We start from the raw sequence: 72,089 nt of genomic DNA on the forward strand, positions 1-72,089 counted from the left end.
ACAGAATGAATAGTGTGTGGCACATAGGTTCCCCATTGCTATGCCCACGTGTGCAGCTTCAGATGGAGGTGGCACAGGATTGGATTTCTCATTGCTTCTGTACAGCATTGTGGGCTATCGCCCCGCCCCTTTTAAAGAGGGTCGCTGCCTAGCCGTGCCAACCCTCTGCAGTCTGTACCTGCGGTTCCTCCTCATGGCAGACGCACTTATAAATAGACATGAGGGTGGCGTGGCATGAGGGCAGCTGAAGGCTGGGCAGGGACAGTTTGGTGTGCGCTGTGGACACTGGGTCGTGGGGGGGTCGTTGGTCAGCATGTAACCCAGGAGAAGTGGCAGCGGAGTGTCATGCAGGCAGTGATTGTGCTTTGTTGGAGGTAGTGTGGTGCTTAGCTAAGGTATGCATTGCTAATGAGGGCTTTTCAGAAGTAAAAGTTGTTGGGGGGGGGCCCACTCTTGCCGCTATTGTGGCTTAATAGTGGGACCTGTGAACTTGAGATGCAGCCCAACATGTTGCCCCTCGCCTGCCCTATCCTTTGCTGTGTCGTTCCCATTACTTTCTTGAATTGCCCAGATTTTCACAAATGGAAACCTTAGCGAGCATCGGCGATATACAAAAATGCTCGGTCGCCCATTGACTTCAATGGGGTTCATTACTCGAAACGAACCCTCGAGCATCGCGAAAAGTTCGTCTCGAGTAACGAGCACCCGAGCATTTTGGTGCTCGCTCATCTCTAGTTTTAAGGGTTGGATACAAAAAGGGGGGGGGGGCAATAATTATAAGCATAGCAAGGGAGGATACAAAAGGACATAACATGGATTCACTATAAACACAAGAGAGTGAACAATGGGACAAAGTTTAATTCCGCTGTCATGATCCGGATGAGAGAAGTGGGGAATTGGCCGATTTTGACTATGTGTTTAGAAGGGAGAGAGGAAAAAAGAAAGACAAGATTTAATATGTATGAGCATGCAAGGATGTTTTAAGGATGTAAAAAGGTGGTTCAGTGGAGAGCTCAGGGGATAATGTTGAAATGTCTGGTTAATAACTAGAGATGAGCGAGCACCGAAATGCTCGGGTTCGCGTTATTCGAGTCGAGCTTTTCGGAAAATTCGAGAGCTCTACTCGAGTAATGAACCCCATTGACTACAATAGGAGACTCGAGCATTTTTGTATGTGGGACGTCGGGTGCCGAGCTTTTTTTTTTCTAGGTTCCTCTCTCTCTCTCTCTCTCTCCCAGCCAGCCCAAAAATTTGCCATTGACACGTGCTGCGGCGGGGAGGGGCCAAAACAGGCACGTCACAGCAGGGAGGAGCCAAAAACTGGGGCGGGGTCGAACACAGCGTGATGCTCGTTCGAGTAACGAGCACCATCGAGTACACTAATACTCGAACGAGCATCAAGCTCGGCAGAGTATGTTCGCTCAACTCTATTAATAATGTTGAAACAATGTGGTTGTTCTTAACATTAGTCGATGTAAAAAGCAATCAGTGATTGGTATTTAGTACGTCTGATTGGTAGAGAGAGATTGAGTCTTTAATGACGTAGAAGTCTTTGTTATTGAGATGGAGTTATCATAACTAGTTCTTAAGAGCCTGTTTGGGTAGAAATGAATTATTTTCATTCAGATCCAGGGAGAAGGTGGAGATAGATTAAGGGCTTTGTGAGAGGGTGCTTTTAAGAAGTCTAAATTTGTTGGGTATTAGGTTTAAAAAGGGCATTTATCCCCTGATTTGTAGTATAAGTCTCAATTTCTTATTGAATTTATGCCAGATTTTGAGAGAAAGAGATGTTAATGGGTTGTCAGTCTCTTTTAGATTTGGTTTATTACAGGGAGTTATCCAGAATAAATTCTGTAGATTGGCCTTTATGGACTGGAGTTCCTGATTGACCCAAAGTAGATCAATTATACGGTTGAGGTATATTGTGTTTTTGTTGGATTCAAAGTCTGGCAAATAGAGATAAGCGAGCGTACTCGTTAAGGCAAAATACTCGAGTGAGTATTGCCATTTTCGAGTACATCCCGCTCGTGAGAAAAGATTTGGGGGCCGGCGGGGGTGAGTTGTGGGAGTGAGCATGGGGGAGCAGGGGGGAGAGGAAGAGAGAGATCTCCCCCCCCCCCCCTGTTCCTCCCCGCTCCTTCTGCCGCCCCCCGCCCTCTGCCGGCCCCCAAATCTTTTGGTACGAGCGGACATGTACTCGAAAATGGCAATACTCACTCAAGTATGTTGCCTTAACGGGTACGTTCCCTCATCTCTCCTGGTAAACTGATACCTCCATGTCTCCTATGTTTGATTAGGGTTAAGTATTTGATTCTCGGGCCCTTGCTCTGCCAGATAAATTTGTCAATAATACATTTCAATTTAGTAAAAAAGTTTTGGGGATCTCACTGGGTAGTACTTGTAATAGGTAGGGCATTTTTGGCAGGATTATCATTTTTAGATTTTTTCTACTGAACCAAGAAATTTGCAAGGATTTCCACGAGATTAAATACTTTCGTATTTTCTCTAGTATGGAGTTGAAAAGTTGTTTGGGGTATTTTTGTCCTGAGATATGTAATGTGATTGCAGGTATTTTTAAAAGGGAATGTTTGGATTAATGTGGACCAGGTTCTCTTGTCTATGCTTATAGTGAGAAGTTCAGACTTGGAAAAATTAAGTTTAAAATTAGAGATTCGGCCGTTTATCGCACCAAGTGGAGGACGTTAGTGTGGAATCTGCTGGGTGGAAGCCAGGGGACAGCCGCCAGTGTAGGAAGAAGAAAGCAGGCCCCCATTACCAACCTCCCCTCCACACATAGCCATGTTGCGCCGCATGTAGCCCACGCGCCATGGTTTGGACACTGCTGGTTTAAAGGGAACCTGTCATCTCCCATGAGCACCATAAACTAAGTTAACGTGCTTTTACATGGGCTGGAAGTCTTTTAAACGACTGCACGAATGCTGACCTCACCGCTGAGGCCGTCAGTGCTTGTGCAGAGCATTCAAAAAGACAGACATGACACCCGCTCGCTGGTTTCTTGTCTGCTTTTTCCTCAACGCTTCATATCCATTGGGAAGCGCTGATATGGGAGCATTTACACGGAACGACAAGCCAGCGAGTCCTAATAAGTTTTTTTACGCTGACTAAAAAGTTAGCTTAAACAATTACAAACGACGAGTGAGCGATTTTTCCCATTCACACTGAATGATTATCACTGAGTGATAATCGCTACATGTAAATGGGCCCTCAGGGCATGCACAGAGGAGTCTGTGGCTGTGCATTACAGCTCCCTGTTTCTGTGCCATCACAAATAATAGTCTGAAAATTCGTGTAGACAAAACTTCTCAGCCATGATCTGATTATCATATGGCCTCTTTCACACAGGCGACATGGCATCGCGGCGAGAAAATCGCAGCGATATTTCACCGCTTCACCGTGCAATATTGCTGCGCCTTCTCGCGGGAGTACTGCGATTTTGTAGCCCTACAAAGTCTCATGGGGTGCTACAACGTCGAGCGACTTTGTAGCATCACATGCAAGGATTTTCGCAAAAGGGGGCTTGAAATATAAGCCCTACCCCGAAAATATACCCTAACTGCAGAAAAATTAAAAAGAAAAAGCATACATCACCTAGACGCGCTGTCTGGGGCTCCACTGTAGCTTCTCCCCAGTCTAGTTGTCTTCTTCATCTCTTCTGGCCAGGGATTGAAAATCCCAGCCTCTAGGAAGCACTAGCTGTGATTAGCTGATGCTTAGCCAATCAGACCCAGCACTCGATGTATGTGATTGGTTCATCAAACACTGGCTGTGATTGGCTAAGTGTCAGCCAATCAGAGCCAGCATTTCCAGGAGGCAGGGATTTTCAATCCCTGGCCAGAAGATGATGAAGGAGAATAGTGCCGGGACCCGGGAAGAAAATGCAGACGGGCTGACAGCGCTGGAAAGGTGATGTATGTGATGTATTTAGTTTTTTTTACCCTGCAGATAGGACTTAGATTAGGGCTTAGACAGTAGGATTTCCTACTGTCAAAGTTGCATCGCACGAAAATGGCATTTTCATGTGATTCGATGCAACAGAGAGGAAGACTCCAAAGGGAAACATGGGCTACGAAACCTCGAGTGTTACAGGCATATCACTGGACCTGTGAGGTTTATGCGTCGGGTTGTTGCATGCTACAAAACATTACATGTGTGAAGGAACCCATAGGAAAGCCTGGGCTTCTCATATATGCGATTTGTAGCATTGTAGCAACGTGACAAAATTGTGCGACTTTGTCGCCCGTCCGAAGGAGGCTTTACAGACAAACTGCGGGCCAGGCACAATCGCCGTAGACCCTAGTAGAATGCAGTGGGCCATACGATAATTTGGAGGAGCTACTTGTTCAATGCAGACTAATAATGCAACCGCTAATGATCCACTGCTTTGTCAGTAGGGATCGCACTCTTGTGTAGTGTGGCGCACCCATCGGTGGTTGGTGTCTTTGGTATCTGTTCACATGTGCAGGCTATGTTTGTTTGCAGTCACTCCTCCCCAATCTGGTCTGGGTTGAGTGAGTGGCTTGCATTATTAGTCTGCATTGAACAAGTGGATCCTCCAAATTATCGTATGGCGCACTGCATCCTACTAGGGTCTACGGCGATTGTGCCTGGCCTGCAGTCTATCAGGTGTTGCATTACTGGCTCCATTTTCAGTGAATAATGTCTCTATTTTTTCTCTCCCCTCTGTAATTTTAAGGCCTTACAGACAGGATTACACTGAGCCCTGACACCTATATATACATAACCATTCACTATAGGTGAGCATGCCCACAACAGTTTCCTAAAATTCTATAGGCCAAGATCACAACTCACCTCCTCCCCCTGCCTGCACAGGTCACAGAGAATGCCCACATCACTGTCCCTAGAAGTCTATAGCTTGTTTGGTATAGTAAATATTAAATCAGTTGGAGGACAATACAGAATAGTAATTGCTCGCACCTGGTGAGGTTGCGCAGAAATGTGCTACTCTTCTGATGCCAGTGATAGTAATGAGAGGAAGACCCCATTCCGGGGTTAAAATGCATAGTTTTATATTTTTATGCCTTTGTTTCAAGTAATTAAGAGACATTTTAATTTGAAACGGACTTAGCATTACTATAATTGGTGCCATAGAAGAACTGCCTTGATTGGTGGTTCTCACTGTGTCTCTATAAAAGTCTATAAGTGATGGTCACAGCTCACCTCCTCCACTTCCCTGCACAAGTCAAAGAACATGCCCTCAACACTCTCCCATCGAAGACAGTGAGTCCCTTCCTATCCATTGTGTCTATGGCCAATAAGGCTGCTGTAAAGCAAATCTATAAATGCTGTTAACTGCAGTTCAGGCAAAATAACCGCCCTCATAGTCATATACAGACAATAGAATAAAAGAAATATAAAATCATAAAATAAAAACAGATTAGAAAAAAAGTAAATGTTTCACTGTCTGGGTTTATTTGATAAAAACATGCGCATGATACATTCCTTTAAAAAAAATGAGAAAGTAGGTGACTTTTCAGTCCCTGAAAACTTTCTGCTAACTTTATTACAAACCTATTAAGCAATAATATTGCCTGGTATAAAGCAGCATGGAAAATGGGATGAAATTAAAGTTTAATTTCAAGCGGTTGATGTGAGCGCCCCCTCTTGGGAAATTACTGTAAAAGACACAAAGAAGGAATGTGTCAAGGTGAGACTGATAACCAGCATAAGCTTCTATGTACTGAAGGATTTCTTGGAGTTCTCCCCAGAATGGCTGCAGTTATATATATATGAGGGGCTGCTAAGTCTTTGGCTTTGTGTTCTTTTTTTCTTTCTATGGTAACGAATGTTACATCGCATGAAAGCCTTATGTGTCTAATATATGTTTTCAAAATTTTGTGTTTGTAGCTTATGGCAACAGTGATCTAGGCACACGGGAAAACAATGGTGGAGTCTAAGGCGATATTCACACCAAATGAGAGCAGGGAGTGATACAATTCTTGTTTCTGCAAGGAAAGTCCGCAAAGAATATTCATGGTGATATGTGGCAGACATTGGGGGATCAATGCCCTTCATATTCTACAGTTAAGGACTCATGTCCACGGGCTTAAAATCCGCAGCGTTTCTCCCGCACGTGGATCCGCGCCCCATAGGGATGCATTGGACACCTGCAGGTAGTTAAATACCTGCGGATGTCATTTTTCCCGTCAGGCGTGGATCCGCGTGCAGGAAAAAAAATGGACATGCTCCATTTTAGTGCAGGTCTCCCACGGGGAAGCCGTCCGGATCCGCGGGAGACGCATACCAGAATTAAACTCACCTGCTCCAGACGATGCGGTTCTTCCCTTCTTCGCGGCCGGATCTTCTTTCTTAGGCCCGGTGGATGTGCCCGACACATGCGCGCGGCCCGTCATCGGCGTGCCGAGCACATCCGCCGGGTCAAAGAAAAAAGATCCATCCGCGAAGGAAGGAAGATCCGCATCGTCCGGAGCAGGTGAGTTTATTCTGATTTTTAGGCCTCATGTCCGCGGGGCAGGAGGGATGCGCTACGGATTCTACATGAAGAATCCGCGGCGGGCCTGACTTTCCCCATGGACATGAGGCCTAAGAACTGGGTTGCCAAATTTTAAACGGGCCACTTCAGCACCAATGATGAGGAACGTCCTGGACGACCGAGAGAGGTTGTTGTTCCGGAGATCGTCGATGCTATGCACAACCTCACACTGGAGAATCGGCCAATGTCAGCTAAAGGAATAGCAGACATCATGGGGATTTTTAGTGAACGTGTTTGTGTCATTATCCATGAACACTTGAACATGAAGAAGCTATCTGCAAAGTGGGTCCCCAAATGTTTGACAACGGATCAGAAAAGCATTCGAGTGAAAACTTCCCAGTCCATTTGTCAGCATTTCGGGACAGATAAGAACTTTCTGAATTGACTGGTCACTATGGATGAGACCTGGATTTATCAGCCACTAAGGTGATGGTGTCTGTGTTTTGGGATAAGGAGGACCTGCTGCTAGTGTCCTACCTTCAAAATGGTTCACCATCGATGCAAGGTATTACATTGAACTTTTGGACAAATTGAAGGCAGCTCTGAAGGCCAAAAGGCAAGCTGTCCAAAGGAACCTTGGTCCTGCAAGACAACTCCTCCGCTCACACTGCACAAGCGACCATGGCAAAACTGGTGGAGCTAGGCTTCCAGCTGGTTGACCACCTACCTTATTCACCAGATCTAGCTCCTTCTGACTATCATCTGTTTCCAAACCTGAAGAAACACCTCAAGGATACCAAATTTCACACCATTTCTGATGCCATGGCTGCTACAGATGACTGGTTTGAGGCACAACCGAAATCCATCTTTTTGCAAGGCTTACAGAACTTGGAATACCGATGTAAGAAGTGTGTTGGCATCAGTGGAGAGTATAGGTGGCCACGGTTGACAGGCCCTCCTCCTTCCGCCAAGGTGCCTGGTCGGGAGGGGAGTGGGGAGAAACTGCCAATGGCGCTTGTCAGTTCAGCGGGGCTGGAGATAGGGGGTGGGAGCGGAACTGTTCTAACAACAGGGTTGGACATAGAAGTGTAATAGCTGCTTCAGCTCCCAATGATTTCAATTGGAGTGAAGCTAGTTAAGAAACTTCTGCTCCGTTCCCCTATGACGATTTCCAGCCCCACTGAACTGGCAGTAAGCCTACTGAGGAACCTGTGCGGCGGCTCCCCAGCAATTAACTACTGATGACCTATGCTGCAGATAGGTCATCATCAGTAGTATTTCCCTGGAAAACACCTTTAAATTAAGCCTAGAAAACCCCTTTAGTATGCACTTTACAAATGATATGATTTGGTACAGTACAAGATATAGCTTGTTCTGCATCTAAATTTGATTGGGTTAGAGGGTGGGAAGTGTTATATTACCTGGTGACAACTCCATGGGCGCTGTGCCTGTAATACCACACCAAGCCACTGCATAATGTACGGAGCTATCCACTCCTGCTTTATACAAGATGACTGCTAACCCAGCAGACACCCGATTGGCTGGTGAAGATCAGCTATCCCTTTTTAAGGCCTCGGTCAGACGGCCGGTTTTTGCCGCGATTTGCGGATCGCATGACGGATGCGCATCCGCAAATCGCGTGACCAGGGCCGACGATTCGCCGAAAGATCTGCAGCTAGCAGCGTTTTCGGAGAAACGTGACAGACACGAGGAATCGCAGATCGCGCCTATCTGCGATCTGCTATTCCATGTGTTCTATATATGCGCTCAATGGGGCCGGCGGCAGCAGCGCCGACCCCATTGAGAACATATACTGCAAAAATCATTCTCCTCTGCCACAGCTGTAACAGCTGTGGCAGAGAAGAACGATGTTCGCCCATTGAATTCAATAGAGCCGGCAATACAGCCGGCTCCATTGAAAGCAATGAGCAGCTCTCAGCTGTCATTCAATAGCTGAGAGCTGCCCCTGATTGGTCCTTGTGCTGAGCCAATCAGAAGCAGCACTCACTCACCCATTCATGAATTCATGAATGGGTGAGTGAGAGCTGCCTCTGATTGGTGAGGGCTGTGACCAATCAGAGGCAGCCCATTCAGCAGGCGGGGATTTTAAATCCCCGCCTGCTAAATACTACAGAGAGCAGTTCAGGAGAACTGCCAGCCGGCCGCGGCTGAACTCCGGCTGCAGTGACAAGGTGAGTATATATATATATATATATATATATATATATATATATATATTTTTTTTTTTTTTTTTTTTTACACATTTTAGGATGATTTTCAGGTAATGGCTTATATTTTTAAGCCCTTCCCGAGAATTCATCCCGGGCTCGCCGGCAGCCCATTGCTTTCAATGGAGCCGGCTGTATTGCCGGCTCCATTGAATTCAATGGGCGAACATCGTTCTTCTCTGCCACAGCTGTTACAGCTATGGCAGAGGAGAACGATCTTTGTAGTATATGTTCTCAATGGGGTCGGCGCTGCTGCTGCCGGCCCCATTGAGCGCATATATAGATTACAAGGAATCGCAGATCGCAGATAGTTGCGATCTGTGATTCCTCGTGTCCTATAATTTATAGGACATCCGCATAAAAAGCATCCATGTGACCGATCCCATTGCAAAGCAATGGTTCTATATATGTGCAAATCGCGCGAAAAAACGCCTGTCTGACCGAGGCCTTAGAGTTGCAAAATCCCTTTAATTGTTTTAATCTATTGTGGATTCACACTGAATCTGATCCACGGAAAACTTGTCCTGTGATTTTATGCTGCACGCCCTCACTATGTGTCTCCTGTCAATAGAATGCCTGGTGACTGCTGGCCGATAACAGAGAGAAGCAGCTTGCAGCTGCCGAACCTGCAGTTATGTGCCTGACACACAATTGGCTGCCTGCCTTCACAATGATTTGGGGACTGGTAACGGGGAGTTTGGTGATCACAGTGTGGACTGCGCACTTTTTGGAGAGTTTGAGTGTTGATATTGACTCCTGACTTTGCTCTTTTGCTGAGATGTTACCTGGAGATAATGGGTGTTGGTGAAGACATTGCTGTTCATCTCCTTGCCCATGTGTCCACCCACACTGTTTGTGGCGCCCGCCCATTGGCTGAATGAGCCGGTCCCCCCATGTAGGGGGAGTGATCCTGGGGCTATTTAAGGAGGGACAGCTCATTCACTCTGCGGCTCTCCTTCTGACCACAGCTCCCCATCAGAGCCGCTGGTTCCATCAGTTCACCATCAGGACTGATGTCTGTACCTTCTTTTCTGGCATTCATGGCCTAATAATTTTGGATGGTGCATCTCAGGTATATTCACCAGCCTCTAGCTGCCTTCTCCGGTATATACAGGGTGATTGTGCCTCAGGTGTATAATAGCAACTCCAGGGTGTCAATGGAGATGATTGGGCCTCAGCCCTGTGTCTTTTTAAAGATATGTTTAGAGGCCTCCGCTTTCCTTAGAAGTTACCCAATTGTGGGTTAACATGACTGAGGTTTGGCTCCACCTGAAACCGAATACTACAACATAAATCACAGAAAATGGCCGTTACTTACTGAGTGAGGAGTGCATATAGATGCATCCTCCTCTCACCATGCAGGTAGCTGACTACCAAATGGAGGAGCCAATAACACCTGTGCAGGCACCGATAAAACAACGACCATTTTCTGTGATTGTTTATAATTTGTTATTTCCCCTTCTGTGACGCATTTATATTAGTGTAGGGATCCACTACAACGCAAGGAATCGTGAAGTGGTTAGTGGGCTCATGTATCTTGGCCAACATCCAACCAATGCCTTGCATTTATTATCTATCATTCACATGCAGTGTGGCATTGAGATTCCAGGGGGAGCCCAGGGTGGCAGTACCAATGTGGTTCACTAATGGCAATGCAGGGCAACCCGCCGAATTATCATGGCGTCATTAATAGGTTGCTGGTCTGCATGGTGAACTACATATATCAGAATGGTCTGGCACCCTGTATCCACTATGTGTGGGAGTATATGCCAAGCATCCACCCCCCTCATTATCAGGAGGCAGTGTGAGTGGGTGTCTTATCGGTGCCCTCACAGGTGTTATTGGCTCCTCCATTTGGTAGTCAGCTACCTGCATGGTGAGAGGAGGATGCATCTATATGCACTCCTCAGTCAGTAAGTAACGGACATTTTTTGTGATTGTTTTTAATTTTGTATTTCCCCTTCTGTGATGCACGAATATTACATCATTAACTACCGGGAGCGGTTCCGTGAAATTTTCACCATATTAAGCTCCTGATGTTCTGTCCCTACGGCCAGAGAAGCGCGTCGAGATTCTAAATATCTGTGGATTTCAAAATTGGATTATAGAGAGCTCTGTCATTCTTACCAGAACATCCCAATATCATATTTTGGAGCATTAAAGGTCTTTTTGAGCATCAAATATATCTACATACTGTTAGAACATCAATCCAATAGTTCTGTAGTGTGCTGTTCAGTCTGTACCCCTCTGTGGGTCTGGTATACCCCTACTCTGTACCCCTTTGTGGGTCTGGTATACCTGTCCTCTGTGGGTCTGGTACACCTGTCCTCACTATCCCACTGAGGGCCTTTTGCTGGACACCGCTAAGGGCGCTATGTGGGTAAGAAACATATCGATAGTCTCTTTAGCATTTATCATCAAGTGGTTTCTACATCTTTGGCTTCTTGGTTGTGGATCTTTGGCCACTGTTCTCAACCTCTATTCTGAGGACTGGGGTCAGACACCACAACAAAGTACTACTGTGTTTCCCCGAAAGTAAGGTACTGTCTTATATTAATTTTTGCCCCAAAAGAGGTGCTAGGTCTTATTTTCAGGGGAGGTCCTTATAATACTCACATAACAGCTGGCGTTCGGGTTCCTCGCTCTGGTCTCCAGCGCTGTTCCTGAACACCAACAGAGGATTTCTTCCTGGTAGCGGGGCTTGAATACCCCACCTCCCACAAGCTAATGCTCTGATTGGTTAATCAAGTGCCATGTCAGCCAATCAGAGCCGGTGCTCGATTAACCAATCACAGTCATTGAAGGATGTCATTCAATGCATTCAGGAGAACACCATAGCCTGAAGCAGCGCCTCAGCCCAGCGTGAGGGACCCGAACACTTGCCACTAGGTGAGTATTGCTTTTTTTCATGTAGTGTAGCTAGTGCTTATTTTAGGGGGAGGGCTTATATTTCAAGTCCTCCCCCCCTCAAAAAATTGGGGAGGTCTTATTATAGGGGAAACACGGTAGTTAGCCTTGTGATATTTATGTGGGGGGGGGGGCCTACTTAGGTTATTCTTCTGTTTATCTGTGAATTATAGCATACGTAATGTGGAGTCACACTGAAACTGATTCACATTATTTTATGTTGTCCTCCGCAGTCATTGGTCTAATTTCTATACAGGGAATTTGGGAAGGGGTCGCTGTCTGCAATAAAGTGGCCAGTCAGGGTATACAAACACTGTATGTGCGGCGCTTTTCTTTAATAGTCTTTAACCTATTTTTGCAGATTCAGAAACACTCTGACACATTCTAATGCTGGAGGAAGTTCACAAAGGATTAACTCAAAAGTTTACATTAAAAAGGCAGGAAAAGTGTGAAAAAAGATGAAGCAAAAGGCTCCGGGGAATAACTGAGGGATTCTGACCAAAATGCAAGACTTCAAAGAGAGTGATGTTCCTGTTAAACGCATCCCGCACGTCCGACTACCCTTTTTTCTCAAAGGGAAGTTATAACCCTTTTATCCGTCCTAATGCATATACATGGGAGTTAATGATGTTGCAGCTTAAATAGACTTAATTACAAGAAAACCTCTAACCATTGAGCTGCATTGTCACCAAATAAAAGCGGTAACATAACACAATACATCATCGGTCCTCAATTAGAGATGACAGAAAAGCGGCTCCTGAAAACTCGGAATAATTAGTTGTGAATTCATTATCCAATATTCATAAAGTTAACACATTTCTGTTAACCCTGTAACAATCACATTAAATTCGGGGGGAAAAAACTAACAAAAAGGTCACTTTTTATTGTAGATTTTGAATGCATGTCTCGGGTCAATGTATTTGGCGCATTTTTAACCCATTCCGACTCCAGGACATACATTTATGTCCTGGAGCGTTGGGGTATGTATGCAGAGAGGTTGCAGGGCGACCTCTCTGCATACAGCGCGGGCGTCAGCTGTTTACTACAGCTGACACCCGCGGGCAATAGCCGCAATTGGCCGATTGCAGCTATTAACCCTTTAAATGCCGCTGTCAATTCTGAGACTGCCTATCAAGCCATCCCCGTGGGGTGGCTTGATAGGTTGCCTGTCAGAATGCAATATGACGTAATGCTATAGCATTACGTCATACCGTAGGAGCGATCAAAGCATCACATGTTGTAGTCCCCCCAGGGGGACTTAAAAGTAAAGTGAAAAAAAGAGCAATAAAGTTTTTTTAATTGTAAAAAAAAAAGTAACAAAAGTTTAAATCACCCCCCCTTTTGCCATATCTATAATTAAAAAGTCTGAATAATAAAATAAAAATACATATTTGGTATCACCGTGTCCGTAAAAGTCCGATCTATCAAAGTAGCCCATTATTTACCCCGCATGGTGAACATTGTCTGAAAAAAAAAATGCACTTTTTCAGTCACCCTGTCTCCCAGAAAAAACGCAATAAAAAGCAATCAAAATGTCGTATGTTTTCTGATCTAGTACTAACGGAAACTACAGGACATCCCACAAAAAATGAGCCCTCACCGAACTACATCGATGGAAAAATAAAAAGTTATTGTGCGCACAAGATGACCGCAGAAAATAATTGAAAAAATTTAAATGTCTTTGAAAAAAAAACACTATACAAGTTTGGTATCGTAGTCATCATATCGACCCATAGAATACAGCTATCATGTCATTTTTGTTGCAGTTTGTGCGCCATTGAAACAAGACGCACTGAAAGATGGCGGAATGTCTTTTTTTTCCTTTTACTCCACTTAGAATTTTTTAAAAGTTTTTCAGTACATTAAATGGTATAATAAATAGCACCATTAAAAACTACAACTCGGCAAAAAACAAGCCCTCATCCAGCGACGTCGATGGATAAATAAAGGAGTGGGGGCGTGGCCTGACCGCGGAGAGTGATGGCGGCTTAGTGAGACAGCTCCATCACTGAGACGACCCAGCAGGCACACCACAGCGGCTAATACTCAGCAAAATGGTGAAAACAAGTAGAGAAAGAACCGGAGAACAGATGGGGACCCCGCGCCCGGCTAAAGGACAAACGGATCTGCAGAGGTTCATCAGAGAACGGACCCCGCGCTCACCTCGCGCTCCAGGCAAGATGGCGCCGGCGGCCGCAGCAGCACCTCAGAGAGAGCGGGAGGGAGAATCCTCGTCGGAGGGAGATGAAGAGGAAGGCGTCTCAAGAGGGTTTATGAGGAGCCTCCTGAACAAAGCGATGAGCCCGGTGCTAGCAGAGCTGACTGCCATAAAGGAGGAGGTGAGGCACACGGGGAGGAGGGTGGAGGACCTAGAAAATATAACCTCCGCTATCACAATACACTCCACAGAGATAGCGCAGACCCTGAAAGCTCAGCATACCTACCTAAACAGAACAATGCTGCAGCAAGAGGATTTGGAAAATAGAAGTAGGCGCAGCAATGTCCGGATTAAAGGGGTCCCCGAGTCATGGGCAAGCGAGGCTCTCCCCAAAGTAGTGAAGGAAATTTTTATCACACTAGTTGGACAAGAGAGAGCTTCGACAATGTCCATAGAAAGAGCCCACAGAGCCCTGCGCCCTGCGCCCACAAATGAAGAACCGCCAAGGGACATAATATGCAAACTGCTGGCCTTTCCTGACGCGGTGGCCATCTTAGATGCCGCCAGAGGCCAGAGAGATCTGCAATATGGAGGCGTAGCGATACAAATCTTCCAAGACTTAGCCCCCTCCACACTAGCAAAGCGCAGGATACTGAAACCGCTGCTAGAGGTACTGAAGTCGAGAAATATCCGGTATGCATGGCTTTTCCCCTTTGGCCTGGGGGTGACATATAAGGGAAAGAGACTGAATATTCGCTCGCCCGAAGATCTTCGCAACTCATGGCAGGCTCTAGATATAGAGCCTATGGAGATCCCGAATTGGCTTCCTTTACCCGAGCTCCCGGCGCTGCCTAGCCTCCCAGTTCCAGAAGAATGGAGAGTGGCGCACCACGCAAAACCGCCCAGAAACAAACAAAGAAAGGGCCTCAGAGAGGAAAGCATGGGGGAAGAGACCTGAATTTACAGTGGCGCATGAGTGAACGCCCTTGGTTAAAAGTGGAACTTAAACTCGAGGCTTGTCCTCAAAGACTGCAAGTTAATATGTTTATACTTACCCATACTAACAGAGGAAGATCCACCGAAAGGTCCCCTCCTCCCAATTGTTCCCACCTGTTCGTGCTCTTTTTCATTTATCTTTTGGACTTTACCACAGAAAACAACTTCCCAAGATTCACCTGAAAACAGGTGTGCTTGATCGTCTCACCCAGATCAGGCTTGAAGGAACAGTCCAAGAAGGAACAGTCTTTCAACGCCTCGAAGATACAGACATAGAAACCGTCTGTATCTCCTCACACAGATAGTGTGAAATTGCGATTTATTTGTTACTTATTTTGATTGTGACCCTATTGCTACAACTCCTTTCCTCTCCCCCCTCCCCCACCCCCCCCCCCCCAAAACCCCATAATTGTGTGTTGACAGCCGGGGCCCGGACAGTCCCCATCCCGCTTTATCCTCCACAGATCGCAGAAAACCAACCACCGCACACGACCCAAAAGCCCGCCGCAGCAGAATCCGGCAATCACCAGAAGCAACAGAAGAACCGACCCCCCCTCGACTACTCAGACACCGGCGTGCATCCGCTTAGCAGCTCTCGCCCGTCAGGAATAAGATGACTGAGGAAGCGTTAAGATGCACCTCGTTTAACGTTAGAGGCCTCAACACGCCGAGGAAGAGGTACGGGATCTCACAGCTACTCAAAAAATATAAAACAAAAATACTTCTCATGCAAGAGACGCACTACAGGGGAGACAAATGCTTTTCTCTCCCTGGTAGGACGTTCACGCAGGCCTTCCACAGCTCTCACCCACACTCAGCCTCGAAAGGGGTTTCGACATTGTTTCACAAAACAACCAACTTTGTCTTATCGGCAAAATACTCAGACGAAGAGGGCAGAGTCCTCTTCCTGAGAGGGAAGTTAAATAATGTTAACCTAACAATAGCCAATCTGTATGTGCCAAATTCAAATCAGATAGACTGGCTCATCAAACAACTAGACATTCTCAAAGAATTCGCTATAGGACCCGTTATCCTGGGGGGGGACTGGAATATAACCTTAGACCCCCTACTGGACTCCTCTAGGGGTAAGTCGCAGGTCTCGAGGGGACAGCTTAGCAGAGCTATCAAGACACTGGGGAGTCTAAATTTGGTTGATGCATGGCGGACCCTAAACCCCGCAACTAAAGATTACTCTTACTACTCCCAGGTCCACGACACATACCAAAGGCTGGACTACATATTTGTTTCCAATAACCTATTGCCCCAAGTAGAAAAAGCGATAATAGAGACAATTACACTCTCAGATCATGCCCCGATCCACATAGATATAAAAATAGGGTTTGAAGCCCCAAAAGAATGGACATGGAGACTAAACGACGCCCTACTAGACAACATAGAGGAAAAAACCAAACTGACAGACCTACTGGAAGAATATTTCCAACTAAATAACAAAGACGATCTAAAGGCCCCGTTGATTTGGGAAGCTCACAAGGCCTACATGAGGGGATTACTGATTGCCCTGGGAGCTAGAACAAAAAAAGCCCAACAAAGGGAGATAGACACCTTACTATCCCAGATTGCGAAGTTAGAGAGAATAGCAAAACAATCACAAGCTGTAGACAAGCGGGAAGAGCTTATAGCCAAGAGGCGAGAATTGGGAAGACTTCTACGGTCCCGATTCAATAAAAAACATTTATTCTTAAAGCAAACACTCTTCATACAAGGGAATAAAGGAAGCAAATTCGTGACTGCACAACTCAAAAAAGCCCGCACCAGAAACCAAATTAATTCAATTAGGGACAACACAGGGAAAATAGTTACAACCACCCAGGATATAGCAAAAGTCTTCCACTCGTTCTACGAGAAACTATACAATATAAGAGGAAACAACACACCAGATGACCTAGAACAACTTAGAAATAAAACAGACTTATTCTTGAATAAATTAAAACTCCCAACAATAGAGGAAACAGACGCCCAGTCATTAACCTCCCAAATAACAGAAAAGGAGGTTGAAGAACTGATCACATCCTGCCCGCTGGGTAAAAGCCCGGGCCCTGATGGTTTCTCGGCAAACTATTACAAAACGTTCAAGAAAATACTAATCCCAAACTTAACGAGCGTCTTCAACTCCCTATTGCAGGGCAATGAACTCCCCAAACAAGCATTGGAAGCCCACGTGACCCTCATACAAAAAGACAATAAAGATCCAGAAGTGTGCAACAATTATAGACCAATATCACTAATTAATCTAGATGTGAAGCTATGGGCGAAATTGTTAGCCAAAAGAATAGAGGACTTACTCCCCAAATTAATAAATAAAGAACAAGCCGGTTTTATAAAAGGTAGAGAAGGAAAGGACAACAGCTATAGAATTATCCACGCAATGAAATATGCACAAAAATGTAAAATCCCCTTGGTCCTGATAGGAACAGATGCTGAAAAAGCTTTTGATCGCGTCAATTGGATATACTTGGAAAAAGTCCTGAACCACTACAACCTCCCCAATCAATTGATAACAGCAATCTTCTCCCTATATAAAAATCCCTACGCAAGACTGAGAGTTAACAACACTCTCTCCCATCCGTTCAACATTTACAACGGAACACGTCAGGGCTGCCCCCTTTCACCATCCCTCTTCGTTCTAGCGATAGAACCCCTCTTGCAGGAGGTGAGACAACATCCTGAGATAGAGGGGATCACGGTAGGTCAGGAAAACTTGTCGTTGGCAGCATTTGCCGACGACATCATGTTCATAATATCAAATCCCCATAAAGGTGTCCCCAAACTAGTGACTTTACTGGAAAACTTCGGTCAAATATCCGATTTCAAAATAAACTTCGGGAAATCTAACATATTAAACGTTTCAGTCCCACGAGAGAGCTGCAAAACGCTCAAGACACTATCCCCCTTTACTTGGCTAGAAAATACTATCGACTACCTGGGGATTAAAATCACCAAAGAAGCTGAGAAACTATATAGCGCCAACTTCCCTCCACTCCTAACCCAAATCAAAAATCTCCTACGCGCATACGATATCCCATACATATCTTGGTTTGGGCGAAAAAACATCCTCAAATCGTATGTTATGCCCATAATCACCTACAAGCTCCGCATGCTGCCCATTCATATCCCAAACACTTTCTTCCAGTCTCTCAAAGCGGGTTTCATAGGTTACATATGGAAACAAAAAAGGCCAAGAATAGCCCATTCTCTCCTAACTAAGAGGAGATGGGAGGGAGGGATAGATATGCCGTGTCCCCAGGACATATACAAAGCCGTACAACTAGGATACTGGTGGGAATTGGCGAATCCAAAGAGAGACCCTCTATTACAGCAGTTGGCCAGAGCGACACATGGGGACGCATGGTTGGATGAACTCTGGCACCCTTCAAAAAGCGCACACAGACTTGACAAGTATGGCCCCCTGCTGAGGGGTCCCCTCGAGACCTGGGCAAAACTGAGCGATTCCTTGGCACCGGATCCCTCCCCTATAGCCCCAATAGGCACAATCTGCAAACTAGTGGGAACCCTGACGGATCCGGCGACCAGAAGCATTTGGGCCAGATGCGCAGACAAAAAAATAGAGGATATCCAACAATTAGCCAACAAAAAGTCGACTGAGGTGATTCAGGCCCTCTTTCCTGATACACAACTATCGTTCCTACAAAAGGCACATATTTCTCAGATACCAGACGAATTTAGGAAAAAATATAGATCTACTAGACCAGCCACTCCTTTTGAGAAATTTGCTCGAGAGAACCCTCTAAAACACATAGGCATAAAACAGGCGCTGACACATTACGTAGCCCCAACGAAGGTATCCAAACCGGCTTACCTGACCTCATGGGAGATAGAACTGTTCTCAGCACCCACACTCAAAAGTGTTGAAAATTCAGTGTTCCTGACTGCTCTTTAACCCTTTGCAATCCAACTTTGGAATCAGGGTTTCCTAGAGGGCTTTCTCTTTTTGCCATTATACAACGGCGCTATCTGCTGGCTAGAGCCATTACTGCTGTATGGGACATGCTGGAGAGGCCCATGACAACAGAACGGCCAGTAATATACAGTAGGAATACCTTGTCGGATGTCTTCCGACATCGGAGCTGTACAGCCTTCAATCAGAATGTCTTCAGATGTCAGACAGTGGATTGGAAAGGGTTAAACGGTTGAAGCTTTGATTCTGTAGAAGCCATCAACATGTTCTGATGTAATTTAAAGCCAATATCCTATGAGGGAGATATAACCATTTACTCACCTTTCTCCAATCTGTTCCATGTCGTTCTCTATAAAAATACACAAATCTCATCAGGCCTAAAAAAAACCCTTATAGAATAATAGAAGGGGGTGGGAGAAGACTGGGCCAATTGAAATTTTAAAAAAAAACATTGCTTGTATGGATCAAAATTGACAAATGAGGAAACCTTTCAAATAGTCTTCATTAAGAATGTTCTATCAATTTGTATCTATATGGACTTATGTGTCACTATGGTAACAGACTACCTGACTGCACATCAGCTAAATCAGTGGATTTCTCCCACTCTAGTGCAGCTTACAGCTTAGCAGTCTTACTAATCATGGACAGGCATACACCTGTGCTGCTTCTCCAGCTCACAGGGGCCCATATGGGGAAGGAGGCTCCTGGTTGGATGGCTCACTCCTGTCCCACAGCTGACTTACCCCTAGCCTCCTACCCTGAAGCTCCATCTAACAGTAAAACCTTCTGATGCTGACAGACTAGAGATGAATGCCATACACTCCATGAAGTATATAAAACAACTACTTTCCCTAAGTGAGGAAACCCTATAACTTTGGAAGGGCACTGAGGGCATTATTTATTTTGGAGGGGCACTATATATTTGGAGGGGCATGGAGAGGGCACTATTACAGTATGTTTGGGTGGGCACAGAGAGGGAACTATATGTTTGGAGGAACACAGAGGAGACACTACACAGTATGTTTGAAGAGGCATACAGGAGTCATTAGTAAGTTTGGAGGGAACATAGAGAGTACTATATGTTTGGAAAAGCACAGAGGGGGCACGGCACTATACAGTGTGTTTTGAGGAGCACAGAGGGGACATTATCTAGTGGGGGGCATTCATAAAGCCTTTTATGCCAGTTTCAGGTGTAAAACAACGTCACACATTTTTGCGCAAGGGGGGATTTGGAGGGGCGCATAGGGCTCACTATATGTTTGTAGGAGCAAAGAGTGTTTTTTTTCCTTAATTTGGAAAGGCACAGAGGGCACTGTTAATTTTGGAGGCGTGCAGGTGGCACTATTAAGTCTGGAGGGGAAACAAATAGATAGAACAAACTATAGATTTGAATAAGTACAAAGAAATCCTGTACGTTTTGAGGGGCCCATAGAGGGTACTATGTACTTGTACTTAAAACAGAGGGGGCACTGTATTTTTATAGAGGCACAATTGGGGCACTATAAGTTTGAAGGGGTGCTGCAACCACCCTATAAGTTTGGAGGGGCACATAGGGGGCACTATACATTGGTACTGGCACAGAGGGGGCACTATATGTCTGGAGGGGTGCAGAGAGGGCACTATAATGTTGTATAACACTCTGTTTCTGCCTCTGCTATACACTATGTGATTAGCTTATCATCAGATAACATTTATAGTGAAAAGATACTGACCAAAGCAACCACACAACTTCACTGTTTAGCTAGTTTGTTAAAACCCTACTGACTGACATTATGCAGATTTTCGGTGTGGAATTCACAACTAAAATTTCACAATTCATACCCAGTGAAAGAAATTGGCCTTTAACTGCAAGCTGGGTATTGCCCTGTGATAGCAAGAGATACATGGATTAACCCTTTCCAATCCACTGTCTGATGTCTAAAGACATTCTGATTGAAGGCTGTACAGCTCCGATGTCGGAAGACATCCAGCAGGGTATTCTTACTGTAGATTACTGTTCGCTCTGTTATCGGGGGCCTCTGTCACATACTGCAGTACTGGCTCTAGCCAGCTGATGGCGCCATTGTATAATGGCAGAAAGAGAGAGCCCCCTAGGAAACCCTGAATCCAAAATTGGATTGCAAAGGGTTAACAGGTTGTGAGCAAACCCAATATGCCATTTCCTCAGTTTTCAGCTCCTTACATCCCAGTTTTCAGTATCTAGCACCACTAACTCTTTTTTCCGCTTTCTGATTATATAGCTCTAATCCCTTAGCCCCCATTTCCACTTCATTCACAATGAAACTCACCAGCGCTCTCATCCTTACTCCTTGTCAACATTACACAGTCATCCAGAAACTAATCCTCAAAGTACGCCTCCTGGGCTGATACATTGGAGAACGGCATTATCTTTGATCACTTTACAGTATGTACAGAACTTTTTTCTAACATAATCTGCTTTTTGAGAAGTTACAAGACAAGAAAAAAATAATCAAATTCCCTCCGACTTCCCTGCAGACCATCAGTACACTATGAGCTGTTATACAAGGACTCATGGTCTGGGGTGTGAAGTTTGCAGGAACGCTCCGGGAATGTCCACAGGGCATGAGACTTTCCAGCCACTGTTCTTCCATAGCTGGATATCACTGCTGCAGGTAGAAAAGGATGTGCAAGTAAATGTGTAAAGGGAAATGACAATTATTTAAGATCAGGTACCTCCAAATTGCTGCTCTTTCTGCCCATAAGCAACTATTCTATATGCAAAAAAAGTACATTAATCCTCTGGGACTCCCTGGATTTCTGCACTGATTACTAATTACTAATAAAATGTGGTCTGATTGTATCACAAATCACAATTATAGACAAACACAATGTAACTAAGGCTGCCTGTCCATGGGCGTTGCGGTATCCACCGCCCGGGAGCAGGAGGCGGCAGACGAATTTGTCAGATAGGGTGACCACAGAGAATCGTGGTAAATTCGTAGCATGCTGCCAATTGCCGCCCGTGAGCGGAGAATCGCAATGATTCTTTGCTCGTGGACAGGAGGGAAGCGCTCTCCATGACAACGCTATGGAGAGCTTTCAAAACATTCCCTGCGGCCGGATTATCGCTGCGGGGGAATGCAATTCAAACCCGCCCATGGGCAGGCAGCCTAAGGGCTTCGACAGACAAACTTATGCGCAAATACACATACAATTGAGCATATTAAGGTTTTGAGATGTCAATAATCAGGCTGATACCATAGAAGTCTATTGTATGGTTGCCGCACACAATAACCCCTCAAATCTAGGTGGGAGAAATGTTCTTATTATTCATGCAAGCTTACCCGGATGTGGACCATACATCCAAATCGACAAATACCTTCTATATTCATGTAAGCAGCACGAGGGGTTAAATCATCCACAGCTCATCTTCTTAAAAATGCAGATCTCCTGAGATGTCGGCGCCCACCAGGGGTGTAACTATAGAGGGTGCAGGGGATGCGGCTGCACCCGGGCCGAGAAGCCTTAGGGGTCCCATAAGGCCTCTCTTCTCCATATAGAGAGCCCAGTACTATGAATTAAGCATTATAGTTGGGGGCCCTGTTACAGGATTTGCATTGGGGCCCAGGAGCTTCAAGTTATGCCTCTGTGCAGCATGGTTTAGGTATGGGTACGGGTACAGATACAGATAGAGGGGGGGCCCAGCTCACCTTTTGCATCAGGGCCCCTGAGCCTTTAGTTACGCCCCTGGTTCCCACTATGTTGTGGGGAGGATGTTCCCGCAAGCTGTGGGCGCCGACATCTCAAGACATTACCCCTTTTGGCACCGCAATAGAGTTGTACTAGAGATGTGGGGATAATGATAGTTAATGTTGTGTACTGGGACTTTGCTGTACAAGATTGTCCCTAGGTTTTAGTGCTAGAATATCTGTCCTGTGTCATATTTCAATAATGGAGTTTTGTTAAAGATTGATGGATGTTGTGTTACTCCCATGAGTTAGATACTGTTCACCATGTATATGCTCTTTGGGATTATTAATGAAGTATTGATAAGCAGACTGACAATCTGACAGTGAGGTTTAGTGATTATATGAGTATATGCCCATTATGTGCAGGACTATATTGCACACTGTGTCCTAACAATAATATGGGCTATCACGGTCTGTGACCATACATATGAACCTTTTTTGCTCCTTTTGTAGGGCTTAAGAGCCATGTTATAGGAGTTATGGACTTTCTGTTACGAGCTGGTCAGATGGCCTTCCTTCTATGATCTGGGTAAGAGACTTCAGGGAATATGCCCTCAAGTAAGATGGCAGCAGTGGGTCACAGCTGGAGGGCGTTGCTGGTAATGTCGGGATGAGTGAGACAAGGTATATCCTCACTGATTGCTATATGTTACAAGGTTAGGTGGTGTGACATGGCCTTGGATAGGCCATTATCTAGTGGGAGGGCCTTGCAAGTTTTGAATAGATCCGGTGCTTGCGTAGGAAAAGGGGCGTGTTCATGGAGAACGTGCGAGAGCCATATACATCCCTCGCATGCGCAGTCGATAATTAGTAATGCGTGTGTGTCCTGTTGTGGTCGGTGCCTACAGCTATTGGGTAAGTCTATTCCCCAAATAAGGATTCTGAGCACTTTTTAAGTATATATGTGGGTGATTGGTGCACTTGTGGTGTTTATTAGCTATATAACGTATTTTTCGCCTTATAAGACGCACCGGTCTATAAGACGCACCCCCGTTTTAGAGCGGGAAAATAGGGAGGAAAAATCATTACTCGCCTCCCCCGGCGTTCTGCAGCGCTGCTGCAGGCTGTCGCTCCCTCCTGGTCCCCGGCAGAGCATTGCTTTCTGGATGCAGGGCTTGAAATCCCCACCTCCAGAAAGCTAATACTGTGATTGGCTAAAACACGCCGTCAGCCAATCACAGCCATTCAATGACATCATTGAATGGCTGTGATTGGCTGAAGGCGCACGTGTGTTAGCCAATCACAGCCATTCAATCATGTCATGAGGCGGGGATTTCAAGCCCCGCGTACAGGAGGGAGTCACAGCCTGCAGCAGCGCCGCAGAACGCCGGGGGAGGTGAGTAATGATTTTTTTTTTGACAGGAGGAGAGAAATCTTCTAACTGATCGCACATTTGTTCGTGCGATCGCGAATTTAACGCGCAATCACGCTAAATAAATCACGTCCGTGCGTTAAATTTGCGATCGCGCTAAAAATGGCGATCGGAACAAATTTTCGGCACATTGGCTTTATAAGACGCAGGAACTTTTCCCCTCCGCTTTGGAGGCGGAAAAAGTGCGTCTTATAAAGCGAAAAATACGGTATATACCAGTTGTGTCTGATCTCTGTGTGGGCTTAATAAAGACTGCAGCAAGCAGTTGAAATGTTGCGAGCTGCAAAGAATGGATTAATAAAGAATTTTTGCATTTTTAAGAAGATGAGCTCTGGATGATTTATCCCCTCGTGCTGCTTACATGAATATAGAAGGAATAATCAGGATGATACGCACATGTCAGCGCACAGTAATGTCATTTATGCATTCACAATGCCGGTTCACATTGGCATGATACTTGTATCTGATTGCACAGGCTCAGTCTTGTATCTGGTTGCACATGCCCAGTCTTGTATCTGGTTGCACATGCTCAGTCTCGTATCTAGTTGCGCAGACTCAGTCTTGTATCTGGTTGAACATGCTCAATCTTGTATCTGGTTGCACAGGCTCAGTCTTGTATTTGGTTGCACAGGCTCAGTCTTGTATTTGGTTGCACAGGCTCAGTCTGGTATCTGGTGTCACATGCTCAGTCTGGTATCCGATTGCACATGCTCAGTCTGGCATCTGGCTGCACATGCTCAGTCTGGCATCTGGCTGCACATGCTCAGTCTGGCATCTGGTTACACATGCTCAGTCTGGCATCTGGTTGCACATGCTCAGTCTGGCATCTGGTTGCACATGCTCAGTCTGGCATCTGGTTGCACAGGCTCAGTCTTGTATCTGGTTGCACATGGTCAGTCTTGTATCTGGTTGCACATGGTCAGTCTTGTATCTAGTTGCACAGGCTCAGTCTTGTATCTGTTTGCACAGGCTCAGTCTTGTATCTGGTTGCACATGCTCAGTCTGGTATCTGGTTGCACATGCTCAGTCTGGTATCTGGTTCCACATGCTTAGTCTTGTATCTGGTTGCACAGGATCAGTCTGGTATCTGGTTGCACATGCTCCGTCTTGTATCTGGTTGCACATGCTCAGTCTTATATTTGGTCGCACATGCTCAATCTTGCATCTGGTTGCACATGCTCAGTCTTATATCTGGTTGCACATGCTCATTCTTATATCTGGTTGAACATGCTCAGTCTGGTATCTGGTTGCACATGCCCAGTCTTGTATCTGGTTGCACATGCCCAGTCTTGTATCTGGTTGCACATGCCCAGTCTTGTATCTGGTTGCACATGCTCAGTCTTGTATCTGGTTGCACATGCTCAGTCTTGTATCTGGTTGCACATGCTCAGTCTTATATTTGGTCGCACATGCTCAGTCTTGCATCTGGTTGCACATGCTCAGTCTTATATCTGGTTGCACATGCTCAGTCTGGTATCTGGTTGCACATGCTCAGTCTTATATCTGGTTGCACATGCTTAGTCTGGTATTCAGTCAGACAGGCTTAGTCTTGTATGTGGACACACAGGCTTAAAGGGGTTTTGGCATAAAAAAATAAATTCTATACTCCTCTATTCCTCCATAGGCAGTCTCCTTACGGCATCTTCTCTTTGCTGTGCTTCTCCAGTGATCCAGAACACCTCACAGACTGCCGGTGAATGTATGTAACGTCACAGCAAGCAGAAGAATCTGCCAGCTGGAGGTGAGGTGACCCTGCATCCCGGACTACAAGAGAAGGTGAAGATCTAGTAAGTAGACTGACGAGGGAGGAATAAATAAGTATAGAATTTTTTTTCTTTAATGACAGAACCCCTTTAAGGCTTAAACAGATGGGTGTGTTTTAGTTGCGTTATGCAGCCATTAAAGTTACAGCCGCATAACGGGATGAAATGAATTGATTTCAATGGTTTTGTTTTCTCTGTCGGGGTTCTCGTGTATTAATACTACACATGAGAAAAGGTAGGACTTGCTCTATCTTTCTCACATGTAGTGAATATAGCGTAGAACCTTTTTTTCCACTTTTTTTTCAAACTCATGCTCACTTGTGCGAAGTTAGAATAGTTTGAAGAAAATCCTGGTTCATATGCTAATATGCTCCGTAGCAGCTAGCGTATTAGTGCATGCCCCATGTGTTTTTCCCTTAGTTTTGTACATGGACACATGGGGTTAGTCTTGTATGCGGTTGGACAGGCTCAGTTTAGCACATGATTGCACATGCTCACTCTTGTATATGGACACAAAATCTCAGTCTTGCACGTGGTCAAACACACTCAGTCTTGCTTCTCTCTGCTCCAGTGGGTACATGGAGGGATCCCCGGTGAGCGGCTGCATCTGGAGTTGCAGCGTCTCCTCTGCTTGTCAGAAGAGATGCAGAACAAATGCTGTAATGTTGTTTCACTCTCTTATCCTTTCCTCATCTTCTTGATAATTCCAGAAGCAGCAACTTACCACCCCAGGAAACCGTCCCCATACCCAGTAGAGCAGCAAGTAAGGCTCGGTTCACACAGGGCAGATTTGCAGCAGAAATTCCATGCGGAAATCCCGTGCAGAATTTTGCTGCGGCAGATCTGCCTGCGGCTGCTAATCCCGGGTTTATCCAGCTATATGGACAAGATTTGGCAAAGCTGGTACTATGGCATGGGTTCCCCAGTGCAGCAGGTTTTAAAGCTGCGCTTTCCTGGCGGAAATCTTGCGGTTTTTCACTGCGGCAAGACCATGAGATTTCCGCCGGGAATACGACTTGTATGACCCCAGCCTATGACCGAGGGTTCCTTCACATGAGCATATGTACAAATGTGCACACTATTTGCGCTATGAACATTTGTAATAAGTGTAAATGCAAAAAAAATGTTAAGAATTATGGGTGGTGTCTAACTAGAAATATTCTTCATGAGACAACTCCTTTGATATTGTAAATAAAGGCAAAATGTACTGTATCCTCACTTAACCTATGGAAAAGCACAGGATTCTATGCAGAACTGTGCCGCTAGCCGTATGACATGACTGCTCTGCATAGGATTAATTGAAATACAGCTAAATTTGCCTGTAGGCGAGTCGACTCTCTTTCTCCCGGCGCTATCAGTAAATACAGAAAAGCAGAGTGATAATCCAGTTCAATTTTAATTACAAAACCATGATCTATACACATCTTGCTACAAGCTCAAAAATGAAATAGTGTTGGTTGAAAAAATGCAATAAATATATTAAAAGACAATGAGAAGCCTCGTTCTTCTCTACAGTCATCCTCAGTCCTGCTCCATGGCTGCCATGTGCATTTTCCCATTTATCACTTTCTTCTTGGATACAATGGTGGTAATTGTTCCACAACAGTGCCATGTGAATTCCACTTGGGCTTTTATTGGGTCATTCTCTCTATGTTTCAATTTCATAGGGACCCATTTTCACTTGGAGATAATCTGCTGGAGCTGCAGAGGCTCCATATAGCCTTGTGTACTTGGCCTCACATCGAGCCTTGGAGTTTACTTTTTAAGATTTTTCTGATCAATGTGTGTATAAGACGCTTTATCAAGTGCTCTTTATTGACCGATGCACTTGCTTCAACCTCAAAGGGAATTTATTGGCTGAGTATAAGAATCTACTTGATATATAGGACTCTGTGCACATAAACTGTTCCTACTGAAGCAGACCAGAATAACACATCTACACTGCATGACCACTTTTTTAGAGACCCCCATCCTTCCCTGCATAGGAATTAGAGCCATGACCCCAAAGTGCCGCATTAAAATTGCATGACAAGTTTTGCATGGATCAGTTTGAGTGTGAATCAAAATTAGATAGGAAAATCCAGCGATCTAAGCGACTTCTCAGGCCCGGCCATCAGTGGTAGACTAGTGGGAGCCAGTATTTTACTGTCAGCCTTGTGGGGTTTTCCCATGTAATAGTGTGGAGAGTATATTGAGAATGGTGTGATTGAGAAAAAAAATCTAGCAAAAGGGGGATTCTATGGATAGAAACAACTAGCCACCAAAAGGGGTCAGAGGAGGATGTCAAGAATTGTTCTGACCAACAGGTGCTGCACAGGCAGGAGCAGCCGAATACAGCACTGGTGCTTCAACTAACATGTCCAAATGCACAACCTGTCACTCCTTAAAACGGATGGGCTATAACAACAGATGACCAGTTCCTGCACCATTGTGTATGCGAGAAAGAGAAAGATGAGTCTCCAGGGGGCAAAAAAAGAACAGAAATTGTATTACTGAGCAGCGGAAAAACATCTCCTGGTCAGATGAATCCAGATTTCTGTTACACCGTCCTGATTGAAGGTCAGAATTTTCCACAAGCAGCATGAATCGATGACCCCTCCCTTCCACCTTTTCAGAGTATGTCAGTACCTCCATCTAATCAGTGTCAACTACAAGATGTTTCCTGTCCACATGGGTCAATATACCTGCAGAACTACTTCATCAACTAGTGGAATGCACACCATGACGAATTGCTGCGGTTCTGTGCTACTAGATGGGGGGGGGGGGGGGGTCATTTATAAAGTGCCACTCAGTATATATTGAATTAAAATTTGGATTGATTAATTAATTATTGATCATTTTGCCTTGAAAAATGCAATTGCCTGCAGTAGAGTACATGCATATATTTAAGAATACAACATCTTCCTTGGAATAAAGCTATTACAAAGTAATTGGTCTTCTCTGACCTCGCACCTGCTCCCCGGAGGATGCATTATTCATTGAGCAGAGCTCTTTTGTTGGTTATGTCTTGTTTGGCAATACAATATGCAATGACTCCTTTCAAAGAAGGGGCAGAATGAAGGGTCTTCATTATAGAGTAATGGTCAATATATAAGAGACTCTATACTTTACACTGAATGATCACTGCATTAGAACCTGCTGGTACGGGACTTATTGTGATCCATAATGTCATACCACGTGATGGCCACGTCACGATCTGCTCTTAGATAATGTGCAGAAGGCAACATTTGGCAGTCATGAGTAAATGTGATAATCAGAGTGGAAGGTTGTCGATTGTTGTTGCCAGTACCAGTATTTCTGAAACAGTTGCACTTGTTGGTTGTTCCTGAACCATTGTATCAAGAGTATACCAAGACTGCTAGGACTATGGACAGAAGATCACACAATGGCAGGCCACATGTGGTTGATCCTAGAGGTGAGAGTCGGGTGGTACCTCAGCAACAATGTACCATAGTGGACCAACTGACTCCGTAGTACAACAGAGGGGAAGTTAGAAAAATGTTCACAATGCCCATGCTGCATTCCTGGCGTCAACTGAGTTTCTATAATTGAAGACCGACAAGAATGCCCTTGAGACATGAATGAACCATATACACATGGCAGAAGATCTTCTGGAGTGAAGAGTTCTGTTTCCTGCAGAAATATACGGATGGCCGGGCCGGCATCTGGTATTAACAGCATAAAGCCATATCGCATGAGTGCACTGTTAGGGTTCAACAGGCCGGTGTGATGGTTTGGGAAATGATTTCTTGGCATGGCCTAGGATTGTTGGTCATCATGCCACAATCCCTGAATGGTGAATGTTACAGGGACCTGTTAGCTGACATCTGCGCCCATATTTTCTGGAAACCTTCTCCGACCACAGTGCCATCTTTCAACAGGACAATGCTCCATGTCATGGAGGTCAGATCACTAGGGAGTATTTGGATGAACACAACAATGAATTCTCTACATTGCCTTGGCATCCAAACACAACAAACTATGACCCCATTGAACATGATTGGGATATACTGTAAAGGGCTGTGAGATCTGCTCCCTCCTATCCACAAAATGTGACCCAACTGATGGAGCTGCTGCAGTGGGCATGAGTTGAGTTGAGTATGAAGGATATAAACCACCTTGTGGAATCTGTTCCCCAACGTCTGAAGGCCATGATCACCCAAAAAGGTGGAGCAACCCTTTACTGAGTAGAGGTATCTAATGCAGTGATCGTTCAGTGTAGATATCTTTGGAAGATCATTAACAATAACATAGATCTGGTATCATGTTATCTAACTATTGAAAAACCTCTTCCATGGCTGACATAGGAATGACCACAATGTAATTATAGTTGGGGGAAGGGGGGCACTTATAATAATGTTGATCCATCGACGAATTTGCCGCTTTTTATACACAATCAGTAAAAAAAACCATATAAAAAATTCATTGCATTCTCCGGCTGTCATCTCTGCAGTCTCATCTCTGTCCAACAGACTTTATTATCTTCCTCTTGGATTCCATACAAATAAAAGCATTCCGGTTCCTCCTAGTAACAGGCGGTAGTCATAATACCGAGGTTCTTGGATGAAGACACGATGGCTGGTTAACACATGCTTGCTCAAGTAAATTCCAGAGAGAGAATCATCACTGCTGTCTGGAACGATCACCGCTGTCTGGAGAAGAGGTTTCTGAAGGCATTATTATAGTTCTTGTTAAATGCCGTATAGATCAAAGGATTGAAAAATGAATTGGAGTACCCCAGCCATAAAAATATACTTTTCCAGATGGGAGGTATGTCACAGGAACATAGGGGGCTAATCAGTTCTGTAATAAAGAATGGGATCCAGCAAAGAACAAAGACCCCTATGAGAATGCCCACCATAAGGGCAGCCCTTTTCTCCTTCTGTTCCCTCCAGGTGTCTCCATCTGTCTGGAAGGTGACAGTAGCATGACGGACAGTGAAGACCATTTGAGGCTGGTGAGATGCTTCTTTAACCTGTCAAAGGTAGGAAGAGAATTAGAGTCAGAGCTACAGACACATTGGCTTGCAGAGAGGGGGACATAAGAAGGAGAGAAGGGAGAGGGGGATCATGATGAAAACCTTTACATATGTTACATAAGGGAGAGGGGGATCATGATGGAAACCTTTATATATGTCACAGGAGGAAAGAAGAGAGGAGGGAACATGATGAATACCTTTATATATGTCACAGGAGGAAGAAAGGGACATGATGAAAACCTCTATATATGTTAAAAGAGGAGAGAAGGGAAAGGGGAGACATGATGGAAACCTTTATACAGTATATGTTGCATGAGGAGAGAAGGGAGAGGGCCAACATCATGGAGACCTTTATATATCTTACAGGAAGAGAAAATGGAGAGGGGGACATGATGGAAACTTTTATATATGAAGGTATAGTATACATAGGATTCAGGAGGGAAGTGTTATTATTAGGAAGCGAAACACTAGAACAAGGGGGCACGGTGTTGTCTGTCTATCTATCTATCTAATATCTATCTATCTATCTCCTATCTATCCTCATATCTATCTATCTATCTATCTCTCTATCTATCTCCTATCTATCTATCTCCTATCTATCTATCTATCTATCTATCTATCTATCTATCTATCTATCTATCTCATATCTATCTATCTATCTCATATCTATCTATCTATCTCATATCTATCTATCTCCTATCTATCTATCTATCTATCTATCTATCTAATCTATCTATCTATCTATCTATCTATCTATCTATCTATCTATCTATCTATCTATCTATCTCCTATCTATCTATCTATCTATCTATCTATCTCCTATCTATCTATCTATCTATCTATCTATCTATCTATCTATCTATCTATCTCATATCTATCTATCTCCTATCTATCTATCTATCTATCTATCTATCTATCTATCTATCTATCTCCTATCTATCTATCTATCTATCCCTCCCTGTATAGAAATTAGAATCGTGACTACAGTAGATGGGAAAATCCAGCGACCAGTGCTAGACAAGTCAAGGCCAGGATGCCAGACTGCATAGGGTTTTCTCAAGTAACGGTGTGGAAAATATACTGGCAATTGTGTGAATGAGGCAAACGCTTTTGTGAATCTTGTGGATGTAAACAACTTGTCGCCGAAAGCACATGGAAGGCGAATACAATTCTGGTGCTCTTACGAATGTGTTGGAATACACAACTTGTCATGCACTAGCACCATGCTGATGGGAGGGTCAGAGTTTGGCGCACTCAGCATTAATCATTGAATCCTTCATGTACTTTTAACTAATTTGGGGTATGCCAGAGAACACCTATATAGAATGAAAACAGTTTTGCAGATGGTGATCCAATTTTGCATATAAATCTCTTTGGCCATGTCACCAAACTGACAGCCATTTTGAATGCTGCTATCTTGGATTTAACTCTCATTTTTTCATTGGTAAGATAGGTGTGTTATATATCAGACTGGAGGAGAATTTCATCAGAAAAACAACGGCTTGCTTCATTTCAACATAACTTTTTTTGTTCTCATGTTAACACAGTAATTTTTCTTCATTACAGGCAATGTGAATGATGACGTCATCTCAAGCAGAACATGTTGAGATCGTCTTTATGTCATGTGAACAAAGTACACATCTTATTACGGCAGATTTCAATCAACGCCACCCAACCAGTTTGCTGATGTTTCATTAGTAATGGCTTTTGGTTTTCCAGATTTTGGTCTATCAGTGACAGAACCTGTTTCTTGGAATCTGTAAAGAAGTTTGGCGACTGCACTGTGGGTAATGGGAGGTCTGGTTGAGTGGCATTGATCGAAATTTGCAGCGATGATACATGTACTTTGTTCTCTTGACATAAAGATGATCTCAACACATTCTGTTTGAGAAAACGCCATAATTCACATTGCCTGTAATGAAGACAAATCACTGTGTTAACATGAGAACAAATAACGTTATGTTAAAATGAAGCCCACTATTGCTTTTCTGATGAAAGTCTCTGTCTGCTTGATATATCACACACCTACCTTCCCAATAGAAAAATTTGAGTTAAATCCAAGATGGCAATATTCAAAATGGCCGTCATGTTGGTGTCTCGACTCAACAGGTTTCCCCACCTGCAGCTTTTATGCAAAAGCAGATCTGCCAAACTGTTTTCATTCTATATAAGTGCTTCTACACTTTTGAGACACCCTGTATATATATTCCATCTTGTTCTTGACCGGCATATGAAGTCTAAAAACTATTAAATGGTTTACAATAAATTACATTTGGCACACATGATTCAAGCAGCTCATAATAGATCAGTGATCATGGCTGTGCACTTATAGGCCTCCTTCAGATGGGCGGAAATTCCGTGGCGGGATTTCCCGCAGAATTTCCGCCCATGCCCTCTGCCATAGGATAATGCAATCCTATGCACACAGTCGCACAGAAATAGAGCATGACGCGATTTGTTTTCCGCACAAGTTTTCACACGGACAAATCGCGTCATGCTCTATTTCTGTGCGAGTCTCGCAAAGTCCCACACAGAAATCCCACCAGTGACGCGCAGGGTCCGCTCTGCGCATGCGACGGCTGGGCAGCAGCCGGCACATAGAAGAGCGGAGGAGATGTGGGAGCAGGTGAGCCACACTGATCACTGCAGGGGCACGGGTCGGATCCAGTTGCGAGAGTTCTCACAGTGGGATCCGACCCAGTCATCTGCAGGCAGCCATATACATATATGGGTGTCCAATTGTAATTAAAAAAACAGCACAATTATGAGGATTTGCAGTGATGTGAAGAAAAGTGCAGGAATTGGCAGCACACAGGACTCGAATGCACTCCAGGAATACAGGGTTGAAACAAAAATGAAGGTTATAGTGTATGTGTATGTGTATGTATATGTATATGTATATATATATATATATATATATATATATATATATATATATATATGTGTGTGTATATATGTGTATATATAAATAGATATATATATATGTGTGTATATATATATATACACACACATATATATAACACACACACACATACACACACACACATATATATATATATATATATATATATATATATATATACACTACCGTTCAAAAGTTTGGGGTCACATTGAAATGTCCTTATTTTTGAAGGAAAAGCACTGTACTTTTCAATGAAGATAACTTTAAACTAGTCCTAAATTTAAACAAATGCACTCTATACATTGCTAATGTGGTAAATGACTATTCAAGCTGCAAATGCCTGATTTTTTGTGCAATATCTACAAAGGTGAATAGAGGCCCATTTCCAGCAACTATCACTCCAGTGTTCTAATGGTACAATGTGTTTGCTCATTGGCTCAGAAGGCTAATTGATGATTAGAAAACCCTTGTGCAATCATGTTCACACATCTGAAAACAGTCTAGCTCGTTACAGAAGCTACAAAACTGACCTTCCTGTGAGCAGATTGAGTTTCTGGAGCATCACATTTGTGGGGTCAATTAAACGCTCAAAATGGCCAGAAAAAGAGAACTTTCATCTGAAACTCGACAGTCTATTCTTGTTCTTAGAAATGAAGGCTATTCCATGCGAGAAATTGCTAAGAAATTAAAGATTTCCTACAACGGTGTGTACTACTCCCTTCAGAGGACAGCACAAACAGGCTCTAACCAGAGTAGAAAAAGAAGTGGGAGGCCGCGTTGCACAACTAAGCAAGAAGATAAGCACATTAGAGTCTATAGTTTGAGAAACAGACGCCTCACAGGTACCCAACTGGCATCTTCATTAAATAGTACCCGCAAAACACCAGTGTCAACATCTACAGTGAAGAGGCGGCTGCGGGATTTTGGGCTTCAGGGCAGAGTGGCAAAGAAAAAGCCATATCTGAGACTGGCCAATAAAAGAAAAAGATTAAGATGGGCAAAAGAACACAGACATTGGACAGAGGAAGACTGGAAAAAAGTGTTGTGGACGGATGAATCCAAGTTTGAGGTGTTTGGATCACAAAGAAGAACGTTTGTGAGACGCAGAACAAATGAAAAGATGCTGGAAGAATGCCTGACGCCATCTGTTAAGCATGGTGGAGGTAATGTGATGGTCTGGGGTTGCTTTGGTGCTGGTAAGGTGGGAGATTTGTACAGGGTAAAAGGGATTCTGAATAAGGAAGGCTATCACTCCATTTTGCAACGCCATGCCATACCCAGTGGACAGCGCTTGATTGGAACCAATTTCATCCTACAACAGGACAATGACCCTAAACACACCTCCAAATTGTGCAAGAACTATTTACAGCAGAAGCAGGCAGCTGGTATTCTATCGGTAATGGAGTGGCCAGCGCAGTCACCAGATCTGAACCCCATTGAGCTGTTGTGGGAGCAGCTTGACCGTATGGTACGCCAGAAGTGCCCATCCAACCAATCCAACTTGTGGGAGATGCTTCTAGAAGCGTGGGGTGCAATTTCACAAGCTTACCTCAACAAATTAACAGCTAGAATGTCAAAGGTGTGCAATGCTGTAATTGCTGCAAAAGGAGGATTCTTTGACGAAAGCAAAGTTTGATGTAAAAACAATGTTATTTCAAATACAAATCATTATTTCTAACCTTGTCAATGTCTTGACTCTATTGTCTATTCATTTCACAACACATGGTGGTGAATAAGTGTGACTTTTCATGGAAAACACAAAATTGTTTGGGTGACCCCAAACTTTTGAACGGTAGTGTATATATATATATATAGGAATACACAAAGCACCTATTAATAGTAAGCATTATAGTTAGACTGAAAATAGGGAGGTCACACATAAGCACAAGGAAGGTGTTTGTGCTGTAGGCACATGTGAAGCCTGGGAAATGAGTCAATATGTAGTGTAGCAATGCAGAGATTGTCAGTGCAACAGCAAAGAGTGGGTCATTTAACAGAAGGTGTTGTAATATCATTGGAGCAATTTAGCTCTATGATTTATCACAGTGCACAGAAGAGCTGCATTCATCCGTGCTGCATCTCTATCATCCATCATCCAGATGTGACTCTGTAGTAGGCACATATGTAGCAAACATTAACTTGATATTTAGCACATTAGCAGGGGTGCCCTTATCATGAGGCAACCTGAGCATGCCACTTTTTTTTTTACTGGCCTTATCTATGGCTGGTAAAAAATAATTGCCAGCTGCACATGCGAGCCAGCCGGGCAGCAACCCTACAAACATTCAACTCACTCACCCAATTGCTGCCATCCGGCAGCTGTCACTACTGTGATCAGAGTATTCCTGCACCAGATGCCGGGTGGAGAGGTTACGGGTCAAACTCTGATCACAGTAGCGGCTGCCGCTGCTGCCAGATGGGTGCAACAGGGTGAGTAAGTTGAATGCTTGTGGGTCACTTGCCAGCTGGAGGTAAAATACAGGGGACACCATTACTATTGAGGCCACTAACAGGTGTCACTATTGCTACTGGAGACACTATGAGGGACACTATTATTACTGGGGTCACCAACAGGGTCATTATTACTACTGGGGCCATTAATGGGATCACAATTACTACTGTGGCCACTAACAGTTGTCACTATTACTACTGGGGCCACTAAAAGAGTCATTATTACTACTGAGGCCATTAATGGGGTCACTATTACTACTGCAGACACTAACAATTGTCACTATTACTACTGAAGCCACTATGAGGAACACTTTTATTACTTGGGCAACTATGAGGGGTCACTATTACTACTGGGGCCATTAATGGGGTATTACTATTGAGGCTACTAAGAGGAACACTTACTGCTGGGGCCACTACTGTGGACACTATTACTCTTACACTTCAGACAAGTCTCAGTGGTTACAACATGTGTTCAGTATTTTGTGTATTAGTGCTTTCAATCCTTGTAAAATGAGTGTTTTTTGTGGGGTGGGGGGCTACCATTTCACACTTTGCCTCAGGCAGCATAAAGGTTTGAGGCACCCCTGCACATTAGGATAACTTAACTACAATATCTGTGCTCTAAATCAATACATCAGTCCTATTAACAAATGCAATTGTACATCATCATCAGATCCCTCTGCTTTGCAAAGGGTTAAAATACGCAATGATAGAAATGCATGCTGCACTCACCTCGATCACTTCTGGCATTGGGGTGATTGTATTTGTCTTTTTCGATCCAATTCTGAATTTAGCAGCTTTGTATATTTTCCAGTAGACGAAGAGAACAACACAAAGTGGTAGGTAAAATGCTCCAAAGGTGGAGAAGATTGTATATGAAGGTTCTTGGCTGACCTGACACTTTTCAGTTATTTCTGCATAGTTTTCTCCCCACCCAAAAAGAGGAGACAGGGAGATAACAGCAGATAAGAGCCAAGTCAGCAGGATCATAATGTTAGAGATCCTTTTTCTAGTCTTCAAGGTGTACTCCAAATGTCTTGTGATAGACCAGTACCTATCCAAGGCGATGGCTGTCACATTCCAGATGCTGGCTGTACAGCACAGTACATCAAAGGAGATCCAGATATGGCAGAGTACTCTACCCAATCTCCAATGCCGATTATTCAGCTCATGAACCAAGCTTAGGGGCATCACCAGAGCAGCCACCATGACATCTGATATTGCCATGGAGGCCACCAAATTATGAGGAACCCGGTGAAAAGTTCTGACTCTCAGTATAGTCACTAGCACTAGCACATTCCATAGGAAGGTAGCAACAACCAGCATAGCCAGTAGAGTTAAGATGAGGACACTGAATACAGAAATTCTGTGCTTGTTTGGGCTATCTGAGCTCCCATGAACAACAGTGCCGTTCAAATCCATCCTCATTAGTGGTACCATGAGAGCCCACAAGAAATAATAATAATATTGGATAATTCTTGCTTCACAAAAAGCTCCATCCAGCTCTTGTAGATGGTAGCAGATCAGTCACCATAAATGGACCATACATGTGTTCCACCAGGTTGCGATAATGAGCCAGTGATTGCAGAGTGTGGCATAATATTTGGACAGGATCTATGTCCACCCCAAGCAAAGACATGATCTCAGGTCCCCAGACTTCCTGCAATTAATGAGAATCTGAGCTGGAGATAATAAACATTTCAGCCATCCATCTCATGCTGTCTCTGGTAGTGAACTCTTTAGAGGCTCTCAGTCAATGGAAATCTGAGCCTGGACATTAAAGACAATGAACCATGTACTGTGCTTGAGCTATTCATCCATCCAGAAATGTCCCTCATGCAGAACTATTCAATCATCCATCCGCTGCTGTCCCTGGTGTTGAACTGTTTACCGGCTCTGGATCAATAAAATTCTGAGCCGAAGATAACAGACAGAGTAGCCAATGCACTTCAAGGATCCAGTCGGTTCTGTCTCAGGTGCCGAACTCTTCAGTCATCTGTCCGGCGCTGCCTCTGGTGCTGAACTCTTCAGTCATCCATCTGGTGCTGTCCTTGGTGCTGAACTCTTCACAGGCTCTGATCCAGTGAAAATCTGAGCTGGCAATAACAGACAGTAACCCATGCAATTTAACAATCCATCCGACACTGTCTTAGGTGCTGAACTCTTCAGAGGCTCTGAGTCAATTGAAATCTGAGCTTGGGCATAGGCAGATAGTAAACCATGTTTCATACTCCGGCTATTCATTCAGCACTGTCTCTGGTGCTGAACTATTCAGACAGCCACCGGGACTGTCTCCGCTGCTGAACTCTTCAGCCATCCATCCAGCCCTGTCCTTGGTGCTGAACTCTTCACAGGCTCTGATTCTAACACAGCAAATGCAAGTGGCATAGACAGCAGGGTAACATCAACCAAGCTGCTGCTCTAGGATTCAGCCTCCAGCCTCCTCCCAGTAATAGGATCCTTGACACTATTAATAAGAGGCACCCAGGAGATGAGGAACAATCACATCTCCCCTACTGTAACATTGCTGTCAGCAGCTTCAGGAAGGCTCGACACTAGGAGTACAATGAGCAGACAAGTTAATATATATTCAGTGATTGTGTGATGAGACCCCTCCCAAGAAATCTCATTTCGATCTCTCTTCTGCGTATGCTGTTTTATCAGCCATCAAGCAAATATTCAGCAAGATATCACTTATCAATCCATGCACCTATAACTATTGATAATCTCTCCATCTATGTATCTATCATTTACCTATTTATCTATCTATCCTATAATTCTCTCTACCTCATCTGAATATATATATATATATATATATATATATATATATAATATATATATATATATATATGTATATATATATATATGTATATATATATATATATATATATATATATATATATATATATATATATCCCTATCTCATTACTCTCATTATTTTCTCTATCTCATCTATTTATCTCATATATCTCGCTAACTCATTTATCTATCTATCTATGTATCATCTATACCTCATATCTACCTCAAATCTATCTATATCATATCTCTCTCTCTATCACTCTGACTTACAGCTATCTACTATAAATCTATCTACCTATCTATCTCATATGTATCAATCAATCAATCAATCAATATATCTATCTATCTCATATCTATTACCTCCCATCTATCTATGTATCATCTATTCCTCATATCTATCTACAGTATCTATCTATCTATCTCATATCTATCTATCTATGTACCTCATATCTATCTATCTATCTATCTCATATCTATCAATCAATCAATCTATCTATCTATCTCATATCTATTATCTCACATTTATCTATGTATCATCTATACCTCATATCTATCTATATCCTTTCTATCCATCTCTCCATCTATCCCATATTTTTCTATATTATCTATATATTACTCTATCTTTGTCTATCTGTGTATTTCTCTATATATGCATCACTCTGTCTCTCATCTATTCATTATCTATCTTTATGTCATCTATCTGTCTATTTTTCTATCTCTATATCTATCATCTCTGATCTATGATCTGTTTATGTCTATCTATCTATCTATCTCATATCTATCTATCTATCTATCTATCTCATATCTATTATCTCACATCTATCTACGTGTCATCTATATCTCATATCTATCTATCTATCTATCTATCTATCTATCTGTCTGTCTCATATTTATCTATCTATCTCATATCTATCACTTATAGCTAAAATCTATCTATATCATATCTCTCTCTATCACTCTGACTTACAGCTATCTACTATAAATCCATCTATCTCATATCTATCTATCTCATATGTATCAATCAATCTATCTATCTCATATCTATTATCTCACATGTATCTATGTATCATCTATACCTCATATCTATCTATCTATCTATCTATCTATCTATCTATCTAGCTAGCTAGCTAGCTCATATCTATCTATCTATCTATCTCATATCTATCTATCTATCTATGTATCTCATATCTATCTATCCATCTCATATCTATCAATCTATCTATCTATTCTTTCTCATATCTATTATCTCACGTTTATCTATGTATCATCTATACCTCATATCTATCTATATCCTATCTATCCATCTCTCCATCTATCTATCCCATATTTTCTATATTATCTATATATTACTCTATCTTTGTCTATCTGTGTATCTCTCTATATATGCATCACTCTGTCTCTCATCTATTCATAATCTATCTTTATGTCATCTATCTATCTATTTTTCTATCTCTATATCTATCATCTCTGATCTCTGATCTGTTTATGTCTATCTATTATCTATCTCCTATCTATCTCCTATCTATCTATCTATCTATCTATCTATCTATCTATCTATCTCATATCTATCTATCTCATATTTATCTATCTATTTATCTCATATCTATCACTTATAGCTAAAATCTATCTATATCATATCTCTCTCTATCACTCTGACTTACAGCTATCTATCTATCTATCTATCTATCTATCTATCCCATATATATCTGTCTCTCTATCTATCTCATATCTATCATCTATCTATCTATCTATCTATCTCATATCTATTATCTCACATCTATCTATGTGTCATCTATATCTCATATCTATCTATCTATCTATCTATCTATCTCATATCTATCTATCTATCTATCAATCTATCTATCTATCTATCTCATATCTATCTATCTCATATCTATCTATCTGTGTATCTCATATCTATCTATCTCATATCTATCTATCTATGTATCATCTATACCTCATATCTATCTATCTATCTATCTATCTATCTATCTATCTATCTATCTATCTATCTATCTATCACAGCTAAAGCTTGTATGCATAATTGAATCAACGTTTTCATTCTATGTAGATGTTTCCACACTTTTGAGACACCCTGTGATACAAGCAGCTTATAACAGAGCATTGCTCACGATTGTGCACTTATATACTTACGCAGTTGCCCATTGTAACAAAAAATAACAGCACAATTATGAGACTTTGCAGTGTTGTAAAGGAAAGTGCAGGAATTGGCAGCACACAGGACTCTCGTGCACTCCAGGAATACAGGCTCAGTGGGGAGTATTGAAACATAAATGAGGTTTACACAAAAAAACTGCAAAGATCCTCCCTGGGTTTGCTGCAACAGTAATACCAGCACGTATATATAAGAGCTGTACTGATATACAGTAAGAAGGAGTAAATGTATGCTGAAGGACATGTTAAATGTGTATATAGATATATATGAGATACATATGTAAATCCAAAATGCCATCTCACCACACGGACACAACAACCGTCGGCTGCACGGACAGGTGCAGGCACACCCCACAGCAGTGGAACACAAAAGCTTCCGGCACCTCCATGGATACCAGGATAAAAACAGTGTTTTATTTTGACATCATGGGTAAAAACATCTTCCAAAAAAAAGGGTTTTTCACTAACATGTTTCGAACAGAGTTCTTATTCATCATTTAGAGTTCTCTAAGTAGCGCGACAGGACAGAGTTATTTGGTGATGCACAAGCACACCTCCGCTTCCCCGCAGGTGCCCTGCAGCGAGGCGGAGCGGCAGAGGGTGCACATCATAAGCTATGCCAACACAAATGGGCAGATATGTGAGGGCAGACATCATTGCTGCATCTATGCAACTATTAAATGCGGAGGTGGAGGGGAAGGGGGTACAAATCATAAGCTAAGCCTCCCCAAACAGGCAGACATGTGAGGGTAGACATTGCTGCCGCACGTATACGATAATTAAGCTAGCAGGAATACCCGGTATTACCAGGGATTAAAACTTAAATGAAAGAAACATTAACATGGATTGAGATTTTAAAGAAAATCTGTGTCGTCCATAGCAACCAATCACAGCACAGCTTTTATTTTACCCCAGCAGTATAACAAAAAGCAACCAATCACAGCGTTGCTTTTAATTTACCTCAGCAGTATAAGAAATGAAAGCTGGGCTGTATCAGCCAATCACAGCACAGCTTTCCTTTTACATTGCAGTTACATTCCTTTCACTGTTTCAACTTTTTACTATTTAGTATACAGCAAAACACAGATTAGATAAAAAAAATAAAAATTCCATGCGGGTAACACGCTAGTGTCCTATATACTTATCATCTGTCTATCTATCTATCTATCTATCTATCTATCATCTATCTATCATCTATTTATCTCACATCTATCTATCTATCTATCTATCTCATATCTATCTATCTATCTCTCTCACATCTATCTATCTATCTATCTATCTATCTATCTATCTATCTATCTCATATCTATCTCACATCTATCTATCTCATATCTATCTCATATCTATCTCATATCTACCTAATATCTATCTATCTATCTATCTATCTATCTATCTATCTCATATCTATCTATCTATCTATCTATCTATCTATCTATCTATCTATCTATCTATCTCCTATCTATCTATCTATCTATCTATCTATCTATCTATCTCTCATATCTATCTATCTATCTATCTATCTATCTCATATCTATCTATCTATCTATCTATCTATCTATCTATCTATCTATCTCATATCTATCATCTATCTATCTCATATCTATCTATCTATCTATCTCATATCTATCTATCCATCTATCTATCTATCTATCTATCTCCTATCTATCTATCTATCTATCTATCTATCTATCTATCTATCTATCTATCTATCTCCTATCTATCTATCTATCTATCTATCTCCTATCTATCTCACATCTATCTATCTATCTATCTATCTATCTATCTATCTATCTATCTATCTATCTCATATCTATCTCATATCTACCTAATATCTATCTATCTATCTATCTATCTCCTATCTATCTATCTTGTATCTATCTATCTATTTCATATCTATCTATCTATCTATCTATCTATCTATCTATCTATCTATCTATCTATCTATCTATCTATCTATCTATATCCTATCTATCCATCATAGTAACATAGTATATTAATCTGAGAAAGGACATATATCCACTCAGTTCAGCCTACCCCCATGCAATGTTTATCCACGGGAAGGCAAAAAAAAAGGTAGAAGCCAATTTTCCCATTTGAGGGAAAAACTTTCTTCCCAACTCTAAGTCTAGCTATCAAAATAATCAACGACTCTTGTTCTGTCCTCCCTATGAGTGGAGCATAAGTAGACAGGCAGATAACCTTCCCTGCAACACAATGACGATGGAGCAATGTCCGCTTTCAACTTTATTGCAAGGTAAAGGTAAAACGACGATGCCGCTGTGAGCCTGGATAATAAAGGTTTGCAGAGGGTCTCTAGAGCAGTCCAGACATGGAGGGAATGTGCCAGAAAATGGCTACTGTGGGCTGAGCTGATGATGTCACTGAGGTCATGGGTAAAAGGTACAGCATCCCTCAGAGGACAAAATAGACTGAGGCTCAGTATATGAATGCACACTAGATGGAGCCCTAACAGAAAGTCCATCTAATAATGACAGAAATAAAGCAATATCATATCTATATATATAAAATTGAATGTATGTCTGTCTGCGTGCGTGTCTGCGTGTCTGTCTGCGTGTCTGTTTGTCCTTTATGCGCTACTACACCATTCATCCGATCGCCATGAAACTTTGGGAAGTTGTTAAGTACACTCCTGGGAAGATTATAGGCATAGTACAAATATCCTACGATAAATGGTGCGCGAGCGTCGTCGAAAGTTACGCCCCCCCCACGTAGATCGAATAAGTAAGCCACCTGCTATTGTGATGTCATCACTGATGTCATCAACATCGGACGCCCTTGAACATGCCCCAACATGTTCTATAAAGCTGCATTGTGATGTCATTAAGGCTCTATTATGATACGTACAGCTTGGAACCACTAGAGCACGCCAGCCAATTACCATTGGAGTTGGAAGTGGGTAAACAAGTACTAGGATATCTTCCTAAGAAGCCACAGCAGCCGGATAAATTGTATGTTCCACCCAACGGCTATTTTATTCAGCCCGCAAGGGGGAAGCAGCGGCCTACAAAATCTAATTCTCTCATTTCCTGATGTCATAGATAGATAGATAGATAGATAGATAGATAGATAGATAGACTGTATGCAATAACCCTGATAGATAGATAGATAGATAGATAGATAGATAGATAGATAGATAGACTGTATGCAATGACACGTACAGCTTGAAACCATAAATACTAGAGCATGCCAGCCATTTACAGTCAGTCTCCATTGGAGTTGGAAGTGGGCAAACATGTACTAGGCCAGTGATGGCGAACCTTTTAGGGACCGAGTGCCCAAACTACAAATGTATCGCAAAGTGCCAACACGTCAGGGGGCGGGGCTTATCACAACGTATGATTTTACCCCCGTCGTTCTAAAAAGGACAAGGCTGTTTCAGAATAGACCGGGTGCAGATTCTGACTGCTTTTTGGACGCGGAGATACTGCAGAATGTCCTCAGCGGAGATTTCTGTGGAAAATTCTGCAGCATTTCCGCATCTAAAAAGCAGTCAAAATCTGCACCCGGTCTATTCTGAAAGAGCCCTGCCCATTTCTGCCACATGTACACATACCCCAGCGGTAATAGTGACACCTTCACCCCAGCGATAATAGTGACATCCCACAGCAGTAATAATAGTGACACTCCCCCCATTAGTAATAAGAGTGACATACCCCAGCGGTCCCCCAGCAGTAATAATGCCCGCTCCCCCCCCCTCAGCGGTTCCCCCAGCAGTCATAATACCCCCCCAGTGGTCCACCAGCAGTCACAATGCCACCCCCAGCTGTCCGCCAGCAATAATAATGCCCCCCTCCCCCCAAGCGGTTCCCCCAGCAGTCATAATGGCTCCCCCCCAGCGGTTCTCCTGGCAGTCATAATGCCCCCCTTCCCCCACAGAGATTTTCTTGGCAGTCACCATACCCCCCCTCCCCCCAACGATTCTCCCAGCAGTCATGCCTCCGCTCCCCCACCAGCGATTCTCCCAGCAGTCAGAATGTCTCCCCCCCCCCCCAGCGATTCTCCCAGCAGTCAGAATGTCTCCCATCCCCCCCCCCAGCGATTCTCCCAGCAGTCAGAATGTCTCCCATCCCCCCCAGCGATTATCCCAGCAGTCAGAATGTCTCCCATCCCCCCCAGCAATTCTCCCAGCAGTAAGAATGTCTCCCCCTCCCCCCCCAGCAATTCTCCCAGCAGTAAGAATGTCTCCCCCCCCCAGCGATTCTCACACAACGGCTATTTTATTCAGCCTGCAAGGGGGAAGCAGCGGCCTACAAAACCTCAGTGGTCGCTGCTGCCGTCATCTAGATATATAAAAACGAAGTATGTATGTATGTCTGTCTTCGCAGCAACGCGCGACGGGTACGCTAGTACCTTATACAGTACAGACAATTTTACTGAACAGAGACTGCCAAAGGCATGACACTCCCCGTCTGGTAACCCAAGGTTACCACATTAAGACCTCTTTGTTGTGAGTAATAAAATTAGTTCTGTAACAGGTCTGAAGAAGAGTTTAGGCTCATTTTGTTTGCACAATTTGACTTCCACCTTTCTGACTTTCCCGTCTTCACTAGGAAAAACCTTGGTTATGAGTCCCATAGGCCATTCGTTTCTTTTTGACTGAGAGTCCTTGACAAGAACAACATTGCCAACTTCCATGTTCGGTTAACTGGAATGCCACTTATTCCTGGTCTGTAAAGTTGAGATGTATTATTTCCTCCACTGACACTTGTACAAGTCTTTAGAATCAAACTCACCAGCAGGAGCTGTAATTGCATTGAACTTTTGCGTGAGTAGAGTAGAAGGGGTAAGCAAAGGAGGGTCATCTGGATCTCTGGATCTAGCAGTTCATAAGTGCCTTTCTTGTGAGTGTCCAGTAAAGGTTTATAGAAGAAGGTTGGCCCTGTGAGCCATGTGGTGTCTTTAAGGAACGGTGCTGGTACAGCTCTTGTAGCATGATCTGCTGGGTTGTGATCAGTCGGTACATAGTGCCACTGAGTAGGTTTTGATGACTTTCTAATCCTATGGACTCTGTTATGCACATACACATAGAATCTCCTAGACTCATTGTAAATGTAGCCCAGCACTACTTTGCTATCTGTATGAAATTCTGTGTCATCAAGTGTCATATCTATTTCTGTCACAATGAGTTCAGCTAGTTCTACTGCCAGAACGGCAGCACAAAGCTCCAGCCTGGGTATGGTAGGCTCAGGAGATGGTGCCAGTTTTGTTTTTCCCATCACAAACCCAATATGTGTCTGGCCCTTAATGTCAATCGTTTTGAGGTAGGCAACTGCAGCAATTGCTTTCACTGAGGCATCACAAAATACACACAGTTCTTTAGACTTGCCCTCTGCAATAGGCACGTGTGCATACGGCCTAGGAACGTGTAGGTCGGATAATGCTACCAGGGAGTCTCTCCACTTCACCCACAATGTCTCCTTCTCTGGGGAAAGTGGGGAGTCCCAATCGCATGTATCTGCAGTCAAGTCTCTGAGCAGCATCTTACCTTGAATGGTCACGGGAGCTGCAAACCCAAGCGGGTCGTAGATGCTGTTGATCGTAGATAGGACACCGCGTCGTGTGAATGGTTTTGGCTTTTGATCCACCTGAAAGGTAAAGGTGTCGTTGTTGAGGTCCCAGTTGAGTCCTAGGCTGTGCTGCAAGGGTATTGTGGCCGTTGCCAAGTCTAGATCTTTCAGGTCATTGGCGTGATCTTGAGTGGGAAAGGCTTTCATGACAGCCTTGCTGTTTGAAGTTTGAGGTTCGAACAAGCAAGCATACTTTGGGTTCTTTTGAGTAGGTCGATTGCTGCATCTGGTGATGGAAGTGATTTCAGGCCATCGTCCACATAAAAGTCTCTTTCTACAAACTGCCTGACATCTTGTCCATATTCTTCTTCACCTTCTCGGGCAGACCTTTTGAGTCCATAGATGGCGACTGCAGGAGATGGGCTGTTGCCAAAAACATGTACTTTCATTCGGTATTCCATTATGTCTTTGGTTTGGTCGTTGTCTTTAAACCAGAAGAATCTCAAGAAGTTCCTATGTTCTTCTTTCACTAGAAAACAATGAAACATCTGCTGTATGTCGGCAACAATGGAAATTAATCCTTTACGGAACCTAATGAGCACTCCTAATAGTGTGTTATTGAGGTCTGGTCCGGTCATGAGAACATCCTTGAGGGAGACTCCTTCATACTGTGAACTGGAGTCAAATACTACCCGGATCTGTCCTGGCTTCTTAGGGTGGTAGACGCCAAAGATTGGCAGGTACCAGTGTTCCTCCTTTTCTCTTAGAGGTGGAGCAACTTCCGCATGACCGTTTCCAAATATCTTCCCCATGAATGTGAAGAAATGTTCACTCATATCTGGCCTTCTTAGAAGGTTGTGTCTGAGTGAGAAAAAGCGCTTCAGTGCTTGATCTCTGTTGTCGGGAAGATGGCGTCTCTGAGTTTTGAAAGGAAGTGGTGCCACCCAATTGTTTGCTTCATCTTTGAAAAAGCCTTGTTCCATTATGTCCAAGAAGGCTTCGTCTTCAATAGAGGGGGCGATTTTGTGGTCGTCCTTTGTCCTCTGGAACACTGTGCATCCTAAGTGGTCTCTGTCTTCGTCACAGAAATGGGTCCCGATTTCCGTAGAGTCAGAGTATGAAATACTGCTAGGTGTGTCTCTTATAAGGAACCTGTTAGGACAAGGCTGTAAAAAGGATGGACGTCCATTTTCCAGTGTATTAGTGCAATAGGAATTTACCGTGGATGGTTTGTGGACATTTCCTAGGCAGACGTCACCTACAATGACCCATCCTAGGTCCAGTTTCTGTGCAAATGGAGAATTGTGAGGGCCATTTACCTGTTTTCTGACCTTGTGGACTCTTATGATGTCCCTTCCAAGCAGAAGCACTATTTGAGCCTTAGGATCTAAAGCAGGGATGAGATGGGCCATGGTCTTCAAGTGCTTATGTGGTAATGCTGCTTCAGGCGTTGGAATCTCCTCTCTGTTGTTTGGAATTTGATTACATTCTATCAGTTTAGGTAGAGGCAGGGATGTTTCACCATCCATGGATTCTATTTGAAAACCAGTAGCTCTTCTCCCGCCTTCTTCAGTCACGCCTGTGCAAGTCTTAAGTGAATATGGAGAGCTATGTCCTTCAATGTTGAAGATGTCGAAGAAAGTAGAGCTGGCAAGGGACCTGTTGCTTTGATCGTCAAGAATGGTATACAACCTTACAGCCATTTCTTTGTGTCCAATTGGATAAACTTTAACAAGACAAATCTTAGAGCAGGATTTACCTCTGAGGCCCTCTCCACAGACTTGGGTACACTGGGGTGACACTTCAGGAAGTACTGTGACTTTCTCCTCCCCGCCATGCTCTGTAGCCTGGTCTGAAGGCGTGAGAGTCCATGGGGCGGGCTCGGGATGTAAGGCCATGGTATGCTCCTTACTATGACATTCTGAACACTCGATGTTTGCTGTACAGTCCTTCGCCCTATGAGATGTTGAGGCACAACACTTGTAGCAAATTTGGTTTTCCTTGAGAAAGGCTTTCCGATCCTTAAGAGGTTTTTCCCTGAATCCTCTACATTTCTGCAATGGGTGAGGCTTCTTATGTAGAGGGCAGTCTTTGCAAGGGTCTCTTGTTGAGGGATGCACAGCAGATATGCTGGTTTTGTGTACTGCAACAGGTGTAGCTTTCGGGTTACGAAGTGAAGCAGGTTTGTTAGTTCTGGTGTAAGCGGTTTCAAATGTTGGGAAGTCAAAACTTGGGTCATTCCTAGTCTTTGATTGTTGGCGTATGAAATCCACAAAAAAGGAGAATGGAGGGAATGAGACGTTGTGCTGTTGTTTGTACTTGGAGCCTTGAGTAATCCACTTTTCTTGTAGACTGTAAGGTAATTTCTGTACAATGGGGTTGACACCACGTGCTGTGTCTAAAAATGCGAGACCTTGCAAGTCTCCCTCACCTTTAGCAACTTCGAGTTCCATCAGCAGGTCACTTAATTCTCTCAGCTTCTGAAATCCTTTATTGGGAATCTTAGGAAAATCCTCAATCCTTTTGAAGAGTGCATTTTCTACCACTTCTGGTGAGCCATAACACTCCTCCAGTCTTTCCCATATCATTTTTAGTCCTCTGCTTGGGTAGTTAATGTTGATGTCTCTAATTCGCTTTGCATGTTCTGCTGACTCGTTGCCTAACCATTTGACTAGGAGGTCAACTTCTTCACTTACAGACAGGTCGAGATCTTTGATCATATTTCTGAATGACGAACGCCATGCTCTATAACCTTCAGGTCTGTCATTAAACTTTGTGAGTCCTTTAGTTATTAGCTCACGTCGTGCAAAGAATTTGATGAGGTCTGTCATACCTTGATCTCTGCGTGGTAGATCTGAAGGTAAGTTGCTTTGTGGAGGTCCTATTGAGTTACAGCGATTCTTTTACATGCTGCTATGATAATAGTCACAGTCTAAAGGTTCATTCTTATTGGTGGCGACCGTGGTACTCCAAACATTTGTTGGTTCAAGCTTAGGTTGTACTGAGGGCCGACTGAATATCAAACTGCTATCTAATTTGATGTTGGGCATTTGGTGTGCTGAGGTCACTTGCTGTGTTACCGGTTGCTGGCGGAGCTCTTTTTGGAGGTTTGACTCCTCTCTCGGATCTGAGCACGAGTCGTCACCCGACTTGGCATGTAGCTGAACATAGTCTGAAGTACGCTGGAGATTGTCTTGGTGACCAGAACTGCGCCTAAACATGTTGCTGAATCTCTCACTTGCGTAGATGGCTGCTTCTTCCAAAGCCTCTGCTTCGGCCACAGCAGCTGCAGCTTCTTTTTCTACTGATAGTTTTTCCAGTGCTGCTTCCATGCGTGCTTTCTCTACTTTTAATTGCCTTTCTTGCTCAGCATAATGCACTCGCATTTTGGAGGCTTCCGCTTTTGCACGAGCAATGGCGACTGTAGAGATACTCACTGACCCTTTTGAGCTTCTGGAGCTAGCTGAGATGTGAGACCTTGTCTCATACAGTCCAGTCTCTAACGTTGACATGGCGCCGCTCCGGACGAGCTAACGCGCTTACCGCTGTAGTGTGCCTCCTGTAGCAGTATCTCTGCGTATAGCACAAAACGTGGTTTAGTATCCTGCTGTCTAGACTGCTGGTGCCCTGTGTCCAGCCTGTGAGAAGTCCCTGTTTCTCTATCCAGCCTGCGAAGGGGCCGTCGTTTTACTGGTATCCAGTCTGTGAGTGGCCGTCGTTTTACTGTTCTGTCCTCCCTATGAGTGGAGCATAAGTAGACAGGCAGATAACCTTCCCTGCAACACAATGACGATGGAGCAATGTCCGCTTTCAACTTTATTGCAAGGTAGAGGTAAAACGACGATGCCGCTGTGAGCCTGGATAATAAAGGTTTGCAGAGGGTCTCTAGAGCAGTCCAGACATGGAGGGAATGTGCCAGAAAATGGCTACTGTGGGCTGAGCTGATGATGTCACTGAGGTCATGGGTAAAAGGTACAGCATCCCTCAGAGGACAAAATAGACTGAGGCTCAGTATATGAATGCACACTAGATGGAGCCCTAACAGAAAGTCCATCTAATAATGACAGAAATAAAGCAATATCATATACCTTATACAGTACAGACAATTTTACTGAACAGAGACTGCCAAAGGCATGACAACTCTTGTGAAGTAATCAGTGACTATAAAATGCCAATTGTACCGCTCAAGAAAGGTGTCCAGGCCCCTCTTGTACTCTTTTATCAAATTTGCCATCACCACATCCTCAGGCAGAGAGTTCCATAGTCTCACTGCTCTTATAGTAAAGAACCCCCTTCTATATCGGTAAAGAAACCTTCTATCCACTAGACATAGAGGGAACACCCTTGTCAATGTTACATTCAAGCTAGGGGTGGTACAACAGGGTACTAGACAATCCATGTCTGCTCATATCACATCATGTATCCAAACTAGAGGCGGTACAACAGGGCACTAGAGCCTCCATACCTGCCCATAACACATCCTGTATCTAAAGTAGAAGTGGTACAACAGGGTACGAGACAATCCATGCCCGCTCATATCACATCTTGTGGCCAAGCTAGAGGCAGTACAACAGGGTACTAGACAATCCATGCCCGCTCATATCACATCTTGTATCCAAACTAGAGGCGGTACAATAGGGTACTAGACAATCCATGCCCGCTCATATCACATCATGTATCCAAACTAGAGGCGGAACAACAGGGCACTAAACAATCCATGCCCGCTCATATCACATCATGTATCCAAGCTAGAGGCGGTACAACAGGGTACTAAAGCCTCCATGCCTACTTGTATCACATCTTGTATCCAGGCTAGAGGTGGTACAACAGGGTACTAGAGTCTCCATGCCCATCTATATCACATCTTGTATCCAAGATAGAGGTGGTTTAACAGGGTACTAGGGCCTCCATGCCTATCCTTATCACATCTTGTATCCAAGCTAGAGGTGGTATAACAGGGTACTAGGGCCTCCATATCCATCCGTATCACATCTTGTATCCAAGCTAGAGGTGGTATAACAGGGTACTAGGGCCTCCATATCCATCCGTATCACATCTTGTATCCTAACTAGAGGTGGTATAACAAGGTAGTAGAGTCTCCATGCTTGCCTGTATCCTAACTAAAGGCAGTATAACAAGGTAGTAGAGCCTCCTTGCCCACTTGTATCACATCTTATATCCACACTAGAGGCGGTACAACAGGGTACTAGAGCCTCTATGCGCCCCATATCACATCTTGTATCCAAGCTAGAAGCGGTACAACAGGGTCCTAGAGCCTCCATGCCCACCCGTATCACATCTTGTATCCAAGCTAGAGGCAGTGCAACAGGGTACTAGAGACTCCATGCCCACCTGTATCACATCTTGTATCCAAGCTAGAGGCGGTACAACAAGGTACTAGAGCCTCCATGCCCACCCGTATCACATCTTGTATCCAAGCTAGAGGCGGTACAACAAGGTACTAGAGCCTCTATGCGCCCCATATCACATCTTGTATCCAAGCTAGAGGCTGTACAACAAGGTACTAGAGCCTCCATGCCCACCTGTATCACATCTTGTATACAAGCTAGAGGCAGTACAACAGGGTACTAGAGCCTCCATGCCCTCCTGTATCACATCTTGTATCCAAGCTAGAGGCGGTACAACAAGGTACTAGAGCCTCTATGCGCCCCATATCACATCTTGTATCCAAGCTAGAGGCTGTACAACAAGGTACTAGAGCCTCCATGCCCTCCCGTATCACATCTTGTATCCAAGATGTAATTTGCTAAGTATTATATATAAAATACTAGCTTGTTACCCGCGACTTTGTCTGCGTGGAATTTGTATTTTTTCCTCTAATCTGTGTTTTGCTGTATACTGAAATGTAAAAAGTTGAAATAATGAAAGGAATGTAACTGCAATGTAAAAGGAAAGCTGCGCTGTGATTGGTTGCTATGGGCAACACAGATTTTCTTTAAAATCTCAATCCATGTTAATGCGTCTTTCATGTATCCCTGCAAGCTTAATAATTGCATACATGCGACAGTGATGTCTGCCCTCACATATCTGCCCATTTGGGGTGGCATAGTTTATGATTTACACCTCCTTTCCGCCGCACTTAATAATCCCATACATGCGGCAACGACGTCTGCCCTCACGTGGCAGGCCATTTGCATAGTCATAGCTTATGATGGGTAACCCTACCCCTCTGCCTTGCCGCATGGCACAGCGTCAGCGGTGTAGCGCAGGCGCATGTGTGCATCACCAAATAAATCTGCCTTGTCGCGCTCCCAAGAGAACTCTATAAATATTTGGGATAAAACGTAGCCTCTGTCCTTCCTCAAGATGCGAGCCATCTCTCTGCCAAATCTCATCAAAATCGCTTCAGCGGTATAGCCGTGAAAAGGTAACAGACAGAGAGAGATACTGTGGCATTTATTAGATTAGTACGGATTTTATTTGTTTGCTTATATTTAGTTTTGCTGCAGTCAAATAGCGTAGTGTTTGTGGACGCTCATTGACATACTGTTAGGCTGGGCTCCCACACGGCATTGTCCCAGAGGAAATCTCGCGGTTTGGACATGCTGCGGCCAGGGAATCTGCGCAGCAACGCCAGGGTCTGCCGGCTTTACACGCAACGGATTCGCGCTTTGGCGAAAAAACACAAAATTTCCGCCGGGAAAGCGCTGCTTTAAAACCCGCAGCACTTAGCCACGGGTTTTGGACTTGCTTGGCTGCACGCTTTTCCGTTGCATCTGGCGCTCCCATAGAGGAGAGCGCGGCCGCAACGGGAAAAAAAAGAATGGACATGCTGCGCCAAGGGAATCTGCGCAGCAACGCCAGCCTCTGCCGGCTTTGCTGCAACGGATTCGCCGTCCCGTGTGGACGAGATTTCTGAGAAATCTCATCCACATGGCTGGCTAATCCCGAGAATAGCGGCCACAGGCGAATCTGCCGTGGCGAGATTCCGGACGCAATTTACATGGCAAATCTGCCCTGTGTGAACCCAGTCTTAACGATTGCCTCTGTTTTTGTAGAATGCTAGTGTTTACAAATAAAGAAGTTAATATGGAAGGGGAAGTCACTACAGGGAATGTATCACTACTACTGATGATACAGCAGCCATAAGACAAGCACTTAGGCCTCGTGTCCACGGGGAAAACCAGGCCCGCCGCGGATTCTTCATGCAGAATCCCGCAGCGGGTCCCTCCTTTCCCGCGGACATGAGGCTAAAAAGTAAGCATTACTTACCTGTCTGGACCCTGCAGATCTGCCCTCCGTCGTGGCCAGATCTTCTTTCTTCGGCCCGGCGGATGTGCTCGGCATGCCGGCAGCGTGCCGCACACATGCGCCGTGCACTCTTTTTTTTTTTTTTAACTCCTGCTCTCCCGCGCCGGAGAGCAGGAATTCAGCTGCAGGTGTGCAGCGGATCCGGACGGCTTCCATAGGCTTCAATAGAAGCCTGCGGGAGACCTGCACTAAAATGGAGCATGCTGCGGGTGTTTTCCCGCACACGCAATCCGCGCCTCAGGGGAAAATGTCATCCGCAGGTATTTAATTACCTGCGGGTGTCCAATGCATCCCTATGGGGCGCGGATCACGCGTGCGGGACACCCGCTGCGGATCTGTCCCCTTGGACATGAGGCCTTATGTTGCTCCATGAAAGGTGTTTTTCAGTCTGTGAAACTATCCCTTGTGAGTGAAAGGACTATAACAAGTCTATTCCATGTGTGACCTCTGTTTTCTCATCTTGTAGGTAATAGGAATGTATCATTATTACTCCATTGCTAAAATCCCTTGACTTCTTTAATCTCTTGACTACTAGACATACAGGTTGGAGCTTCCCGGTATAGAAATTAGAGCCGTGACCCCGGAGAGCGGCATAAAATTACATGACAACTTTTCAATGGATCATTTAGAGTGTGAAAATCCAGCAATCTGAGTGATTCCATCGAGGCCTGGTCATTGGTGCTAGACTAGCTGTGGCCAGGATTGCACTACCAACCTTCTGTGTTTTTCTCATGTGACATAATGGCGTTATCAAGAAAAAAAATCTAGCGTAAGGGGATCCTGTGGATGAAAGCAATTCGTTGCCAAAAGGGGTCAGAGGAGGGTGTCAAGAATTGCTCTGGCCAACAAGTGCTGCAGAGTCAAGTAAGCTGCAACTTGATGCAGTGCTCTAACTAATATGTCCAATCATACAACTCACCTTCCTTAGCACAGATAGCCTACAACAGCAGATGACCAGTTCCAGCACCATTGTGTCTAAGTGAAACAGAAGGGCGAGACTACAGTGGGCAAAAGAGTTCAAGAACTGTATCCCTGAGCAGCTGAAAAACATTACCTGGTTAGATGAATCCAGATTTCTGTTGCACTGTGCTGATTGGACGTTCAGAATTTGGTACAAGCAGCATGAATCGATGACCCCTTCCTGTCAGCTGGTCAGAACATGCCAGAACCTCAATCTAATTTATGCAACTACATGAAGCTTCCTATCTGCAGCGGCCGATATTCCTGCAGAACGATTTCATCACCTAGTGGAATGTATGCCATGCTTAATAACTGTAGTTCTGAAGGTTAAGGTAGGTCCAGCACGCTACTAAATGGGGGTGTCTACGAGAATGGCCATTCGTTGTAAAACAGCCCACATCTTTGCTTCCTCTGAATAAGACCTAGGAGGAGAGGATATTGGGATTGCAGGAATCACTCATGATTTTTTCAAGAAAACAGAAAGAGTAAAACTCTTCCAAACTTTTGTTTTCTCTTATTGAATATAATCTCTTGAATCCTTATTTTTTTATATTCATTCTGGCTCCTGTACAGAACAGTACCCATTCATATCACACATGCTCAGTAAGGCAGTCACTTATTTACCTCTCCAACTTAGATCACACTAATTCTCATCCATTTGCCATGTACTCCAGGCGCCGACAGCCTCAGTCACTTCAGAAATTGCATTAAAGAAAACCTTGCTGTTTGATGCTTTTCTGGAGTTGCCTGGCAACATTGCAGATTCCTAAACTAGAAAGTTAAGACAAGTTAAATGAAGCGTTGCTCTTTTGTACCAAGACTGCATATAATGTCTCCCCAAGTCTATATTCCTTCATATTTAGGATTTACTTGGATTTTATGCTGTAGAGGGAAATCAGCAGAATTCTCCGTTTTGTATGAACAGTACAGTATGAGGTTTTGATCAGCAAATGGATGGGGATACATTTTGCTCAGCTATTGATTTGGCCGTGGGCTAAATCTGGAAGCAGCATTTTGAGAACCCAGGTTTTCACAATAATGACCTAGGTCATTATTCCCAGAAGTAGTCTTAGGTATGTGGGAGCTGACGCTACACGAGACCAAGGCACAGTATCTGAGAGATATTCAAAGTCAGGGCAGGCAGTGTATACTTCAGTACTGTAATCAGACAAGAAATCAGGGCTGGCAGAACAAGTGCAAAATGATAGACAGTCAGTGTCAGGCAGGTAGCTAGCAGAGAGGGGAATCCAATATATGTAGCCGGGGTCAGGAATGGAGAAGTTAGAATAGTCAAGAACAAGCAGAAGTCAGGAAACCAGGAGAGGACACGAACAAATGATTTGGCTTACACAACTGGTGGAACCAAATTACTTAGGCATCTACATTACAGAAAGATGCCTAGTATAGCCAGGACTGACAGACTATAGGTTGTGGAAAGTTTAGCAGAGTGCACACTGGCCTTTTAAGTATGGGGGAAGGAGAGCGCACACACCATATGAGCAGAGAGCAAGGGACTGTGCACTAGGGAGGATGTGGCATTTGCTCCAGGAATGCGAATGGTGACCAAATGCAGCAGCAGTAGCAACAGGTGAACCAAGATGGCAGTTTTGGTGGCGTGCCATGGCAGTTATTAAAGTTAAGCTTCGCATATATAAAAATTGTGTTCCTTTACACTGATATCTCCTTTTGTTTGTGTTGCACCAGGCAGGAAAGTACTGGTAAGCTAGTGCCTCCAATAGAAGGAGAGAGAGCATCCTAGATTCAATGAAACAGTGCCAGATTCTGAGAGCCATCCCACTGTTTGAGAAGCAAGAGATATTTTCCAAATATTTATCCCCCACACACACCACCATGTCCCCACTCATGAAATTCCTTCCATCACTATCAATAACAATTATTTGTTCACTCAATAGCACTGAACAGTATATTCTGTACAGCATAGCCTGACTTCTTCCCCTGCCTCAGGACATACTATACACTGAGTGTCAGAGAGAGGGGAAGAGTAAGGCTCTTCCATACAGTGTGCTAGACTGTAGCCAGACTATTCCTAACACCAGATACCACTGTCCCTAAGTAGTCCTCAGTTATCTCTATTGGTGACCTTGCCTAAAATACTGTCCCTGAGAACAAGAGGGACCTGATACCTACACAAGAAGCCAAATAAGCAAGCTGAACAATGAACCAAGGCTAGGCAAATGCAAACAGGAAATGAGCAGAGAAAAAAACGAGAAGAGTTATTATAACTGGACTAGACAACCATAGGAACAAGACCACACTGAAAAGAATACGGTAGACTAGAACTAAAATAGAAATACTGGATTAAATGCCTTGCAGGACTGAGCAAACAAAGATACCAAACAGCTTCTCTGACTACCCAATGCACACTGTTAGTAAGAGGGTTATCACTGGGGGCGCCAGTGTCAGGTTAGTGCTGGCTGCTTGTCCCAGCTTGGCTGGGACCCGGGCTGGCGGCTCCATCCAGGGTTTCCCCACTCCTGTGATCAGTTGTGGCGGCCAGTGGCGCGTCTCACACCCTCTGCGGGTACGCCAGGCCGCTGGTCAGCCGCGCGGTGCTCGGGTGAGTGGGCGCCGCCAGGGGGAGGTGCTTTTATAACTCCCTCCAGTCATCAGGTGACTTGTCCCCACCCCACTGGACAGGGTAGGTCGGCATTTAAGTCCTGCTGGCCCAAACTCCTGTGCCAGTGTTTGTTTTGGAATTGTTCTGACGACACCCGCATTCTTAGACCTGCTTAGACTAATAATGCATCAGGTACTTGGAGAAGCTAGTGCGGCTATCTTTGTTTGTCCAGTCCCCGAGGGAGGCTAGCCCTGATTGGCTGAGCCCTGCTCCTGGGAATCTCAGTTATCTCCATAACATTGCATGGTACACTTCTTGTAGGCACTGTATGGCATTAATGATGTGGACAATGTATGCTAGGAGTTATGCAGTTAAAAAAGTACCATTGAAAAATCTCATTTGTGTACATATACATGCCCTATAAGAATGAGAGTCAAGCACAATGGCAGGTACCTTTGTCTGATGATGTTCAATATAAGCAGAGTCTTTAATGGGCTTAATATTTCTAAGTAATATCAGAAAATGTTCCCTTTACTTTGATGCTTACGTTTTATCCCCGCAATGTGTTCAGCTTAGAATAGCAAATCATCCCATTAGTCAGAGTTAGTTTGAATTCTAGGAAATAATCTGATAATAAAATTTCACTTTCATGGGGCTCATGGAGACATGAAGAAACGTGTTCAGATTTCTCTGTGGGAAACAAATCTGGCGTTTCATCTTTTGAGTCGCAGCTGCAGAGTCTACAGGTGCGCTTGTTGTTCTGCAGGGGATAGAGTTAGTTTAATGGTACTAAAGAACTTTTCAAAGTTGATATTAACCAAATGGAAAAATGTCAAGTTTTTCTACCGTAATAGAAGTTAAAATAGTTTTGTAATTTTTGATTAATGGAAATAGATGGCCTCACTGAACAGTCACTTTACTAGAGACCACGATCTGGTAGCACGTTGGATCTCCTTTGGCTTTCAGAACAGCAGCAATTCATTGGGGCATAGATCCTACTAGGTGATGAAATTATTCTGCAGGAATATCAGTCCCTGCAGACAAGTTGCTCCTTGCAGTTTCCAGATATCAGATGAAGGTGCTGAAATGTCTGACCAGCTGGCAGGAAGGGGGCAGCGGTTTATGCTGCTTGTGCCGAATTCTGACTCTCTCGTCAGCATGGTGCAGCAGAAATCTGGATTCGTCCGACCAGGCGATGTTTTTTCGCTGCTCAGTGACACAATTTTTGTGCTCTTTTGCCCACTTAAGTCTCATCTTTCTGGTTCTCTTAAGTACGATGGTGCTGGAACTGGTTGTCTACTTTATAGCCCATCGGTGCTGGGGAATGGTGTGCTGCATATTTGGACACGTTAGTTGGAGCACCAGCATTATATTCAGGTAGTCTTAACTATGCAGGGTCTGTTGACCACAACGATTCCTGACATCCTCCTCTGACACTTATTGTTTCCACTAGCTCTTCAATATAGCTGACAGTTAACAATTTTATATACTGTAGAAGGGCAGTACACAGAATGGACTGCAGGGGGCTGTAGACAGGCAATCAGGTACTAGAAATGATAGAGAACACCTGTGGGTGTGGCAGGAAGTAAGATAAAAGTATCAGTTCATGACAAACTCAAGAGGAAGTTGATTGAAAGCCAGAGAAGAGGCAGCTACAGGAGCTGTAAAGCCTGAGATCCGGCACAGACCAGACTAGACCTGTCACGAGTCTAACAGGGTGGGACAGCAACTAGACAACCTTGCTGGGTAAAGTGATGGGGACACTGCGGGTTGTGAACCCTGGAATCGTATTTTACGCTAATGCCTATGCAGTGTGTTTATACTGTGTAAAAGTTTGCTGTGTACAATAGAGCTGGCAGAAGCCAAAACTTGAAATGGGGAGATTGTTCCAGGGGCTCCTGACAGGGTACGATATGGACTTAAAGGGACTTGTAAGTGCATATTGTAAACATTTGCAAGTTGCTGTGATGGAAACTGCGCAGTGTGCTCTGGCATCCAGGAGAGACATGTCTGGAAAGTGCGCTGACAAAAATAATAATGAAAAAATCAACATAGGTATTGCCACATTTGTAGCAACTCAATCAATGAAAATATTTTGTTATTTGTGAACACCGTTATAATAATTTTAAAAAAGTAATTCCAGAATTATTATTTTTATTTTGTTCACCTCCCAAGAAGCGTAACAAAAAGTAATCCAAAAATCAAATGTATCCCAAAATGGTACCAATAACAACTACAACTCTTCATATAAGGGCTGTTTCAGACGACCATATATCGGCTGGGTATTTACGCTGGCCGATGTACGGCATCTCTGTATGCAGGGGGAGGAGCCGGGAAGAGTGCTCTGAGCTCCCGCCCTCTCTCTGCCACCTCTCCACCCCCTCTCCGCCCCTCTGCACTATTTTCAATGAGGGGAGGCTGAACAGGGCGGAGCTAATTCCAGGGAACTTAGCCACACCCACATCCCGCCTCCTCTTATTGCAAATAGTGCAGAGGGGTGGAGGGGAGGCAGATAGGGGGCGGGAGCTCAGAGCACTGCTCCTGGCTCTTCCAGCCTACTCCCCCTGCAGAGAGAGACGCCGTATATTGGCCGGCGTAAATACCCAGCCGATAAATGGTCGTCTGAAACAGCCCTTATATGAAGAGTTGTAGTTGTTATTGGTACCATTTTGGGATACATTTGATTTTTGGATTACTTTTTGAAAATACTATGGATCTTAGAATGCGACAATGCAGATTCAATTGTTTTTGATTTGAAAATGTATTTTATCGTGGAAAAGTTTTTAAAAAACTAAAAAATCTGTATAAACTTGGTAATAGAGTGATCATGCTGCTCCAGAAAAGAAAGTTTTCATGCTATTTTTACTGAATAATGAACACCTTAAAAAAAACAATGACTGAATTTTTGGAGAATTTTTCCATCTCCCCCTTCCCAAAAAATGTCATAAATATTCTACAACACATTATATGTACTCCAGAGTGGTGTCATTAAAAAAAAAAAAACCCGTCCCACAAAAAACAAGCCCTCAAAAATTTGACTATTTCAACGAGCTATGATTCTTGCAGTGCGACAATTAAAATTGCTTGGTTCTTAAGGCAAAACCTAGGCTTGTCACTAAGGGGTTAAAAGTCTTCTCCAATGCTGCAATACAGTTTGCAAAGTATTTTCTAGCAGCTGAAGTCAGTTTGTCTTCCCAATTGTAAAATTGACAGATCTTGTGCTGTTTTCTGGGAAACTGCTGATCCGGACTTGAGGAACCTTGGTGTCCCTGGTTGGGAAGCACTGACATAGACACTAAGATAACAAATGCTGAGGATGACAAGTACATAACGTGTAGAGACTGTAGACAAGCAGCTGCATCATTACTGCTCATCTTCCCTACATTGTATGAGCTGTATAGTTGCTGGTGTGCAGACCGGGTGTCAGCACTCGGCAAACCCAGGCAGATGCCAGGTGCCACTGAACCACAGGGGGCCACTCAACTTGCTGACAAGAGATGGGTCACCGGGGGGGAGGGGCTGGTTGCTGGGTCAGGCATAGAAGTCAGGCCCCCTGATGGATTTTAATTTGAAAAGTGATAAATTAAAGAAAAAACACAATCAGCACATATGTACTCCCCTACCCTGTCACTCCTCAGTAGCTGTAATGGGCCCGCTGTCTCCCACTCACATCCGCGTTGTGGGGCATGTGACAACCACATGATTGCTATAGTCAATTCCCAGCCTTAGCAATCATGTGATTGTCACATGACCCCAAAATGCGTGAGTGAGGGACAGCATGCCCGATACAGCTGCTGGGGAGCGACAGGGGAGGTGAGTATGAACCTTTTTAAAATTAAATACAAGGGAATGTTGGGGGAATGACTTCCAAAAGGGGGCGTTATTACTAAAGGGGTTCATTATTACTATAAGGGGGCATATTTTCTGAAAGAGGCCAAATATGGACATTATTTCTGAAAGTAAGCAAACGGGGGTATTTCTAATTGGGGGCATTATTTCTAAAGGGGGAAAAGGGTGCAATATTTCTAAAAGGGGGTATAAGTGAATGGTGACAAAGAGGGCAGTATTATTGATTGGGGACATAAGTCATTATTGCTAAATGGTGGTACTTTTACTGTGTGAGCTTCACTATAAGCAGCACTTATTGTGTGGGGCCTACAGGGGGCAAAAAAATGTGGACAGTACTACTGTGTCGGTAGCATAGGTGGCATTATTACTATCTTGGGTTCTATAGAAGGAGAAATTGTGTAAAGGGGTATATAACATAGGGAGGGTCATGGAAAGCAAGGATCCAATGATGCCTGTGTGTCAAATTTCACACAAATAAGTTGTGGCCAGGAGAAGTTATCATGGTGACATGGTGGTCTGGGCCGGATACAGAAGAAAAGAGAAACTGAACGACTCCAGTCAGAGAAAATCTCACCTGTGATCACTGGATATAATGATACTGTAAGCAAAGCACCTGTGTAGAAGTGATATTTACCATTATATGGTCACTGTATGTTCTGCTGTAAATTTACTGCCACATGTGTCGTGGCACACTGCATAGCGATCCACTGAGACTTTATCGTCCATGGTCCTGCATTAACATAGAGCCAGCCTTGCTGGTGTGTGTAACCTGCTAGTTCTTCCACTTTTCACCATGTGAGGATAGGATTTCACATTGCTGAAACTTCAGCCATTTAGTATTGATTTTATAATCCCACAAGCTGTCAGTCAGCTGGAGGAATCACTACATAATCTCTAATTGTGGGATCAGATGTGGTGATTTGGAGAGCTTTGAACCGTAGAGGGTGATACTGCTATGAAGATGAAGACTTGGCATTTTGTACAAGATTCCCTATTAGACCAAAAAGCCAGGACAAAGACTTTATCTGTGAGCACCAAGGGTAATGCAACTTCTCATCATGTGATACTAAATAACTATATCACGTCTAGTACAGATGTAGCAATCATTAACTTGACTTGCACATTGTGATACAGCATTGCAATACAATATAGTTAAATGGGTTTTATAGGCAAATACTATTGATGACCTATTCTCAGGATAGGTCATCAATAGCTGATTGTCTGGGTTCCACTTGATCATCCGTTCCAGTTTGTGCTGTCATTGGTAAAATACTCAGGGTACAGATGCAGAGGCAAAGGATAGGTCATCAATAAAAATTACCTGGAAAACCCCTTTAAGTATCCTTTGTGTAGTGTGTATAGCAGTAGCACTGTAATTCCTTAATAATGCCCCCCTTCTTTTTGTTTTTCCTCCCCACTTTTAAAAAACGTTAACTCCTTTATTTCTCCATTGACGTCGCTGTATGAGGGCTTGTTTTTTGTGGAACAAGTCTTTTTCAATGGTGCCATATAATGTACTGAAAAATGCGTACGCACTGCGGCAAAAAAGACATGATAACATTGTTCTGTGGGTCAGTGTGATAGCTACGAAACCAAATATATATACAGATGCTCCCCTGCTTGTGAACAGGTTACGTTCCAGGAATCTGTTTGCAAGTCTATTTGTTCGTAAGTCCGAACAAATGTCTGCATGGAGCGGGAGCGTGGGTGGATCCCGCTCCCTACAACGCCGGGTGCCGGCTGTTCTTACAGCGGACACCCGGCGGCTGCAGTTCTGCCACGCCGCGCCGCTCGTCGGAACTGTTAACACTTTAAATACCGCTCTGACAGCAGTATTTAAAGTGTTAACAGTTCCGACGAGCGGCGCGGCTCGGCGGAACTGCTGCCACCGGGTGCCGGCTGTGAGAAACAGCTTGCAGCTGACGCTCAGGGGGCCCGTACAGTGTCCCGCGACAAGATTGTGGGACACAGTGCAGTTGCTAGGCAGCCTGCGGCCTTCTGAAAGGCCCCAGGGCTGCCAATGCAGAGTGCCCATCAAGCGCACGGCTTGATAGGTGCTCTGCATAGGCAGCCCTAAAGGCCCTTCAGAAGGCCCCCGGCTGCCGGCTGCCTAGCAACGCACAGTGTCCCGCGATCTGACCGGACAGGCTTCTATCCGGCTTGATAGAAGCCTATCCGGTGCCTGCACAGTATGATATAATGCCATAGCATTACATCATACTGTGCAGAACAGATTGTTCGCATCTTGCAAAGTTTGTAAATCAAACGTTCGCAAGTCGGGGACTATCTGTAGTTTGTTTGGTTTTCGGCTGTACTACTTTTAAAAAATAAAATTATTTTCTACCACCATCTTCTTACGGCTATAACTTTTTCTGTTGACGTAATTGGGTGAGAGCTGGTGTTTGTGGGATATCCTATAGTTTCTACTGGTATCATTACAATGTACTTACGACTTTTTGACCACTTTTTATAACATTTTTTCTTTGAGACGGGTTGACCAAGAAAGTACAATTTTGATACTGCGCATTTACTCTGACAATTGGACTTTTATGGACACAGAGATAGCAAATATCTTTTAAAAAAAATATATGGAAATGGGGTGTCACATCACAGTCACAACACGGTCAAGTATTTGCCAGCACACCTTTATTTCTGTGGGTTCTATCCAGACTAATTAGGGTTAACATCTCCTGTGTGTACTAGTCCAGCCAATTGGCTTCTCCCTCTTCCCTATATCATCCAGCTCTTCCTGGCTGGGAGCTGCTGATGATTTTCAGTGTTCCCTGAGCAGTCAGCCTGCTCAGAGCTCCTGCGTTCAGATTTGTTCCCTGTTTTGTATCTGTTTGTCTGGTATTCAACTGTTCTTGTCTTTTATTTATTATCTGTCTTCGTCTTGTTCCTTGATTGCCAGCACCCTAGTCCCCCACGGACCTCTGTCCTGTCCTCATGGAAGAAAGCGGGATCAGGGGTTAAGGGTGCCCTGCTCTGTCCATCTCCTCATCTTATCTGTTCATCCTGCGTCTAGCCACCTGCATAGCTAGTTTTCACGTCCGCTCTGGCTGCCCTTGTACCAAGTTCTTGTTGGCAGTCCAAGTCAAACATAACAGGGGGATGGGTTAAAATTGTATTTTTTCTAATGATTAATAAAACGTTTTCAAACTCATTTTTTGAAGTCTCCATAGGGGACTTGAACTTGTCCCCTATGGAGTAGGGACTCTTTGATCGCTTATACTGCAATACTCTTTGGGACTCTTTGATCGCTCATATTGCAATACTCATTGATCGCTCATAGAGTATTGCACTATACCATGTTCTGACAAGCAGTCCATCAAGCCAGGGATGTCAGCCATGACATCCCTGAGAGCCTTCAGAAGGACCTAGCCTGCCATGGCAACCAAACAGCACTTTGCAATCTCACTGCAGGGAAGGGCCATTCGGGATCCTGGTATACCAATCTGTATAATGCTGGTGTCATACAGTTTATACATTTTATTTAGTGTTTTCTAGAGAGATATAAGTATTGGTTATTTGGTGTACCCAGTTTATGAGCTGTTTGAATATTTAGTTTTAAGATGTTAGACCTCAAGTACAATGCTGAAAATTACTTAATCAAATGTGGTGTTCTACTTTTGAGACTGTTGTTAATTAACTCTAAAAATGTTAGAAATATATATGTTTTTTGTTAAAATTGCATTCTGTTTTACAGAAAAACCTCAAAATGTATTAACCCACAAATGTATTAACTATAAGGTTAGAACTACCATTCACAAGACTGGAATATTTCTTGATCCCACAAAGTGAGTTGTGATTGCAGAAATAGCGAAGTGAGCTCAGGGTTAAGGAGGTGAATATAGACTTATTGCTTTATTTTACAACATTCCATGAGTCCTGGAAATCTTTTTTTTGATATGTCATGACTAGAGATGAGCGAGCACCAAAATGCTCGGGTGCTCGTTACTCGGGACGAAATTATCACGATGCTCGAGGGTTCGTTTCGAGTAACGAACCCCATTGAAGTCAATGGGCGACCCGAGCATTTTTGTATATCGCCAATGCTCGCTAAGGTTTTCATTTGTGAAAATCTGGGCAATTCAAGAAAGTGATGGGAACGACACAGAAACAGATAGGGCAGGCGAGGGGCTACATGTTGGGCTACATCTCAAGTTCCCAGGTCCCACTATTAAGCCACAATAGCGGCAAGAGTGCCCCCCCCAACAACTTTTACTTCTGAAAAGCCCTCATTAGCAATGCATACCTTAGCTAAGCACCACATTACCTCCAACAAAGCACAATCACTGCCTGCATGACACTCCGCTGCCACTTCTTTCTCCTGGGTTACATGCTGCCCCCCCCCCCCCCCCCCGCACGACCCAGTGTCCACAGCGCACACCAAAGTGTCCCTGCGCAGCCTTCAGCTGCACTCATAACACGCCACCCTCATGTCTATTTATAAGTGCGTCTGCCATGAGGAGGAACCGCAGGCACACACTGCACAGGGTTGGCACGGCTAGGCAGCGACCCTCTTTAAAAGGGGTGTGGCGATAGCCCACAATGCTGTACAGAAGCAATGAAAAATATAATCCTGTGCCACCGCCATCGGGAGCTGCACACGTGGGCATAGCAATGGGGAACCTATGTGCCACACACTATTCATTCTGTCAAGGTGTCTGCATGCCCCAGTCAGACCACGTTTTTTTATAAATAGTCACAGGCAGGTACAACTCCGCAATGGGAATTCCGTGTGCACCCACAGCATGGGTGGCTCCCTGGAACCCACCGGCTGTACATAAATGTATCCCATTGCAGTGCCCTGGACAGCAGAGCTAACGTCAGATTAAATGCAGGTGGACTTCGGCCCACACTGCATGCCCCAACCTGACCAGGCTTTTTAATTCATAGACACAGGCAGGTGCAACTCCCTATTGTGAAGTCCCTGTGGACCGACAGCATGGGTGGCTCCCTGGAACCCACCGGCGGTACATAAATACTGTATATCCCATTGCAGTGCCCAGCACAGCTGATGTAACGTCAGCTGTAATGCAGGTGGGCAAAAAATTAATTGGATTACACTGTAGGCGAGGGCCCCAAAAAATTGGTGAATTCGTTAATGTGGTAACTAGGCCTGGAGGCAGCCCAGTTAAAATAAAAATTGGTTCAGGTGGAAGTTTCAACGCTTTAATGAGCATTGAAACGTATAAAAATTGTTTACAAAAATTATATGACTGAGCCTTGTGGGCTAAGAAAAATTGCCCATTCGGCGGGATTACGTGAGGTTTCAGGAGGAGGAGCAGGAGGAGGAGGAGGAATATTATACACAGATTGATGAAGCTAAAAGGTCCACGTTTTTAATGGTGATAGAGAACAATGCTTCCATCCGCGGGTGCAGCCTACGTATTGCTTACGTATCGCTGCTGTCCGCTGGTGGAGAAGAGAAGTCTGGGGAAATTCAGGCTTTGTTCATCTTGATGAGTGTAAGCCTGTCGGCACTGTCGGTTGACAAGCGGGTACGCTTATCCGTGATGATTCCCCCAGCCGCACTAAACACCCTCTCTGACAAGACGCTAGCCGCAGGACAAGCAAGCACCTCCAGGGCATACAGCGCGAGTTCAGGCCACGTGTCCAGCTTCGACACCCAGTAGTTGTAGGGGGCAGAGGCGTCACCGACGTCGGTCGTGCGATCGGCTACGTACTCCCTCACCATCCTTTTACAGTGCTCCCGCCAACTCAGCCTTGACTGGGGACTGGTGACAGTCTTGCTGGGGAGCCATAAAGCTGGCAAAGGCCTTGGAGAATGTTCCCCTGCCTGTGCTGTACATGCTGCCTGATCTCTGCACCTCCCCTGCTACTTGGCCCTCGGAACTGCGCCTTCTGCCACTAGCACTGTCGGATGGGAAGTTTACCATCAGTTTCTCCATAGCATCATTCTCGAACCCCTTTCCTCTTCGGGAATGAGAGTGGAAAGGTTCTCCTTATACCGTGGGTCGAGCAGTGTGTACACCCAGTAATCCGTAGTGGCCAGAATGCGTGTAACGCGAGGGTCATGAGAAAGGCATCCTAACATGATGTCAGCCATGTGTGCCAGGGTACCTGTACACAACACATGGCTGTCTTCACTAGGAAGATCACTTTCAGGATCCTCCTCCTCCTCCTCTGGCCATACACGCTGAAAGGATGACAGGCAAGCAGCATGTGTACCCTCGGCAGTGGGCCAAGCTGTCTCTTCCCCCTCCTCCTCATGCTCCTCCCCCTCCTCCTCCTCCTCAACGCGCTGAGATATAGACAGGAGGGTGCTCTGACTATCCAGCGACATACTGTCTTCCCACGCCTCCGTTTCCGAGTGCAAAGCGTCTGCATTTATGCTTTGCAGGGAACTTCTCAAGAGGCATAGCAAAGGAATGGTGACGCTAATGATTGCAGCATCCCCACTCACCATCTGGGTAAACTCCTCAAAGTTTCCAAGGACCTGGCAGATGTCTGCCAACCAGGCCCACTCTTCTGTAAAGAATTGAGGAGGCTGACTCCCACTACGCCGCCCATGTTGGAGTTGGTATTCCACTATAGCTCTATGCTGCTCATAGAGCCTGGCCAACATGTGGAGTGTAGAGTTCCACCGTGTGGGCACGTCGCACAGCAGTCGGTGCACTGGCAGATTAAACCGATGTTGCAGGGTCCGCAGGGTGGCAGCGTCCGTCTTGGAGTCGCGGAAATGTGCGCTGACCCGGCGCACCTTTCCGAGCAGGTATGAAAAGTGTGGGTACCTTTTCAGAAAGCGCTGAACCACCAAATTAAAGACATGGGCCAGGCATGGCACGTGCGTGAGGCTACCGAGCTGCAGAGCCGCCAGCAGGTTACGGCCGTTGTCACACACGACCATGCCCGGTTGAGGGCTCAGCGGCACAAGCCAGCGGTCGGTCTGCTCTGTCAGACCCTGCAGCAGTTCGTGGGCCGTGGGCCTCTTCTCTCCTAAGCTGAGTAGTTTCAGCATGGCCTGCTGACGCTTGCCCACCGCTGTGCTGCCACGCCGCGCAACACCGACTGCTGGCGACGTGCTGCTGCTGACACATCTTGATTGCGAGACAGAGGTTGCGTAGGAGGAGAAGGAGGGTGGTTTAGTGGAGGAAGCATACACCGCCGCAGATACCACCACCGAGCTGTGGCCCGCAATTCTGGGGGTGGGTAGGACGTGAGCGGTCCCAGGCTCTGACTCTGTCCCAGCCTCCACTAAATTCACCCAATGTGCCGTCAGGGAGATATAGTGGCCCTGCCCGCCTCTGCTTGTCTACGTGTCCGTTGTTAAGTGGACCTTGGCAGTAACCGCATTGGTGAGGGCGCGTACAATGTTGCGGGAGACGTGGTCGTGCAGGGCTGGGACGGCACATCGAGAAAAGTAGTGGCAACTGGGAACTGAGTAGCGCCGGGCCGCCGCCGCTATCATGCTTTTGAAAGCCTCCGTTTCCACAAGCCTATACGGCAGCATCTCCAGGCTGATCAATTTGGCAATGTGCACGTTTAACGCTTGAGCCTGCGGGTGCGTGGCGGCGTACTTGCGCTTGCGCTCAAACTGTGGCGCTAGCGACGTCTGGACACTGCGCTGAGAGACATTGCTGGATGGGGCCGAGGACAGCGGAGGTGAGGGTGTGGGTGCAGGCCAGGAGACGGTAGTGCCTGTGTCCTCAGAGGGGGGTTGGATCTCAGTGGCAGGTTGGGGCACAGGGGGAGAGGCAGTGGTGCAAACCGGAGGCGGTGAATGGCCTTCGTCCCACCTTGTGGGGTGCTTGGCCATCATATGCCTGCGCATGCTGGTGGTGGTGGCTCCCCAGCTGATCTTGGCGCGACAAAGGTTGCACACCACTGTTCGTCGGTCGTCAGGCGTCTCTGTGAAAAACTGCCACACCGTAGAGCACCTTGACCTCTGCAGGGTGGCAAGGCACGAGGGGGCGCTTTGGGAAACAGTTGGTGGATTATTCGGTCTGGCCCTGCCTCTACCCCTGGCCACCGCACTGGCTCGGCCTGTGCCCACAACCTGACTTGGGCCTCAGCGTCCTCGCCCGCGTCCACGTCCTATAGGCCTACCCCTACCCCTCAGCATGGTGTATTACCAGTAGTGCAGAAACAGAACGCTGTAATTAAATGTGCCGCTTATTGGCCTGTGGTTGGAGGCTCACTTCGCTAATAATTTTGTGCAAGCCTACTGTAACACTTAGCTGGCTGCGTATGAATTAGGAGGACAACTACACCCAGCACAGACCCAGTACACTGAGGACAGTCATAGGCAGCCCAAATAGATTTTTTTTCCCAAATGTTTTTGGAAAGGCCCACTGCCTATATTCAATAAATATATGTCTTCTGTCCCTGCCTCACTGCTACTGGCCCTGGAGTATGTAAAATAACTGCAGACTGTTGCACTGTGGACAGGAATACAGCGATGATGTAACAGCCAACACAGAGCCAGGAAATAATTTTGTGCAAGCCTGCTGTAACACTTAGCTGGCTGTGTATGAATTAGGAGGACAACTACACCCAGCACAGACCCAGAACACTGAGGACAGTCACAGGCAGCCCAAATAGATTTTTTTTCCCAAATGTTTTTGGAAAGGCCCACTGCCTATATTCAATAAATATATGTCTTCTGTCCCTGCCTCACCGCTACTGGCCCTGGAGTATGTATAATTACTGCATGGCGCAATGCTCTGCACGGCCGATATACAAAAAAAAAAAGTGCAACACTGCAAAAAGCAGCCTCCACACTACAGCACACGGTTAGATGTGGCCCTAAGAAGGACCGTTGGGGTTCTTGAAGCCTAAAATACTCCTAACGCTCTCCCTATAGCAGCTCCGGCATTAGCAGCACTGTCCCTGATCTCTGTCAGAATGCATCTGTGGCGAGCCGCGGGAGGGGCCGATTTTTATACTCGGGTGACACCTGATCTCGCCAGCCACTCACTGCAGGGGGGTGGTATAGGGCTTGAACGTCGCAGGGGGAAGTTGTAATGCCTTCCCTGTCTTTCTATTGGCCAGAAAAGCGCGCTAACGTCTCAGAGATGAAAGTGAAAGTAACTCGAACATCGCGTGGTACTCGTCACGAGTAACGAGCATCTCGAACACGCTAATACTCGAACGAGTATCAAGCTCAGACGAGTACGTTCGCTCATCTCTAGTCATGACTAAAGCATAGCACAGATTGCACATGGAGCAAATGAAGAGGATGGGCACACTAACCTGCTGCCCTTTCACCTATCAAGCATCTTATATTATGACCTCTTGCAAAACCGCTTTTATATTTTTTTTTAGAATTGTTGTTGATTTTCTTGTGTAATTTTTGATGTAACGACCTATATTAAAAAAAAAAAGAGTAAAGTACTGCAGTTCTCACATTGACCACTAGGAGTAATAATAGTCTGACACTTCCTGTTCTGTAGAGAAAACTTCTCAGCCATCATCTCATCATCATCACAGGCAAGATTACACTGAAAAGTAGCACCTATATGTAGATAACACAGGATCCACCATTCATAATAGGTGATGTCACAGCTCACCTCCTCCCCCCCCCCCTAAATAGGTAATGGAGCATGCCCAAAACACCCATAGAAGTCTATAGATGATGGTCATAGCTCATCCCCCCCTCCTCTCTCCTGCACAGATCACAGAGCATGCCTACAACACTTTTCCACAGAAGGCTATAGGTGATGGTCACAGCCCACCTCCCCCTCCCTCCCTGCACTGGTCACATAATATGCCAACAACACTCTCCCATAGATGTCAATAATACCCCTCTTGTCCATTGTGTCTATAGCCCATGAGGCTGCTGTAAAGCGTATCTCTAAATGCTGTTAACTGCAGATCAGGCAAGATGGCCGCCCCCATAGTCATGTACAGATGATGGAATAAAACAAAATCTATAATCAGAAAATAAAAGAAAATCTAGGTGATAAACTCCCTTTAACAAGGACTGCATACACTGGAGGTACTAGATATAATTCTACGGCATCACTTGATGTCAGATACATATTCTGTTTTATCCCCATAGAATGAGTCGCTCCATTTATTTTACGTCAGACGTGTTTTATTCTTCTCTCCGTCTCCACTGAATGCAGAGAGAGACCTGGATTCATTTCCATAATTACATTGAATTACTTCTTCTCCTCACCCTCCTGGTGATTAGTGTTGAATGTTCATTCAGAGCAATATCCATCTTCCGAGCATTAAGCTCTAGTCACCGACTAAAGAAAATAAAATCAGCAATTCCCAGATCTTGTCTTACACCTGCCAGAAAAACTGAAGGGATAGGAGGAAAGAAAATTGTACTAAACAGATGGTGGAGTAAATTATTGCTGAGCTGTGGGGCACAAATAGTCTGCTACAAATATTGATTATTAAAGGGGTTCTCCAGGAAAATAGAAATGGTATCCACATACAGCACCCTCCAGCAGTTTGGAAACACCCCATAAAATGTAAAATTGGGAAGAAATAGCCAAAAATCATGATGCTGCGGAATGTTCGTGTTTATAATAGCTTAATCCTCCGACTAATTCATGGAAGCTGTAAATAACTTTATGTTTTGGACTCCTCAAAGTATCTGCCCTTTGGCCTGTGTGATTGCCTCATATGCAGATCTTGGCATCGAGTCCTTGTATGAGGCTCTCAGCCTGAGGTGCTTGTATGTAGCTGCTGCCATGTGGTCCTTGTATGTGGTCTTGGCATAAGGTCCTTGAATTTGGTTCTCGGTATAGAGTCTTTGTATATGCACCTCTCAGCATGGTTTCCTTATATGTGGTCTTGGCATTCGGGTTCTTGAATGCGGTTCTCAGAATAGGGTCCTTCTATGCGCCTCTCAGCATAGGATCCTTATATGTGGCTCTTGGCATAGCGTCTTTGTATGCCGGTCTCAGCATAGGGTCCTTGTATGAGTCTCTCGGCATAGGATCCTTCTATGCGCCTCTCGGCTTAAGGTCCTTGTATATATGCAGATTTCAGCATGGGGTCGGCTACTCAAAAAAAAAGTACTTGAGAAATTCAAATCCACTGCAGGAAGCTCCACAGTTGCTGGATAAAAA

At 44.5% G+C, this 72,089-nt stretch overlaps 1 protein-coding gene across 1 annotated transcript; it reads right to left on the reverse strand.

Moving 5' to 3' along the window:
• Positions 1-29,838: 29,838 nt before the first annotated feature.
• On the reverse strand, positions 29,839-37,399 carry HTR5A (5-hydroxytryptamine receptor 5A). The gene is made up of 2 exons (XM_066584641.1): positions 36,607-37,399; positions 29,839-30,518 (listed from the first exon to the last, which is right to left on the reverse strand). The coding sequence occupies exons 1-2, from the start codon at positions 37,312-37,314 to the stop codon at positions 30,186-30,188; spliced, it is 1,041 nt and encodes a 346-aa protein (XP_066440738.1). The 5' UTR covers positions 37,315-37,399; the 3' UTR covers positions 29,839-30,185.
• Between the last annotated feature and the right edge of the window lie 34,690 nt (positions 37,400-72,089).

Source organism: Eleutherodactylus coqui, chromosome 12 (assembly GCF_035609145.1).
Source record: "Eleutherodactylus coqui strain aEleCoq1 chromosome 12, aEleCoq1.hap1, whole genome shotgun sequence".
In the NCBI taxonomy this organism is placed as follows: Eukaryota; Metazoa; Chordata; class Amphibia; order Anura; family Eleutherodactylidae; genus Eleutherodactylus; species Eleutherodactylus coqui.

Coding starts and splice junctions, on each gene's coding strand:
- HTR5A (XM_066584641.1), bottom strand. CDS start 37,314: ATGGTACCACTAATGAGGATGGATTTGAACGGCACTGTTGTTCATGGG. Junction 30,519..36,606: donor CAATGCCAGAAGTGATCGAG/GTGAGTGCAGCA, acceptor TACCTTTGACAG/GTTAAAGAAGCATCTCACCA.